This window comes from Notothenia rossii (genome assembly GCF_949606895.1).
Source record: "Notothenia rossii genome assembly, chromosome: 3".
NCBI lineage: Eukaryota > Metazoa > Chordata > Actinopteri > Perciformes > Nototheniidae > Notothenia > Notothenia rossii.
The window spans coordinates 92,875,046-92,947,134 of record NC_136901.1 but is presented as its reverse complement, the minus strand read 5'-3'; the positions used below and the strand labels follow the sequence as shown (position 1 = coordinate 92,947,134).

The following is a 72,089-nucleotide window of genomic DNA, read 5'->3' as shown; positions in this document are numbered from 1 at the left end:
GCCGGGGCTAAATTATATTCAGACTAATTGGGTCTGGGCTTTGCTGTTCCCTCTCTTTTTTAGATTTGTTCACGTTGACCGCCTTCTGGATCGGTTCTTATTATCCTCCGGGCTGTTTTTTATTGGATCTGATTGTCCTTGGGTCCCCTTGGTTCTGGTCTCTTTTCTGAAAGTTTAATTTGTGGCTGTCGTGATCAGATTGTATCGGTGTTCTTTGATTTATATCCTAAGTTTTGTTCCTAAGTATACCTTCTTTATTTTGGGGGCTGGAAGTTTAATTCGTATTAAGCAATTAAAGGTCCCCAATTATACTGTTCTTCATCAATATATCACAGGTCTCAGATATACCCAGAGCCTGTCTCTGATTGTCTGAAACACCAAACAGATCATTGCAGCATTACCCATAATCCCCTCTGTTTCAGCCCTGTTTCCAAAGTGCTGATTCTCTGTCTGTTACTTTAGATGAAAATAAGGAGCCCCTCCCCACGCCCCTCTGAGAGAGATTTGGTTACAAAGAACTCAATGGTGCTCTAGGAGGAGATTCAGGTGATAAGGGGGGGGGGGGGGGGGGGTGGGTTCCCTAGGTTGCTGATTGGCTAATGGTTACACAAGACAAAACATCGTTATGACATCATAAAGTAGCCAAAATCTAATCAGCTCATTTTCAGACAGGTTTTTATAGAAATGGATCAAAAAGAGAGAGAATCTTTGTTCCTGAAACTTTCAGAGTCTCTTTCCACAGAGGGGACACATGTTGATGTAGAAGAGACATGAAGAAGAGGGGACACATGTTGATGTAGAAGAGACATGAAGAAGAGGGGACACATGTTGATGTAGAAGAGACATGAAGAAGAGGGGACACATGTTGATGTAGAAGAGACGTAGAGAAGAGGGGACACATGTTGATGTAGAAGAGACATGGAGAAGAGGGGACACATGTTGATGTAGAAGAGACATGGAGAAGAGGGGACACATGTTGATGTAGAAGAGACATGGAGAAGAGGGGACACATGTTGATGTAGAAGAGACATGAAGAAGAGGGGACACATGTTGATGTAGAAGAGACATGAAGAAGAGGGGACACATGTTGATGTAGAAGAGACATGGAGAAGAGGGGACAAATGTTGATGTAGAAGAGACATGAAGAAGAGGGGACACGTGTTGATGTAGAAGAGACATGAAGAAGAGGGGACACATGTTGATGTAGAGGAGACATGAAGAAGAGGGGACACATGTTGATGTAGAAGAGACATGAAGAAGAGGGGACACGTGTTGATGTAGAAGAGACATGAAGAAGAGGGGACACGTGTTGATGTAGAAGAGACATGAAGAAGAGGGGACACGTGTTGATGTAGAAGAGACATGAAGAAGAGGGGACACATGTTGATGTAGAAGAGACATGGAGAAGAGGGGACACATGTTGATGTAGAAGAGACATGAAGAAGAGGGGACACATGTTGATGTAGAAGAGACATGAAGAAGAGGGGACACATGTTGATGTAGAAGAGACATGAGGAAGAGGGGACACATGTTGATGTAGAAGAGACATGAAGAAGAGGGGACACATATTGATGTAAAAGAGACATGGAGAAGAGGGGACACATGTTGATGTAGGAGAGACATGAAGAAGAGGGGACACATGTTGATGTAGGAGAGACATGAAGAAGAGGGGACACATGTTGATGTCGAGGAGACATGAAGAAGAGGGGACACATGTTGATGTAGGAGAGACATGAAGAAGAGGGGACACATGTTGATGTAGAAGAGACATGAAGAAGAGGGGACACATGTTGATGTCGAGGAGACATGAAGAAGAGGGGACACATGTTGATGTAGGAGAGACATGAAGAAGAGGGGACACATGTTGATGTAGAAGAGACATGAAGAAGAGGGGACACATATTGATGTAAAAGAGACATGGAGAAGAGGGGACACATGTTGATGTCGAGGAGACATGAAGAAGAGGGGACACATGTTGATGTAGGAGAGACATGAAGAAGAGGGGACACATGTTGATGTAGGAGAGACATGAAGAAGAGGGGACACATGTTGATGTCGAGGAGACATGAAGAAGAGGGGACACATGTTGATGTAGGAGAGACATGAAGAAGAGGGGACACATGTTGATGTAGAAGAGACATGAAGAAGAGGGGACACATGTTGATGTAGAAGAGACATGGAGAAGACCTTTAAAATGTCTCATTTCTGGAGACAGTGCTTGTGGTTGTAACTTACACTACGCATATTTAACATCCTACATCTCATGCTTTATCTCAAGTAGTACGGAAGGGTTTCATACGGACTAAATCAATGTTCTCAGGAAACTCCCTTGACATTCTTTGCTAATTTAAATTAACCTTGATCTTTACTCATGTACACGAGAGAGAGAGAGAGAGAGAGAGAGAGAGAGAGAGAGAGAGAGAGAGAGAGAGAGAGAGAGAGAGAGTATGCTCAGGTGTATTACACATGTGACAGAGTCTCTACTGTCTTGGGACTGTGGGAAGACGATAGGGAGTTGTAGTGCCAGGTATTGCATGCAGTAGAAATGTATCCAACTATGCACTTCCAAATCCAAATCATGAGAACATTTGAGGGCCTTTTATGCATGTATTAGGAAATTAAGATGGTCTGAAGCATTGACGCTAAATACTCGGTTATATCAGTTCTAGATTTATCCTTACCTGAAATGGTAGAGACCATTTTGAACCTGTTGCTTGAGCAAGATGAAAAGTCAGAGGCATCTCCAAAGTCATTAACACTCGCTAATGTTAAAAGTAAGTTTCTAATTAAACAAAGTGAAGTTTTGATGTCTTTAAATTAACTTAAAGTTCCCACCATGTCCCATAGATCTGTCTCCATGTCCTAGTCTAACACAACGTGGAAACTCTCATGAATCCAATTTCTAATTAAACCCCCAGTAAATACAATCTGTTGCCCACGGCTGAAATCTATACCTCAGTCTGAACCAATGAAATGCTCTGGAGCTGTCCAACAACTAATGACATTAGTGTGTGTGTGTGTGTGTGTGTGTGTGTGTGTGTGTGTGTGTGTATGTGTGTGTGTGTGTGTGTGTGTGTCTGTGTGTGTTAAATACAAAACAATGAGTTTAGTTTTTAATAGTTTTGCTTGTACTCAATCATTTGTTGGGTCATTTCAATGCATGATAAAACTCAGTAGAGGTTGTTGATTGATTGAGGTCCAGACACGCCCACCTAAACACCGTCTTCCCATTGGCTAGAGGACATTTCATCTGAAAATGCACTTGTTCCCTCTGGAGCAAAAAACCTGACTGAAACCTCATCTGTGTGTGTGTGTGTGTGTGTGTGTGTGTGTGTGTGTGTGTGTGTGTGTGTGTGTGTGTGTGTGTGTGTGTGTGTGTGTGTGTGAGTGTGAGAGTGTGTGTGTGTGTGTATTCATGGCCAGCTGGGTCCCAATGAAACAAATGCCAGTCTGTTCCAGGGGAAAAGGTCACGGCACCTCGACAGAATTAAATTAAATTACAGCGTTGCATTCTGGGACGGACGGACTGGTTAAACTGGTATACTATAACGTGTAAAAGAATGAAAGAGAAAGATAGATAACAGAGGATGAGTTGATCCTTGAAGTGTAATTAAAGCCTTGGATGCTAAGATTAGAGGGATACTTCAAATTAAAAATGCCCAATTTGCACATTTCAAAGCAGGAAGAAAAAAGGGTTGGATGGGAGGATTGCAGTCTGAGTGGAGAAAGATGGAGGAGAGTAAATTGCTAAAAAGCCCATGGGAGAAAAGAGAGATCAAGCAATGTGGAGCAGGGAGATTAACCCGATGCCAACAGAAAGCTCAGAGGAAGACGATGGATGGATGAAGATTAAACAATGGAGGAAGCCCAGCCGGATGGTGTTTGGACTAAACTTGAAAAAAATGTTGTCTTTTTATCCGTGAAAATTGAGGGTGACAATATGACACCAAACCAAAATCAGACAAATTATCACTATCACGTTCGGGACACATTTATACTTCAGGGACACACATCCTTTACTCAAGGGGATTTGTTAACAAAAGGTGTCTCTCTTGCTGACTGTGACTGTGCAAGAATAAGTCTTAACATGAACATTGGAGAGAATTTAGCACTTCCGGGTTTGCTCGTCCCGAAGTCTATTTTTTTTTGTCTGTTTTTGGTTAAAAAGCCAGTTTTAAGGTCTGTGGTTAACACAAGCTTAAGAGATATTAACTTTTTTTTTATACGACATAAAAAAAACGTGTTGGTATCATAAATGTGTGTTTGCCACTGAGCTTATTTTCTGCAAAATCTTCTACATCAACATGTGTCCCCTCTTCTCCGCGTCTCTTCTACATCAACATGTGTCCCCTCTTCTTCATGTCTCTTCTACATCAGCATGTGTCCCCTCTTCTTCATGTCTCTTCTACATCAACATGTGTCCCCTCTTCTTCATGTCTCCTCTACATCAACATGTGTCCCCTCTTCCTCACGTCTCTTCTACATCAACATGTGTCCCCTCTTCTTCATGTCTCTTCTACATCACCATGTGTCCCATCTTCTTCATGTCTCTTCTACATCAACATGTGTCCCCTCTTCTTCATGTCTCTCCTACATCAACATGTGTCCCCTCTTCTTCATGTCTCTCCTACATCAACATGTGTCCCCTCTTCTTCATGTCTCTCCTACATCAACATGTGTCCCCTCTTCTTCATGTCTCTTCTACATCAACATGTGTCCCCTCTTCTTCATGTCTCTCCTACATCAACATGTGTCCCCTCTTCTTCATGTCTCTTCTACATCAACATGTGTCCCCTCTTCTTCATGTCTCTTCTACATCAACATGTGTCCCCTCTTCTTCTTGTCTCTTCTACATCAACATGTGTCCCCTCTTCTTCATGTCTCTTCTACATCAACATGTGTCCCCTCTTCTTTATGTCTCTTCTACATCAACATGTGTCCCCTCTTCTTCATGTCTCTTCTACATCAACATGTGTCCCCTCTTCTCCGCGTCTCTTCTACATCAACATGTGTCCCCTCTTCTTCTTGTCTCTTCTACATCAACATGTGTCCCCTCTTCTTCATGTCTCTTCTACATCAACATGTGTCCCCTCTTCTTCATGTCTCTTCTACATCAACATGTGTCCCCTCTTCTTCATGTCTCTCCTACATCAACATGTGTCCCCTCTTCTTCATGTCTCTCCTACATCAACATGTGTCCCCTCTTCTTCATGTCTCTTCTACATCAACATGTGTCCCCCTCTTCTTCATGTCTCTCCTACATCAACATGTGTCCCCTCTTCTTCATGTCTCTCCTACATCAACATGTGTCCCCTCTTCTTCATGTCTCTTCTACATCAACATGTGTCCCCTCTTCTCCGCGTCTCTTCTACATCAACATGTGTCCCCTCTTCTTCTTGTCTCTTCTACATCAACATGTGTCCCCTCTTCTTCATGTCTCTTCTACATCAACATGTGTCCCCTCTTCTTCTTGTCTCTTCTACATCAACATGTGTCCCCTCTTCTCCATGTCTCTTCTACATCAACATGTGTCCCCTCTTCTTCATGTCTCTTCTACATCAACATGTGTCCCCTCTTCTCCATGTCTCTTCTACATCAACATGTGTCCCCTCTTCTTCATGTCTCTTCTACATCAACATGTGTCCCCTCTTCTTCATGTCTCTTCTACATCAACATGTGTCCCCTCTTCTTCACGTCTCTTCTACATCAACATGTGTCCCCTCTTCTTCATGTCTCTTCTACATCAACATGGGTCCCCTCTTCTTCATGTCTCTTCGACATCAACATGTGTCCCCTCTTCTTCATGTCTCTTCTACATCAACATGTGTCCCCCTCTTCTTCATGTCTCTTCTACATCAACATGTGTCCCCTCTTCTCCATGTCTCTTCTACATCAACATGTGTCCCCTCTTCTCCATGTCTCTTCTACATCAACATGTGTCCCCTCTTCTTCATGTCTCTTCTGCATCAACATGTGTCCCCTCTTCTTCATGTCTCTTCTACATCAACATGTGTCCCCTCTTCTTCATGTCTCTTCTACATCACCATGTGTCCCCTCTTCTTCATGTCTCTTCTACATCAACATGTGTCTCCTCTTCTTCATGTCTCTTCTACATTACCATGTGTCTCCTCTTCTCCATGTCTCTTCTACATTAACATGTGTCCCCTCTTCTTCATGTCTCTTCTACATCAACATGTGTCCCCTCTTCTTCATGTCTCTTCTACATCACCATGTGTCCCCTCTTCTTCATGTCTCTTCTACATCAACATGTGTCTCCTCTTCTTCATGTCTCTTCTACATCAACATGTGTCCCCTCTTCTCCATGTCTCTTCTACATCAACATGTGTCCCTTCTTCTTCATGTCTCTTCTACATCAACATGTGTCCCTTCTTCTTCATGTCTCTTCTACATCAACATGTGTCTCCTCTTCTTCATGTCTCTTCTACATCAACATGTGTCCCCTCTTCTTCATGTCTCTTCTACATCAGCATGTGTCCCCTCTTCTTCACGTCTCCTCTACATCAACATGTGTCCCCTCTTCTCCGCGTCTCTTCTACATCAACATGTGTCCCCTCTTCTTCATGTCTCTTCTACATCAACATGTGTCCCCTCTTCTCCGCGTCTCTTCTACATCAACATGTGTCCCCTCTTCTTCATGTCTCTTCTACATCAACACGTGTCCCCTCTTCTTCATGTCTCTTCTACATCAACATGTGTCCCCTCTTCTTCATGTCTCTTCTACATCAACATGTGTCCCCTCTTCCTCATGTCTCTTCTACATCAACATGTGTCCCCTCTTCTTCATGTCTCTTCTACATCAACATGTGTCCCCTCTTCTACATGTCTCTTCTACATCAACATGTGTCCCCTCTTCTCCATGTCTCCTCTACATCAACATGTGTCCCCTCTTCTCCACGTCTCCTCTACATCAACATGTGTCCCCTCTTCTCCGCGTCTCTTCTACATCAACATGTGTCCCCTCTTCTTCATGTCTCTTCTACATCAACATGTGTCCCCTCTTCTCCGCGTCTCTTCTACATCAACATGTGTCCCCTCTTCTTCATGTCTCTTCTACATCAACATGTGTCCCCTCTTCTTCATGTCTCTTCTACATCAACATGTGTCCCCTCTTCTTCATGTCTCTTCTACATCAACATGTGTCCCCTCTTCTTCATGTCTCTTCTACATCAACATGTGTCCCCTCTTCTCCGTGTCTCTTCTACATCAACATGTGTCCCCTCTTCTTCATGTCTCTTCTACATCAACATGTGTCCCCTCTTCTTCATGTCTCTTCTACATCAACATGTGTCCCCTCTTCTACATGTCTCTTCTACATCAACATGTGTCCCCTCCTCTTCATGTCTCTTCTACATCAACATGTGTCCCCTCTTCTACATGTCTCTTCTACATCAACATGTGTCCCCTCTTCTTCATGTCTCTTCTACATCAACATGTGTCCCCTCTTCTTCATGTCTCTTCTACATCAACATGTGTCCCCTCTTCTCCATGTCTCTTCTACATCAACATGTGTCCCCTCTTCTTCATGTCTCTTCTACATCAACATGTGTCCCCTCTTCTCCATGTCTCTTCTACATCAACATGTGTCCCCTCTTCTTCATGTCCCTTCTACATCAACATGTGTCCACTCTTCTTCATGTCTCTTCTACATCATCATGTGTCCCCTCTTCTCCATGTCTCTTCTACATCAACACGTGTCCCCTCTTCTTCATGTCTCTTCTACATCAACATGTGTCCCCTCTTCTTCATGTCAGCACTTTGGAAACAGGGCTGAAACAGAGGGGATTATGGGTAATGCTGCAATGATCTCTTTGGTGTTTCAGCCAATCAGAGACAGGCTATGTATATATCTGAGACCTGTGATATATTGATGAGAGACAGTATCATAGGGGACCTTTAAAAAATGTATTTTGTCCCCAGTATTTACTGTTTGCCTTTGGCAGGATATCAAACAGAACAACTCGCCTTTTCTCATAAAGAATAAAAGATAATGTTGAGATCATCTGAGCGATCAGCGGATCAGCTCACCGTTTCATTTCCTGTTCAGGCGAGATGATGACGAGGAAGGAACGATAACAGGAAGCCACGGCACTGCAGGTACATTAGATATCCACAGACTCAGAAACACACTATGTTGGTTTGCGATTTAAAGGTCCTCTATTGTGCAAAGTTCACTTTTTGATGTCTTTTATACATAAAGATGTGTCCCCGGTGTGTCCCCAATGTGTCCCGGTGTCCCTCCGGTGTGTCTCCGATGTGTCCCCGGTGTGTCTCCGATGTGTCCCCGGTGTGTCTCCAGTGTGTCTCCGATGTGTCTCCGGTGTCCCCCGGTGTGTCCCCGATGTGTCTCCGGTGTCCCCCGGTGTGTCTCCGATGTGTCCCCAGTGTGTCTCCAGTGTGTCTCCGGTGTGTCCCCAGTGTGTCTCCGATGTGTCCCCGGTGTGTCTTCGGTGTGTCTTCGGTGTGTCCCCGGTGTGTCTTCGGTGTCCCCCCGGTGTGTCCCCAGTGTGTTTCCAGTGTCCCCCCGGTGTGTCCCCAGTGTGTCTTCAGTGTGTCCCCGGTGTGTCCCCAGTGTGTTTCCAGTGTCCCCCCGGTGTGTCCCCAGTGTGTCTCCAGTGTGTCTCCAGTGTGTCCCCGGTGTGTCCCCAGTGTGTCTCCGATGTGTCCCCGGAGTGTCTCCGATGTGTCCCCGGTGTTTCTCCGGTGTGTCCCCGATGTGTCCCCGGTGTGTCTTCGGTGTGTCCCCGGTGTGTCTTCGGTGTGTCCCCGGTGTGTCCCCGGTGTGTCTCCGATGTGTCTCCGATGTGTCCCCGGTGTGTCCCACGGCCCTATCAGAAACGTTGCTATCAGAAACAATGTGTGACGTGTTCGGGACGTAATATGGTCTTTGTTTACATTAGCAAGCATCGCTAACACTCAGAGCTAACCTGTACTGGAGAGAGGACATGTGTAAACAAGCAGGAAATAAAAAAAGGAACTCGCCTTGTGGTAAATCTGAAACCTATATGTCCGAAAATAGTATAATAGGAGATCTTTAATGTTTAGTAGCCTTCCTGCCAAACTTCTGATCGATGCTGCAGCTCTTTCCAGTCCAAGCACTCGTGTGACTTATGAGGGCGTGATCTAGGGACGGAGGTCATATATTATTTAAATGAGCTCCATTTTTCAAAGTCAATGGTCCGTGCTTCGTCTCTGACTTCCTGTCTTGTGTTCTCCGAACCATCCTGACTTCCTTCGTCATTCATCAGCACAAGTTTCCTCCCTTAAGTTAAACTTTCCTTTACAAGAACACCTTTTTTTGTGGAATTATAGATTATAAATATTCCTATAAACATCTACAAAGAAGAGCAGACACATTGAACAACTATTCCCAATAGCTATTTGGTAACTTGAGTGTAAAGCAAGCTGATTTGTTGACTCATACCAGGATAAATCAGCAGGGTTTTTTAAATGTAACTTATGGAAAGTTCTCGTTAGTCTGGGAAAAGAAGGTCAAAACAGTTCGGATGTCATTCATAACAAGAAAACTAAATTAATGTGACCTTTTATGATCCACCTGCTAATGTTGACACTACCATCTTAACATGGAGACTGTTCTGGAAGTCTTTCTGGCTGCAAATGTCACTGCGGCATAATTTAATGAATTTGATGAATCCTTTTCTGTCACATTAGCTCTCGAGATTCCCTCCGCCCAAAAATGACATCAAGCAAAACAAAGAAAGTTGCAAATTCCATTTAGTTTCTTAATTACAATTTAGAGGTTCACATAACTTTATTTATTTCTATTTTATGCTATTTAATGCTTGTCATCTTGTCCTTACTCAGGGTTCACTAACAATCGTTTTCTCTGGAGCTTTTATTTATAACACAAAGCCTTTCCGAGCAAATAGAAAATGAAAGGAAGAACTTTGAATCCTTGATTTTTGCTTATTAGTTTTTTTTTTACACTTTCTATTTTTAACTAAAGAGGACCTATCCTGCTCATGTTCATATCAGTAAATGAGAAACTCGCTCTAGTGCAAACACAGATTTTAGCCTTTGCACACCATTTACATACATGCACTAAAACCTATATATAAACTACAGGAAAGGGAAAACCTTTACAAATAATAATAGGGCCTCTTTAAAGCCTCTGAACCATGGGTGTAGAATAAGAACTGGATACAGCGTGGGAGGCGGGGCTCGTTCATTCCTATGAGAGCTGCTCATTGGCGCATGAAGACAAAATGGCCCAACTTTTGAGAGAGCGAAACGTCACGAAAGTATTCATATAATCCGTTCTTATTGTGCATCCATGGGTAAAGGTAAAACTCATGTAGTACTGAACACGTAACATGAACGTGCCGGGCGGCGCGGTCCCGTGGGTTAGATGCACGTTCATAATGCCGAGGGAAATAACTCTCAGAATAACGTTATTAGCACATTTTACAACTTGAGGACTGAATGTTTTTAATAAGGGCTACACAAACGTTCATACTGGGTAGTTTCAAAAAATTATCCAACGATTTACAGACGTCCCTTTCCCCATGTTAGTAAATGGGAAAAGTCTGTCCGGGCCCAGCGACTGACACGGAAGTGTAGTACCGCCGTTTGGCCACAACGAATATTTTCCTCAGAGTCCGGCGCACTTCCTGGGGCCTTGCTCTGAACACACCTTCCATCCATTTTCAAATCTATCTATTTCGTTGTGCTTACTTTACAGAATAGTTTATATTTGCCAATGGAAGAAAGTAAGACAATATTTTGAATAAACCAACCTCTAATAGATGAATGTTATTAAATAATCACTTTAAGAGTCTTTGAGCATTAGGAAAGCACTATAAACATCACATGTATTATTATTATTAATATAGATTAGGTACATTTTATTTATTTTTTTGAAAGTTCAACACAGTTTCTGTTTTTGCTTCTAAATCTAGTTTGAGTCAGATTTCTCCATTGGGCGCTAACCATCATGCCACTGATGGATCTCTAAATGTGGATCCTTTGTGTGTGAATCCCCCTGTGGCATAAAGACATGACCCATGGAGAGAGTGAGTGAAGTAATGAGCGTCTGAATGCACAATAAGAGGATCGGGCCGTTGGAGCACTTGCCCTGAATTGCCCACTTTTGTCCGCGGTGTAAATCTGTGAGCTGGCCTCTAATGGACTGAGGGGGAGGAGGAGGAGGTGATGAAGGGTGAGGAATAGGAAGCAAAGGAGAGAAAAGAGGAAGGATACACAAGTCTTAACTGCAGGGATGTTAACGTGATGGCTGTGTGGTGACAGAGGTTGTTAGAAAACTCTCCCTGGTCTCCGGCTTGAGCTTGAATCTCAGGATCCATGTATCTGTGATCCTCTCCAGAATGGAAGTAGTCATCACATACAGAGCTTCAACTAGTTCCTGAACAGTGTCCTTCACATGCTGATATCCAAGAGAGGGAGTTCCACAGTCCCAAGATGGAGGAATAGAAAGCAGTATTCAATGTTTACTTCAGATTAGCTCCACGTCAGAAATGATCATGCTTGTCATATGTCTCTCTCCATAGAGGCTGAATCATCATGTTAATCACATAGCTATCATATGCCTCAAACAGTCCTGATGCTCTTCTAGGTAATCACACATCCTGTCATGTTCACAGCTACAGTTGATACCTTTGTTAGCATGTTACTCTCATGTTGGAAGAGGACATTCAGGATTTTCCTAACAGAGTCCAACACTAGAAAGGATTTAAATTTGAAAGGAACACAAATATAGATATAAACCAGTATATCATTGTTTAATTAATCGCTTAATCTATCGGAAAATTGCATTGTTGATTTTATTTTACACCCAGATCAAAATGACCTTCCCTAAAGCCACTTAATAAGTCAAATAGTTACAGTACATCTGAATAAAACCTCATCATCGGTAAAGCAAAAGCAAAGTAAACCAGATGCAACAGATTCAATATCCTTCCTTCAGGGACCCACTGAAGAACCAAGGACATTTTAGAAGCTGAACTTTGATTATATCAAGAAACTATACAACCAACCCAAATACAAATATAAAGCAAGTGTCTGAGTCTAGAGGAGTCTTGAAATATCATTTTAACATTGAAAAGGAATACAGAAGGTTAGAGGAAAGGAGTGTTAAAGGACACAAGTGAAGGAAGGATGATTGGACATGTGAGGGGTGAAGACAAAACGCTCTCTAGAGAGAGGAGTGATAATTACTTTCCTTTTCATTTGCTATCTTCAGCTTTTTCTCCTCAGGTTGATGTTTTTCTCTTTCTGTGGTTCATTTGTTCTGGTTTTAATTCAGCAGAATCTTTATGTTCATCAAACAGTGTGTGTGAGCTTAACTGTGTGTTCAAACTAAAACGGAGCATTTTCTGTCAGCTCAGATTGTATTTCTGCCTTGTTAAACTCTAGTATGTGCTCATGTGCTTCAGTGTTGGTGTAGGCATGCTTATCTTGACCAAGGCCTTGTCACACCGAGAGGTCCATACCATTGTTTCCATTTTGATTTCATCTTGTAAAGTAGCTCTGCATTGACGACTTAAGTTTTCTCCAACTGACTCTTTATTAAGTGTATAGTCAGTGTACTCTCCTTTGAATCCAGACAAGAGACGACCTTTTTTCATCAGACCAAGCTTGTTTAGTGTAGACGTCCGTCCATTGTCCAACCTATTCGTTTGGTTCAAACTAAAACTGAACATGTGGATCAAACGGTGGATCTACTGTATTTTTTCCATTTTTAGTATAAAAGGGTCCTTAAGATCTGAACTGGCAGACCACACATCGATCTTTCTTTTGCTGACAGTGCACCTCTAGAATAGTCCTAAAATTCTGTACCAATATTCCTGGTGCCCTGGGCCCAGGAGCTCAAAACTTTTAATCCCTATCTGATCAAATCAGATTTGGATTTTGGGGAGTTCAAAACCAAAAAACAGGATTAGGATCACTTTGATATCCGATCAGATCAGGAAATCCAATCCAAGCTTTAATCTGGATCAAATCTTTAAAATGGGTAGTTCAAACCGACAACACAGGATTGGGATCAGTTTGATCCCAAAAAACTGGATTATCCTGATCCCACCAGAGGGGTGGATTTCCAGTGGATTACCAGAGCAAAATGAACTGTACAATTTATTTTAAAATAGGTTTCAATTTAAATAAGATGGCAAAATGTGTTAACTGAAATAATACACAATTTTTAGCCTTCATGGGAAATACATTTTATTTTTCATTTTTTGGTCACGTTTGTGGTGGCCTATTTTGTTTTTAACCAAATGTTGATGACATAAATGTTTATGCTCATAAAAGTATCACAGCAAAGATTGTCAATCACAAATGTAATTTAGATTAAAGTAAAAATATCTTCAACAAAAAAAAAGTCCATCATCTGTCATCACCTTTCAAATACAAATATATAATTAGACATTATAGATGTCTCTGCAATGTGGTCTCTTGTCTTGTATTATTTTTCACGTCCGCTAGATGGCGATCGGTAGGATTAAAGCACTGATATTCAGGATCTATTCATCTTGAAAAATCGTAATCTGGATCAGGCTGATCCTATCCTGCATTGTTTAAGTTTAGTTTGTAATTGAATTCTTGCAAGAGGAATGAAAGCTTCAACATATGACTAAATCCTAACATCTTATTAACCTTAACTACGATGATGAACACACACGATGGATTCCCCAACACAAAAAACTGACTGAATATATTGACAATCTAGGTACACGTGTCATTCACTTAAATTACCTTTGGGTCACGTTAGTAATTCTATTGTTTCTTCTCTATCTTGTGTTTGTACATCAATTGTGCATCCATAGGCGCTTTCACACCCCAGTACTTTTCCCAGAAAGGTTCATGAGAACTTAGTTCATGAGAACTCTTTAGTTCTGATGAACTAAGTACAGATCGCGTTCACACCGGAATAAGTCCCTGACTGTGGATTAGGCAAATGAAGCCGCTGACGTCACTTCTTCTTCTTCTGCTTTGGGTTTACTGGCAGGCCGCAAAAAACTTCACGGCGTATACTGCCACCCGGAGTCCCCGGCCGGAAGTCCCCGGAGTTGGGGACTGGCTTCAGTAGAAGCTGATGGGACTCCCAGCAGCTCCTACTGAAGCCTTCAGAGTAAATCGCCAGAACGCCGACACCTCCTCATCTCCACCGCTCCCATGTTTTATTTTGTGTTGCCATAAGTTAGTCTCTCTGCGTTTCTGCGCTGGGCTAATGCTAATGCTAATAATGCTAATGTGAGGATAATAAAATGGCGGCTTCACAAAACCTTTTGGGAGTTTTACGGAGCGTGGTTTGCAATCCGCCCAGCCAATCAGACACAGGAACCTTTTTCTCCCACGAAAGTACCTGCTCTCTGGCAGGGACGGAAAAGGGGTGAAAAGGTTCTCATGAACAAATTTTTTTCCTGGATATTTTTGGTGTGAACGCGACATTTCGGAACTATATCGGAACTAAAGTGGGAAAAGTACTGCGGTGTGAACGCACCTCATGAGATTCAAAGCTTTTCAAGACTGATTCAAGATTCTAGGCTTTTATTGTCATGTGTTCAGAGTGTAGATATATCAATGAAAATCTGAGGTCACAGGCTTCTCCAACAGAGCAACACAATAAAACAGTTAAAATAGTGCAAGGAGAGTCGAGATACAGGTAATTGGAATAGGATTTATCAGAGAGCATAACAGCTGTGTTAATCCGTTGTTTGCATGAGCAACAAAGCACCTTTAACAAACTAACTATGCTCATAAATATTGCTCTTCAGAAGTTTACACACACACACCCACCCCCCCCCACCCCCCCCCCCACACACACACACACACACACACACACACACACACACACACACACACACACACACACACACACACACACACACACACACACACACACACACACACACACACACACACACACACACACACACACACACACACACACACACACACACACACACACACACACACACACACACACACACACACACAAATATTCCCAGTACATATGTTGTGCGTTTGTAATGAATCGCACGCAGCTGACGGCCTGACCTTAACAGGGAGCGCTTCTTCCCCCCCGCTGAGTACTAATTTGTCATCTTCAGGTTTGCTGCCACCACACAGCGCTGTAGGGCAATTAGGAACTCAGTTTGAGTCTCTCACCCCCAACACCTCCACTGTCGCTTCACAAATCCGAGAGGGAGCAACGCAGTCCTTAAAAATACATTCCTTCTGAGTAAATTACTCCTTCAGAAATGTTCTTTTGGCTCCAATGGGCTTAAAGAGGCGGGACTTCAGTGTTTTATATTGCAAAATAACGTTAAATGACCAAAATATATGTGTGGGGGTTCATAGGGTTGATATTCAATGGCGATGACTGGACTATACATGTCTTTAAAAAGTACATTTGAGTCATGTTCTCAAACCAGAACTAACTGTAACCCTAGCCCTATAGCATACAATTGCAAATGAACAACTTTGATATTATAAGATCTTTACAATCGTTACAAGTCAGTAAATCAAACAATAGTAGGTTAAGTTTTCTTTTCAAAAATTCCATATAATATTTGGGATAAGACCATGATCTTGTTAAGGATTGCATCCTGATTGAAATATAGAAAATTACCTTTGGCACCTGAGAAAAAGCAATTTTGTAGTTTTTATTTTAAGATTTGATCCAGATAACAAGGCTTCAGTTATATGTTTTATTGCAAATTGACATTAAATGACCAAAACATATACAGGACTGTCTCAGAAAATTTGAATATTGTGATAAAGTTCTTTATTTTCTGTAATGCAATTAAAAAAACAAAAATGTCATACATTCTGGATTCATTACAAATCAACTGAAATATTGCAAGCCTTTTATTATTTTAATATTGCTGATTATGGCATACAGCTTAAGAAAACTCAAATATCCTATCTCTAAATATTAGAATATCATGAAAAAGTATACTAGTAGGGTGTTCAACGAATCACTTGAATCGTCTAATTAACTCGAAACACCTGCAAGGGTTTCCTGAGCCTTGAAAAACACTCAGCTTGGTTCAGTAAACTAAATCACAAGTATGGGGAAGACTGCTGATCTGACTGCTGTCCAGAGGACCGTCATTGACACCCTCCATCAGGAGGGTAAGACACAAAAAGAAATGTGTCAAAGAGCAAGCTGTTCACAGAGTGCAGTTTCAAAGCACATCCACAAAAAGTCTGTTGGAAGGGGGAAATGTGGCAGGAAACGCTGCACAACCAAGAGAGATGACCGCAGCCTTAACAGCATTGTGAAGAAGAGTCGCTTCCAGAATTTGGGGGAGCTTCAAAGACAGTGGACTGAAGCTGGAGTCCAGGTATCAAAAGTCACTGTTCACAGACGTGTCCGGGAAATGGGCTACAATAGCCGTATTCCCATGGTCAAGCCACTTCTGAACTCAAGACAACGGAAGAGGCGTCTGACTTGGGCTAAGGAAAAGAAGCACTGGACAGTTGCACAGTGGTCCAAAGTCCTCTTTTCAGACAAAAGCAAGTTTTGTATTTCATTTGGAAGTCAAGGCGCCAGAGTCTGGAGAAAGGCTGGAGAGGAGCAAAATCCAAGTTGCTTGAAATCCAGTGTGAAGTTCCCACAGTCAGCGATGGTTTGGGGAGCCATGTCAGCTGCTGGTGTTGGTCCACTGTGTTTCATCAAGCCCAGAGTAAATGCAGCTGTGTACCAAGAGATTTTAGAGCACTACATGCTTCCGTCTGCTGAAAAGCTCTATGGAGATGAGGAATTCATTTTCCAGCATGATCTGGCACCTGCCCACAGTGCCAAAACCACCAGTAACTGGTGTACTGACCATGGCATTACTGTCCTCGATTGGCCTGCAAATTCCCCTGACCTGAACCCCATAGAGAATATGTGGGGTATTGTGAAGAAGAAGCTGAAAGACACCAGACCCAACAATGCTAATGAGCTAAAGGCCGCTATTGAAGCATCCTGGGCATCCATAACACCTCAGCAATGCCACAGGCTGATTGCCTCCATGCCACGCCGCATTGATGCAGTAATCCGTGCAAAAGGATTCCCAACCAAGTACTGAGTGCATTAATGGACATTTTCAAATGTTTGATTGTGTTTTGCTGTTATAAATCTTTTTTTTTTACTTGGTCTGAGGAACTATTCTAATTTTTTGAGATAGGATTTTTGAGTTTTCTTAAGCTGTATGCCATAATCAGCAATATTAAAATAATAAAAGGCTTGCAATATTTCAGTTGATTTGTAATGAATCCAGAATGTATGACATTTTTGTTTTTTTAATTGCATTACAGAAAATAAAGAACTTTATCACAATATTCTAATTTTCTGAGACAGTCCTGTATGTGTGGGGGTTGAAAGGGTCGGTAATCAATAGCAATGACTTGACCATACATTTTTATTGGACTTTAAAAAGTACATTTTAGTCCCTAACCCTAACCCTGTGATTTCTAACCAGAACCACCAAACCGCAGTTAATGTAGATAATGGACTAAACCGATCTAAACCTAACCTAACCCTAAACCTAACCCTGAACCTAACCCTAAACCTAACCCTAAACCTAACCCTAAACCTAAGCCTAGTTTACAATTTTAAATGAACAACTTTGATATTATAAGATCTAGCATTAAATGATCAAAATATACAGTATGTGTGGGGGTTGATAGGGTCGGTAATCAATAGCGATGACTGGACCATAAATGTTTATTGGACTTTAAAAAGTATATTTGAGTCATCATTTATAACCAGAACATCCAAACTGCAGTCAGTGTTGATACTGATCTGTTTCAACAGTTACTTTATCACCTTCTTTTTTTATTATTATTTTGATTTGTATTGTATTTTATCTTATCTCTAGTGTCAATCCTGGTTTAATATCTTACCTTATATATATCCTTATCTTTAGGTTACACTGCAGAAAAGCACACAGCCCTCCATTGTTCTGGTTGTTCCACTCCCTAAATAATCTCCTCAGTGTGGACAGATATTTTAGTAAATAACCCAATTTGTGTTCTCTGAACCTGAAAAGGAGATGGCATTGTTTTTGTTACTTTCATTGCAATTGTATACATGTCTTAAGCGTAATTTAGCTTAAAGGTGGGGTAGGTAATTTTGGAGAAACCAACTTGAGTGCGCTAGAATAGAGTGGGGAAGTAACGCCCATCTACTTAAAATAATGTATTGAAGTCAAAGGAGAGAGAAGACTTATCTTTCGATTCCCATTTGAAAACGTTTCTTTCGATCCCGTTTGAAAAAATATCTTTCGATCCCGTTTGAATTGTGCCATGAATTACACATATGATGTTTGTCAATCTTAAAAAATAATTTCCATGTCAAAAAGTCACAGTTTGTCGTAAAACTGTTGAAATATAAGACTATGAAAAATACGCAACTAGAAAGACTACAAATCCCAGAGTCGCGCAAGTGATGTCATAACTGTTTTCCTCCACTAAGAGATAGCTAAGATCAGATAAGATAACTTTAACAAGATGCCTGTGTGCTTAGTACCAGGTTGCTATCATACCAGCAATGGGTCTTGCTCGTTATTTCGCTTCCCGTCTGATGAATGGACCAGGAGCGGCTGGATCAAGTTAGCTACCTAGATAGTAGCGAGCACGTTAGTTAGCATTACAGCCTTGTCATTTTTATTAGCCTTAACATGAAGTAACATTAAGTAACCCAAAATGTTAAACAGTAAGAGTAGTAGTCATATTTTGTGAACCCTTTGAAGAGTACTGTCACCGGTGTGATCATTCTATAATACACCATTTAAGAGGGAGACATGCTAACGCTAACGCTAGCTACATTAGCATCCGCAATCTTTTCTACTTCATGCTATCTGCACAAATGGTTGGCATTAAAAAGGCCAGGCAGTTCAGAGAGAATCGAAGGCAGGCAGGCAGGCAGCTTTGCATGACATTCTTCAGGACGTGTTTCAAGGTGGTGATAGTGAGGGTAGTCAATCCTTTTGTTGACAAGACAGTAGTGACGGCCATCTTGGTGATGCGTGTTGTTCTGCGAGACCGGAGATGTAGCTCATTCAGTGTTTCGCACAAAAAAATGTGTTACTTCACAGTTTTAAGACACTTTTTTTTTTTTGACTTGCAAAATTATCTTTTAAATTGAAAAACATCATATGTGTAATTCGTGGCACAATTCAAACGGGATTGAAAGATAATCTTTCTCTCTCCATTGACGTCAATACATAATTTTTTCGAAATAAGGTCCCATGGTGGTCCACCGGAAGGGGAGGGACTTTGCCTCTCTATATGAAAATACACAGCCGGAAGAAACCTGCCACTTCCTCACAGAGCCCCTCCTCCAACACACACGAACGCACACATGACCAATGAGGGCACGAGATCAGTTTGTGCACAGATGGAAGGCTGACAGGCAGGTAGGCCATCAAGTTATTTTAGCCGGGCCGGCTCAGATGATTGGTCGTGCTTTTTACAGTACCACGGCTTCCACAGATTATATTCTTTTATGGATTTGTTGTCAAAGCACTTCAGATATTCATTGCTATCGGGATGTTAAGAGCATTCCATGGAATATAACAGAAAGTGTATCTCGAGCCGGTTTCTCAAACTTACCTACCCCACCTTTAACTTCCTGTTTTATTTAGACATGCTGGAGGCGACTTTGCGCTATTAACAGGAAGATACTGTTCCCAAAGAAAAAAAACTTGAGGAAAAAAAAAGAACGGAGATAAAGTAAAGATATTAACGGAGATATCAACATTTAAATACGGCGATATCAAAACATAAAGTTTACATTTAAGTATTAGCAAGAGGCACAAGGTTAGTGTTAACTAATATAAGCATGTGGGTTGTGTCATAATTAATTTATATACTGTTTTATAACTTTGCTAACTATTTGAACTTCACTTGTTTATTGGTTTGCTAAGGTGATGCTAATATGGACGTAGCTTAGATGTATTTGTAGTTTTGTGTCTTTGTGTAGCTCTTACGTTGCTTTTTGGAGTTTTCAATAAACTCAAAGTGTACGACCGTCTTTCGGAGGGATCTGCTACACATTTGGTCTTTATTCTGGCTAAAGAAAGACGCCAGATGGTTTCAGAAAGCAGTGTGACAGCCTTGCCTTCCCCATCAGCGCCTGAGAGCAGGATCAATATCCAGATGAAGCTTTCTCTCTGCTGGAGGATCCATAATTCATACTCGCTCAGGTGGTCCTGTATTTACTATCGATCAGACGGAGGTAACCGCAGAAATATCGATAAGCCTGAGGGAGTCGCTTTCACGTCTAAAAGCTGCTTCTGTCACTGATAGAGAGGTGAGGCGGGGAGAGTGCAGGTAACACTGAGGAGCCTTTGAGCAAGGCATTAAACCAAACATCTAGTCAAACATCTCTACGGATTGTTTCAGTTCTTTATCTGTGCACATGGTAATATGTTATATATTTTTAGACAAAGGTAACAACAGATAATTTTAACTGGTGTAAAAGAAAGAAAAGTCAAAGAAAAAAGTTATTGAAGTTTCTAAAGAAGCATTTTAACTTTTTCCAAATGTTCCTTTTTTTCAACACGGAAATGGACCGAGAGGTCAATGGCAACTTGATTTTTTTTTATCATCAATTCACCTTTCATTTTTTCTTTTGGGTTAGCCAACTTATAAAAAATATGCCAAAAAATAGTGTTTTTTTCCCCCAGACTCCAAGGCAACATTTTTTTATTTGACGTATCTGACTTTAATCGAATAAGTAAAAAGCAAAATCATTTTTGGTCAGATCTAAAAAGAAAACGTCATATGACAAAATGGTCCTTATCCTCTTCCATAGAGTTTCAATTTACAGTTTAGGAAAAGGTTTTTAAAAATAGCCTTCAGAAATTGTTTGGCTTTGGATCTTGGTCAATGAATTTACTTACTATTTCAACACTTGTCCAAGAAAACATCTCGTCTACGTGTAGAAAATAGCATTTCATCTAACAAGACTACTTCCTGTTAAATGACATACAACAATTCAGATTTATCTCCAAATCCAAATTGCCGTCACACGACACGATACCACGTATGTTAATCTTTGAATAATACTTCAGGTATCTGTGACAGATGGCCGACACCAGATGGAAGAACGTCTCTTCCTCTGTCTCAGTGGGTCTTTGAAGTTTTACCAGCTGGCTCTTCTTCTCTTTCCGTTTTGATTTCCAAGACGCCTCGAGAATCTTTAGAAAACCCGTCTCCACATAATCCTCAGAACTGCTTACACACACGCTTTTCATTGTTGACTGGGATAGACGTGGGTGTTTGTGTACATGTGGTGTATTGTTCAGTGTTTCTATACATAAAACCATATGAAGTAGGTTTCTTATGTCTTTCTTAATCCAAAGTAAGAAAAGAATCAATGCACTTTGTCAAAACATCTTTTCTTTTGTGCCTGTAGCCATCATTCTACATAAAATATACACCGTTTTCACAATAACTTTTAACCGGCACACATACATGTAAACATATTTATTACATGGCTTAGTTGAATACTCAATTCTGATTGGTCAATTCAGAACACGTGACACGTTGTTAATACCGAACAGACAGACCGCTGTCAAGGACTTATTGACCGTTGTTAAGGACGCTCACATCTGCAGAAAGAAGTTCGTTCGATTTAACTTAATACAGTTTGGCCGAAAAGCAAAGTGCATACAGTTTGCTTTTCTAACTGACAAGACAAGAGCGACAAGAAAACAGCGGAGAAGTAACGGGCAGAAATCCTCCTTTTTACCCAGCGGTCCAGACATAGACATCAAACGGCGACACATATTCAGTTGCCGGTTACTTTGGCATTAGGGCAGGGATATCTAGATACTCTCCAAGGTTTGACATAATGAATTGTGCTACTTTTAAAGCAAGCAGTTTTTAAATCTGTAATCAAAATGCTCCTCAAAAACGCTATCGAAGCAGTTCCTGCCGTTGCTACGTTAGTTCAAACAGTAACAACGGACTATTTTTCCTAGCGGATGCATGAAAATTTAAATCATACAACTATTTTTTAAATCAATAAAATCATTTTCTAAATCCATAAAAGCATTTCCATTCATATTGGGAGTCATATCGTTACTTTGTTGAGAATGTGGCCATGTAATAAGCTGGATAATGTGCAGCGCGTCTGCTCCTGATCGGCCTGTCGGTGTTCTTTTCCCCATAATGACCGCGTCGCAGCACATTATCCCTTACTTAATAAGTATATATGACTTAAATATATAAAAGTAACTTAACTGATATCATTTTAATTGTATCTTCAATTATATTAATCTTGTGTGAATCTGTGCTTTCCTGTTTTTCATTCTTACCCTGTTGCTGTTTAAGCTACGAACTAAAAGTTATTTCTTTTTGGTTGTTTTGTACAAAAAATAATTATTTGTTTACAACATGACGCTGATGACGATGACCTAATCTTTTATTTTCAAGAAGAATGTACGCTAGAGGACCAGAAAAGTTTTTTAAGCTTCTTCTTGCCCCTTTTGAACATGACAGAGACGATTTGAGAATTTATTTTCTGTACCTTGAACGTTTCTTTTGTTTTTTTGCATCTCTTTGTTATAATTATTATTATGAATTTTTTATTATAATTATTGTTGTATGTTTTGTTTCTGACATGTTCAATAAATTGAAAACATGTTACCAATAAACGACCCACGGGATTAATAAAGGTCTATCTAATCTTATCTTTTCCTTCGGGGGTCAGAATCTGGTCGGCAGGTGTTCCTCGTCTAAGAGCAGCATCAAAAGTTTGAAAACTCAGTAATGAAACACGTGTTTACCTCCAACATCTGCATCTGTTTTGTGTTCAGGGGCCACCAAAGATATGGGTAAGATGCTGGGCGGGGAGGAGGAGAAAGATCCGGATGCATCGAAGAAGGAGGAGGAGCGCCAGGAGGCTCTGAGGCAGCAGGAGGACGAGAGGAAGGCCAAGCACAGCCGCATGGAGGCGGAGAGGGAGAAAGTACGGCAGACCATCAGGGACAAGGTAAGACACACTCCTCTGGTCCAGCTAATGCTTCACCTTTATGGGACTGGGACCTATGATGCAGAGGGAATGGGAAGTCTTTTTAATAGTCCTTGAAATGACTTATTAGACCCTCCAGAAAAACGCGGGCTAAAATCCTTGATTATGCGATTAAACATGCGGGGATTTTATGTGATTTTATGCGGTGAAATGTCGAAATATGCGGAAAAGTTGCGAAATATGCGGGGAAAAAGAATAACAATTTTTCTAAATATTGAGCTGTCTTATTTATTCTCTCTCACAACCTGCCACTAACGTTAAACCCCTTTACTATTCAATTACACACATTCAATGTTTATTTACTGTAAAAGCAATTGGGCTATTTTAATCACACACACACACACACACACACACACACACACACACACACACACACACACACACACACACACACACACACACACACACACACACACACACACACACACACACACACACACACACACACACACACACACACACACACACACACACACACACACACACACACACACACACACACACACACACACTTCTCCGCCTCATTCTGTTTTCATTTGCTCGTTCGTTATCTGACCAGCTTCAATCTTGTAGGCTACTCACTTCGTTTCTTGTAGCCCTCGAAAGGGTTTTGGAGGTTGGTGCCTCGTGAACGTGAGTTGTTTGGCTTTCTTGTCCGCAGCAGCAGAAAGCATTTTCGGATGTTTGAATGAATCAAAGTGGGTCGTCACCGTCGATGTTCTCTTATGCTCCAACACACAGTTGCACGGGGTGCAGAATAGTTTCCCCCCACTTTTTGCCCGGTCTTTAGTAGAAATGTTCGTCGGTAAATGAGATGGATTAGATATTTTCATCTTGGTGTTTTCTCTATCGTGTGAGCTCCACACGTTCACTCTATACAGTGTTGTTTACATTCTGTGATGCGCGAGCTGATGAAGTCACGTCAAGACGAGTTCACTTTTTTTTCCCTCAACTTTGTGGAAAAATGCGGGGATTATGCGGCCTTTTGATAAATATGCGGCCTTTTAAAAATCTGCGTCATTTTGCTGATTATGCGGTAAATTCTGCGATCGCAGAATCGCGTTTTTCTGGAGGGTCTATACAGTACAGTCTAACTTATGCCAAAATATGCTTCAAGCCTTTAGTGTACACCGAGTACCGACAAAGTGTCTTCGAGCACCTGAAAAAGTGCTTAGAAATCAAAAATGATATTATTATTAAAGTCCGGGACCTTTTTCCTTTTTCCTTCTTAATTGTGTCCTTGTTATACATCATATAACAATCTTTGGAAGTAAAATGAGTTCCTGAACAACAGTTTTTACATAACTTTGCACAAGCTGTATGTTCTCTGAGCACAACTACTTTTTATTGCAACAACATTCAGTTATGAAACAGTATTCAGGTTGTTTATGGCACTGCAACTTGAAAGAACTCTTGATAGCAAATTCATTAGAACGGCGGCTAAGCTAACTGCTATGCTATCTCTTTACACATGTCTTCCTCTCATTCACCTTGCTATTCTTTCCCTGCGTGTCACCCTCTCTCTTCAGTACGGGCTGAAGAAGAAGGAGGAGAAGGAGGCAGAGGAGAAGGCGGCCATGGAGCAGGCCTGCGAGGGATCGCTCACTCGCCCCAAAAAGGCGATCCCTCGAGGCTGCGGAGACGACGACGAAGAGGACGAGGAGAGCATCCTCGACACCGTCCTCAAGTTTCTGCCCGGACCTCTCCAGGACATGTTCAAGAAGTAAAAAACATCAACAACAACAAATGAAACGAACCCTACATTCAGGGTGCGGTCTGGCCTGGGGAGGTGGGGATCTTTCTGTGGCTGAACTGAAGTGTTTCGGGTGTTCAGGCAGGGTTTCAGGGTAGATGTGGGGACATGTAGAAAGTTGAAAGTGGATTATGGGGTGGGTGTTTCTTGCCAAACTGTTAGAGGCTACACACTGCCTTTCTAGAAATCGTTTATTCTTTTCTACTCCTCGACGATTGCGTTATTCTTCCCTCTTTTATTTGCCAAATTGCCGTACAAACTTTCAACTTAGCACATTTCTTACGACTTAGTACGTCTTTTGTCCTTTTCTTGTCGCTATTTTTACACCTGTTGAGATCAGACATTTTTGATTGGTTGGCCGTGATCTGTTGACAGGCGATGGGGACCCATGGAGAACAGTATTCCCTTTTAAAGAAGGAACGGCGGACACTTCTGTCCTCATGCTTCTGTGCTCTTTCACACGGCACTGCCACCATGTTTTCCAGTAGATGGAGCATGTTGTGTTTATTTCAGTGAGTGTTTTCTACTTTTATGAACCTTGTGATGGTCTTTATATTGAAAAAGAAATCAGCATTTGAGTTTTTAGGACATGTGCCTTCATACCATCTCCTCTAGCAGAGGAATTGTAAATGAGGGTTTCATTTTGCGTCAAACAGGTTGTTGGTAGCATCTAGGCATCGGATTCTTTTTTGGAAAATGAAATTAATTGAAGTTGGCTGGTTGGTGTGTTTTGGTGTTTCCAGAAGATATTGTTCAAACTACTTCTGGAAACCCCAGACCAGGTTATTAATGCCTTACAACCCACAAAGAGATTTAAAAACATCATTCACTGTTACCAATGGCTTTCCGAAGAACTGTTTGCTGAAGAATAGTCCTTCTTAACCACTAGATTTACAAAAGTCAGCTATTAGACTGCCAACATGCTAGAAAAGCAACATTTAAGATCTCCAACGTGTCACAAACTCATGTCAATATGTGGATTTTCAATCACAAGTATTTTGAAATACATTTCGTTAGCTCGAGGTATCGTCCATTCACACAAACAAGAGTCTTTGTACCTTGTTTGAATCCCATATTTTTAAGTCAATGCTGTTTTTTTTCAACAATGACATACAGTCATGATCATTTTAGGTGGAGCGTTCCCATAGACAATCAAAGCATTGACCACTGCAGTCACTTCCTGTCATCCCATCTATGATTGGTTACAAGTGGGTTCTTCATTAAGCACTGGAGTGTCTCTTCATGTAAACTATTTTATTTATTGTTTTTCTTCTTCACACATGAATGCAAATGCCAGGGAATGTTTGTTTTTATTTACTTTACTTTGAATGTGCTGCCAATGTATTTCAATGCAACCACGCTTATGATTTACTTCACTTTCTTGATGAGCTCACCTTTCCCCACATCCTTCCTTTGATTGAAGTTCATCAACATCGAGACCAAAGACATTTTGGTGAGATCATACTATTTATTTTTGCCAAATAAAAAGACCTGCATGCCGATTGGTTTTTATTGTTCGTGCAAAACCTGCAGGAGCATCCCAAAGACCAACATTAAACTAAAAAGGGTTTCATGGCTAAAAAAAAGAAGATCATTTCACTGAAGCGTGGAAAAACTGGTAGAGTTTGAAGTAGACGTGCTGTAAATGAAATCAATCTCTATTTAGTGAAACCACCTAAATATGTATTGATAAGCATGTGGGTTATTCCTAATTGGCCAGGTGGTTTTCCAGTGGGTAGTTATGCGACAATTTACAATTAAATGCACCTTTCCATGAGTTTAAATAACTAATGAAGTTGTCATAAACTCTATAAAAACAATTTCCTTTTATTTTTCATTTTCTAGCTCAGATAGGACTTTTCACTAGACAAAGCCATATTATTTAGATCGCAATAATGACTTAAAATGCTTAGAAAAAGAGAATATTTCCACAGTCTCGTTTGTTTTCTGTCAAAAGATTGAAAAAAAACCTCATTGCATATCTGTTTGTAAAATCCTCACCATTCTTGTACCTTTAAATATGTATACTAATGTGTACGCAAAGAAAGTGTATGTAAAAAAAGAAGCCTTTGTTATAACTGTCTCAGTGTAGGACTACTACATGTGTACGGTAAGTGTGTGCGTGTGCGTGTGTGTGTGTGTGTGTGTGTGTGTGTGTGTGTGTGTGTGTGTGTGTGTGTGTGTGTGTGTGTGTGTGTGTGTGTGTGTGTGTGTGTGTGTGTGTGTTTATATCTGTGTGTCTTTCTACGTGTCTGTGATGTGCGACCATGTTGTTAATTCATATAGTCCTGGTTTACGTAAATGTGTCTTTGAACTATTTTGTGCACAGGCAGAAGCTATGGGTGCCTCCCTGATCGTGCCACGTCTTAAAAGAGTTATACTTAACACATTCCTTTCAAATGTTGAGCATGCAAAATGTTAGTAGAGAAGAGAATAAACCAAAAATCTAAAGGTTAGAAAAAAAACAACACAATTTCCTGTTTCTGTTCGAGTCTCCAGGCAACAGAATCCGTGCATTGGATCCAGAACGATTGGCGGTCGATGGGGTTGTTTAGTGTTCGATGTTCTTTGTTGTCTGAGGTTAGCTTAACGCCGTTATCGCACAGGAGCTTTGTGAATCAGCTAAAATACAAAAAGAAACATCTGGAGAGTCGCCTGCAAAAGCTCTAGATCTATTCTATACATCTAGCTTATTGTAGCTAGCATTGGGACGAGGTAATCAAAGATGTCAGTTTGCAGACTTAAACTGTATTCACGTGATATAAGGTTTGCTCTAATCGCGAAATTGGGCGCAGAGCTTTGCAGTAAAAACGGCCAGTTAGTTTCGTTTTATGGTTATGTTCAACATGCTAACTTACGTTGCTATACATACAGCTGTCATGTGATCGGTTTTCACGTCAAAAGGTCAGCGGTAAACAAGGTCAGAGTCTAAATTATTTGTACTTTGAGTGCAGCGCTTCACGACAATTTTGAGCGGTGAATGACATCAAGAGTTTCACCTTCGCTTTCATCAGGCGTGTTTTTATCCATAGAACGCCAACGTTAGCTTCGAGCCATGTTACTGAATATCAAGTGAATGCAGCTTAAGCTCTTTGTGAAATCTTTGCAAAAAGCTTGTTGTTAGGGTCTCAAATTTAAACTGACATTGACGTATAAAAGTCTTATGCCAACTACTACTTGGTCATTTTATAAATTACGGATTTGCACCATTGTTCTATGGTGGATACCTTAAGGTGGGGTTTTGTAAACAAGACGATTCACTGAGGAAATTGGATTTGATTTGTTGGGTGCAAAACATTAAGGAGATTTCCTGCCAAATGAGTTTGGTTTGCTGATATCCTGTGTGATTACGGCATTAAGACATCAGTGCTGGAGGCTTTTAAAAACAAGATGGGGGAAGTGCAATTTAAATAAAAATATATAGATACTGTAACTAAAACAACCTAGGTCTAAAGAAAATAGATTTCTATGTAAAATACATCATTCTTATTTGAATGCTTTGCTCATTCTCATAAACCAACCGGAGTAATGCATGAGGTATGAGTTGATTGAGGAGAATCATCTAGATTAATTTCATTTAGTATAACATGAAGACAGGGATATTCCCTCCAACAGCTCGTGAATTAAGTTTATCCGAGCCTTGTATCTCCCGGGTGGAAAGAGGAGACATAGATCCTGGACTAGTCTTAATTCATGGCCACTTCATGGAAAGTCCAGCCATACATCCTGTGTTTGTTCAGTAGTCTCTCCGCGGGACTCGTCTCGAGGCGTCACAGCTTGTGAACTGCCTTTGAAAAGGGCTATTATCATGTTACCTGTTTGTTAGTTTAACTCATCTGTCACTCGTCCTGGTGTGAAGTGTCAACGTTTAAATCCATCCTAGTTGCATGAGATACTCCCATATTTAAAAGTGTTTGTTGAGCGACATAAAGATCGATCCTTGGATTAATACAGTGGTGCAATAATGATGAATTATAGGCCAAACTAGAGTTAGCATCACAAAGCTTCCTTCCATTGGTTTTTGGAATATTGCAGAAAATAAGATCTGTGGCGAAGACATGTTTATGATACTAACACGTTTTGTTCAGCAGGATAATCTCCACTTATTAGCAACACTTTATAATAATTGAAGAGTAAATGCCATTGCTAAAAGTAAAAAGCTCAAATTAGGCTATAAAAGAACTACAACACGGTCACATGACTTCACGTCTCCACTGCTAAGCTAAAGGTGGCTAATGTTGGGCTATAAAGGAACTACAGCACGGTCACATGACTTCACGTCACCACCGCTAAGCTAAAGGTGGCTAATGTTGGGCTATAAAGGAACTACAGCACGGTCACATGACTTCACGTCTCCACCGCTAAGCTAAAGGTGGCCAATGTTGGGCTATAAAGGAACTACAGCACGGTCACATGACTTTACGTCACCACCGCTAAGCTAAAGGTGGCTAATGTTGGGCTATAAAGGAACTACAGCACGGTCACATGACTTCACGTCTCCACCGCTAAGCTAAAGGTGGCCAATGTTGGGCTATAAAGGAACTACAGCACGGTCACATGACTTCACGTCACCACCGCTAAGCTAATTGCGGCTAATGTTGGACTATAAAGGAACTACAGCACGGTCACATGACTTCACGTCACCACCGCTAAGCTAAAGGAGGCTAATGTTGGGCTATAAAGGAACTACAGCACGGTCACATGACTTCACGTCACCACCGCTAAGCTAAAGGTGGCCAATGTTGGGCTATAAAGGAACTACAGCACGGTCACATGACTTCGCGTCACCACCGCTAAGCTAATTGCGGCTAATGTTGGACTATAAAGGAACTGCAGCACGGTCACATGACTTCACGTCACCACCGCTAAGCTAAAGGCGGCTAACGTTGGTCGTGATGACGTTTAGTCGTCTCATTTAGACACTTGTTAGCAACCACCGTTTTTAAATCCACCACTGGGGTACTTACTGACGTATTTAATGTCGTAGAACAATACGTTAAAATCTCTAAAACTTGTGTTAACCACAGACCTTATTTTGGGAGGCTAACCAAAAACAAATTTAGAAAAACTGACTACGAGGAGAATGCTAATGCTAACTCATTCCCAGGTTTAAGGACTCAATACGGCACCACTCTATATAGGAAAGGGAGAGAAAGGAGTAGTTAGCGGTTGTAAACTATATGGATGATTTTACATGGATGATATTTACTGTATATTTTCTTAACTAAAGTAGATGTGGGTGAATGAGTGTGTATATTTAGGCACGAAAGGTCTCAGAAACATTAAACTACATCAAATCCTGGCCGGTGTTTCTCTAAAACGACTCCAATCAAAAGCTACTATTGATGGGGTTTTTGGGGAGACTCAAACAAAAGAGAGACTGGATTATCAAAGCATCTTCTGTTGTCAGGAGCCCAGAAACACTGAGAGAAGTGAGAAACTGCCATTCAAAACCACAGTTCATCGCTAAAAAAGCAAAGATTCTCCATTCGTTTTGGTGATATTTCTCATATAAACACAAAATCATTAACTCTGGCATTGTGCAAAAGACACGCCACATGTTTACTTCTTAAATATATAACTATGAAATGCACAGAGCGGTCGAGAGGAGAAGTAACATTTTGAATAAAAACCTTTAAACTTTATCGTTCCTCCAAAACAAGGCTGGACTGTTTAACACTGAACACTGTAATGATGTCATAACATTTGTCTTTTCTGTAACATTTGTCACGTACATCATTGTGACTGCCATGCTGAATCCTGCCTTTTCAATCCAGTTTAACGCGTGTTGCTCGGCGAAGCTCGTCTTTTCACCACGTTTACGTTTCCCTCCAGTGAAAGACGAGACTTTGGGCGAGCACAACTGTTAGCTCGAAAGAAAAAAATCTCTTTAAATACATTCCAGTGTTTGTGGCATTTGCACTTGAATTAATGTTACACTTACGATGGTTATGGCATCTGAGAGTCACCACTTTCAACTACCTGTAATTATTTTGTACTAACCGCCAGCCCTCTAAAAACGGTAAAGTTAAAAGGTATGTGGGGTGAAAAGCGTAACGCAGTGAGCAGGGTTGAATACCTGGCCGTAATCCCTTTAGTTCGCCCATTTGTGCCAATCAGCGTAAAGGGCGTTGTTCACAGTTTGCAGATGATGCTAACGTTTCTGTTCCTAAACTAAATCTATACTGTCCGGAGATGCAGCTTCAATCTGCGATTGACATGTGCTGTGTCTCAATTTGCATACTTTTGTACTTATTAAAGTGTATACCACTGCAAAGTATGGCAAAATACACTATAAGTACGTGGACGAGGCACTAATACTGTCCCAAATGTCAAGTGTGCAACGCTTCTAACCCTTAGCGTTGTAGCATTTTCGCTATTTAGCGTTTGCTGTGGTTAAGGTTGTTCCAATAAACACGTCATTATCCAATGAAATGTATTCGTGTGGATTTTTCCTGCTATTTATTAAAAATACTATACTATACTATACTAGTGTCAGAAAGCAGCCACTGTTAATTATATTGGGTTAATCAAGTGAACTGTAATGATTTGCTTCCAAGACCGTTACCGTAGCTAGCTAGCTAGCTAGGTAGCTAACAGTACTCTCCTGGTCAAAGTACACTTACTTTACAAAGTGTTCACAGTGTAAGACTGTCAGTGCATCAAGCAAAGTGTAAGAGTAGAGACACAGCAATGGACTGCAGTAAATATTTGAAAGCATTAAAAAAAGGTTTTCAACAACTGGTAAAGGGAGTGGATTGATGCTAATGTCACTAGCTCTCTTTACTGTCCGGAGATGACGCTTCAATTTGCAATTGACATGTGCTGTGTCTCAATTTGCATAATTTTGTTTACTTGTGCTATTGAAATGTATACCACTGCAAAGTATTGCAAAATACACCATAAGTACGAAGATGACGCACTAATACCGTCGCAAAAGTCAAGTGTGCAGAGCTACCAACACTTAGCGTCGTAGCATCTTCGCTATTGTAAGCTGCGGTTAAAGTTGCTCCAATAAACACAGCGCTTTCCAAATAAAATGTATTCTTGTGGCTTATTCCCGCTATTTATTAAACATACTATACTATACAAGAAGCCACTGTTAATTGTATTGTGTTAATCAAGCGAACTGTAATGATTTGCTTTGAAGACCGTTAGCGTAGATAGCTTGCTAGCTAGGTGCTAACAACAGTGACAGTAACAATCCCCGGTCAAAATACACTTATTTTACTAAATGTTCACAGTGCATGACTTTCAGTGCATCAAGTGTAGTTGAGACACAGCAATGGACTACAGTAAATATTGGAAAGCATTACAAAGGGTTTTCAAGAACGAATTCTTCTTAAGGTTCCTACATTTGAATCAAAAGGGTCTTTCTTTTTTAATTCAGGGTGAAATACTTTCAGGGTGCAGAGGTTAAGAATGTAAAATATGAGTTATTATGCTATGTGTTCCTTAATTGCATGTCATATACTACGTGTGGAGCCCAATCACTGTAAAACTGTCTCATCAATGGAATTGAATCATTCTTTTTGGAAATTAAATGCATAACACTAATTAAAAAAAGGTTTATAAAAAGCTTCTTGTGTTTTTATTTAGAATTTACTATGCATTTTTCATTAAAAAAAAGTGTTATGATGTTTAGGGGGGTTTCCCTTCCCTATAGTGTGTCATATGGGGTTTAAGTGCATGTAAATGGTCTCCAAGGATACAATACCAAAGTTACAGTACAAAATGAAACATGAATTAAAAAAATTTTTGTATAATAGGGCCACTTTTAAAAAGGACAGTTTTAATGATTGATTATATAGTAGCCAATTAGTTTTAATCCATTAATCCATTAACTATTGCAGATCTAAAGTCACTACTACTTGTCGTTAACTACAGATATCTTTATAAAAAACATTTTACAGCGCAAATTCAACTTTGAATGAAGTACTTGTGACCTCAAGTTGGCCTATCTGGTAGATGTATATATTATAAGGGACTAGACATATTTAAATCATTGATAATCAGTGTTGTGCTAGTTACTGAAAACTTTAGGCCTACTAGTTACTTCATTTCAAAAGTAACTCAGTCACTTTACTGATTACTTACGCGTTACTGTGAACAGTAACGCATTAGTTAGTTAAGCAAAGGGCTCCCATTATTGCCCTTATAGCCTTCATTTCAGTAGCTACTGTTATTGCATTGGAGAATAATACAATCTGTTGATCAAGACATAGCAATAGAAATAGTAGAAATAGCCTGCATGTGTTCTACAACATACCGTGCAATGGCTTCATCAACTTTTCCCTGGCTAGCAGTCCCTCGTTAAAATCCAGCCGCTGTTGCTGAGGTGGAGGTGGAGTGGCGTCGGATGAGTCTGGGTCTGTGGTCTTAGCTACTACCTTCTTCCCAGCATGTTGTTTCTGCAGATGTTTCAACAGATTTGAATTGCTGTTTTGGGCAGTAGATAGGATCTTTGACCCGCCAAGACACAACTTACATTTAACTAAAACGTTCTTTTCTTTGTGCTCGACAAAAGTGAAATAGTGAGAATATCTCCAGGCAGAGAAACTCGACATGAGCTCCGCTGCCGCCATGATAGTCTTGTTAGTAAACACAAACACGCCCACAGCGCGTCTCCGCATGTGACATAGAAAGTATCTAACACATTTACTCAAGTATTGTACTTAATTACAGTTCTCATCTCTGTTCGCCTTGCTGTTGGCGCCGCTCACCAACGTCTGGGAGCCGAGACTATATAAAAAAAAATAACGGAGTAACGCACCATGTAGTAACGGTGAGTTACTGAATTTAAAAGATAATGCGTTAACGGTTAGAGTACTAGTTAGAGTACAGTAACGTGTTACTTTGTAACGCGTTACTCTGTAACGCGTTAGTCCCAACACTGTTGATAATAAACATCAAAGATATCATATTTATTTGTAATGATAGATTGCAGCCCCTCTATTGTAGAATGAAATTGCAAACCTTCATTATATTGTTTTTGTAACGATATTAAATACAGTGTTCTCAATGTAAAAGGTAAAGCTATATGTAGTCATTCATTACTATTCATTATTATATTTGATAAACGGGATCAAAACGAAGACGTGTGTGTGTGTGTGTGTGTGTGTGTGTGTGTGTGTGTGTGTGTGTGTGTGTGTCCGTCACACACAGTCTGAATGTGTGAATGTATGTTAATGTAGTGAGTGTGCACCAGGGTCTCACTGCAAAAGAATCAAATGAATAAACACCCTCTAAAACACACACTTTTATACATTTCAGACACATACACCCACCCCCCCCCCCCCCCCCCCACACACACACACACACACACACACACACACACACACACACACACACACACACACACACACACACACACACACACACACACACACACACACACACACACACACACACACACACACACACACACACACACACGCCTGTTTCCCTCCTCCACTGCTGCTCTTTTACAGCCTTGTTAATCCTGAATGAAAGACTCGGTGACAGATTAGTGTGTGTGGGGTGTTTGTAATTTCCAAAAGACATTTACACTTCCCTCGTTCAGGGGCTTTTGAATGACTGAAGGCAGAGAGGGGGTTTGGTGTGTTTGAAAAAAACCTCAACACAAGACATTTACATATATAGAGAGAGAGAATTGCTTTTTATTTCAGGTTTATGCTCACATTTAACGGGGACAATGAAAATGCCATCAACAAAGGATGTATGATAGTGTGTGTCGTTATTGTGTTATTTTAATCTATTTTCATGACATACACTGTGTATCTTGGAATAGCTATGAGTTGTTCTCCGAGCAAAATGACAAACAGTCCTGAGGAAATATGAAATTGTTCTGTGTAAAATGTGCAATAGAAGCTAAGCTGACACAAGGCTTAGCGTCAAATTAAATTGTTAAAAAAGGTGGAATATTTCTTACCACATTTGCTTTTTTTGTAAACCTAAGACAGAGGATATTAGCTGACTGCAGATGTATTTATATTATCACACATGTTGGCCAATCCGTAACAAGTCAATCCCAGTACTGAATATACAAAGAAAGTCTTGCGTTCATTGAGAAACAGTGTCTCTAATTTATAGTTTTTCACCAGAGGAAGGATGAGTTTATTATTAGAACATTATCCTCTGACGTATCGAAAGTAAGGCATTGCTTTCAAGTCAAAAACATAAAACAGTGAGTTGAAGAAAAATAAATATGTATTCTCACCTGGTTAAAATAACAGCCACGCAATTGTCAGGGCTTTAGGGTTAGGGTTAGGAAGGGATTCATTTCTGTACTTAACTCCCCTATTTCACACTTAGAAACACTTCTGTAGTAATAACAACCTAACCCTAACCCTAATAAATCTAAATGTACTGTAACTGGAGTAAAAAATCCAGAAGATGACACGTGTTTGATTGTATCACGTATTAAAAGCAGTAATAATGTCATTAAAATCAGTGTATTTTATATTGCTCTGTACATGACTGCCACCTACTGTACGTAAGGAGCTGGTGCAGATTTATGCAAACCAATTATCAATGACAAAATCAGCTGGACAAAATCTAAACAATGTAAAAAGAACTTGACTTTTAAGAAATATATAAGAAAGTTTCCAATACCATTAAATTCAACTTGCAATATTTTAAACAAATTAGACCTTTCTTAACTGTCAATGCTGCAAAGTCCTACCTCCACTGTATGATTCTATCCCACATTGAATACTGGTTTACAAACTGGCCGTTTGCTCGTGCCACAAACCTGAAACCCATAGAACAGCTGTTCAAGAGAGCTATCAAGGTGTTTGACAGAAAGCCACATCCATACCACCACTGTACCAACCAAGAGAAACACAATTTCTTGAGTTTTGACCATTTGAAGTCTTCTAAAAAGATGTGCTTATTTTATAAATGTTTACATGGACTGGCACTTTATGTAGCTCTTGTATCTTATCTTGCACTTTATATGTCGTTGCTGCTATATTGTACTGCCTTGTGGTTAATGCTTGTATGCTGCTCTTGATCTTTCTGCATGTCATGTATTTATTTTTGCTCTGTATATAAATGTCATGTTCTCATATGTTGAATGTGAGGAAATGAGCTCAAAGCTAAAATCCGGCTCATTTACGCTTGTAAGCATTGTTTTGTTTGAAAGTGTTCATCGATGTCCCGGTTCAAATAAACGATTAAATGAAAGAAAATGAAGGCATTACTTTCATCGGGACGAAACCAAAGCATGCGGCCGATTAATGGATTCTGGATAACAGAACTGTCTGGTAACACGTGAACTCTCCAATTCGTTTTTTTCAACATGCTATACTTTTTTTTTTTACAGACATAAAATACTATAACTGTAATACTACTACTATGCCTTTTTGTATAATTGTTTCAACACACTATATAATGAATTCTCTTTATTATATTACGACGTCCTAAACTGTCATTTCTTATATTAAACTTACATTACTTTATTTTGCCATACAACGCTTTGACTTTTCTATAAACTTTTGAGGACATTTTGATATACTATGACTCATATATTAGTACATACTATATTTTATTCTAGACTAACTATAATATGAACCTCTATAGACATATTATACTCTATAACATATATAGATAGTACACATTTGTTTTATGTACAACTCTATCACTGTACATACACATATGTATATACAGTTTTTAGTGGATATAAACACCAGATTGAATGCAGAGACACAGACAGAGCAGGTAATAAACTCCTGTGTGACTTTGTGTTGTGAGGCGCTGACCTCTAGTGGACACTGTGTGACACTAGAGGCAGTTTCAGCTCAATTTACACAACCGACAGACAGTGCTTCTGACAGTGACCTGTTATCAGCTGTCTGCGGGCAGAGGGCCAACCCAGGCTGAGATCAAACATGAAAACCAACAACATGTAAACACTACAGATAACAGATAAGCTCATTGTCACCACGCTGTCACTGACATCGTTCTGAGAAGGGAAGGTTCAGAGAAACACTCTCGTTTAAAATCTTTATATATTTACAATATGACAATTTAGTCTCTCCATCAACTTGAATGGCAGTATACATATTTACAAGTATGTACATGACATGAATACAAATTATATTTCTTTAAATATTTATTATTAATTTATATATAAAGAGACTTTTGGTCTATTATGATTGTCTGACAAAGGCATAACTTCTCAACAACTACTATGTGTTTTTTAATCTACAAACGTAAAGATTTTCAGTCTAAGGTGAAACGTTGTGCTGTAGATTATGTTGATATTAATAAGTAAACATTTATGCTGCCTTATAAAGCAATAACATGTAACAGAATGGTTTATATGTATCTGGATCAATGCACCTGTATTATTGGTATTGTGATAACTAACTTTTCTTAATATAAGAAACACAACAATTATATTTACAAGTGGCAGCAACATGGGATGCACATTCAGTCCATGTGCATTTAAAGGCAACAATTCACGTTGTGAAACCACACAAAGAGCATTAGTTCATTGCAAACTCACCTAGTTAAGGTACGAATTGAAATGGGTTAACACACTGATTAAGAGTGAATAATTAACATATATTTTCTCATTAATGTGCAAAAAAGTAAACAAAATACAACTGAAATTAAAGTGGACCTATCATGCTATATGTTAATAATATAGTGTAGGACCATACCTATATAAGGCATATTTATACTTTTTATTTTTCAAAATACAGATCATGCATTTTAGCCATTCCTCATTTCGCTCAATGTAACACTGTCTTTGTATCATGGGCTGATTCTGTGAGAACAGCACCATCTACAGGCCTGACATATGTACTACAGCGTCTCCAGCGCTTTCCAACGGCAATGTCCGTGGCTGTCTCCTCCTGATTGGTGGAGTTGGCCTAATAGCCGTAGCGCCACTTCTGTGACGTCATAAAAGTGTTCAAATCTGGATCAGTCTGTATCAGATCCGTTGCAGCCCCTTTTTAAGAGATTTGGGTATGGAGGAAAATAGAGAGGGTTGTGTTTTCTGACACTTGGTGAGTTCCCTGGAACACCGGGGACACACGTTCATGTATACAAGACGTACAAAAGTGCATTTTGCTTGATAGGTCACCTTTAAGTGAAAGCTTAATTGAAACAAACAAATCAACACTGAAAGCTAAAACAAATGTTACATTTAGATTCAGGTGTGTTGAAAATGTCACATCCTTTTATAAAATCATTAATTAAAATGTTAATCCTGCACAGATCTTACTTTTAAATGATTTTATAAAGACCACATTGTGACTAAAAGTTTAATTTGGTGTTTGCAGGTCACAGGACGTCCTGTTTTAAACTTAGCTAAGTTCTAGTCACGCAATTAAATTAATATTTAAAGAAGTCAATGTAGATACAGATGTGACGTTAACAAAGAGGTATAAAGAGCCTTAATTAAACAGAAAATGATTATTTTCTTCTTCTGTCTCAGCGCAGACTGATCCCAAACATATAATCTGACCTTCTTGCCTACAAGCCACCAAAAAGGGAACACAAAGCATTTTTTTTCCTTAGCAATACTCAACTTTTCCAATAAATAATTACATCAAAATCCTCCATGTGCCCCGTTAGCTATGTTACGCTTATAGCATTAGCTTATATTGGCATTAGTATTATAGCATTTATTTGGCAACTACTGTTATGTGGCAGCTATCAGGACGAGTGATTGTTGATTTTACACCTGACTTATCACCATAACGTAATAAAGCTATTTAGCTATAAAGCTAGCCATTGTTGTTCATGAAACCAGTGTCAAGCTATCAATAAAGATTACAAGCTGAATTTGTACAATCCAAAAATCAGTAGCTACTAATCGCAAAGCTACCAGAAATAGCAGAGGCATTTTAAGGTATTAGCATTACATATGCTAGCTTTACACACAATACATGTATTTAATAAGTAGCCTACTGCAACCGGTGCTAGCCAGGAACTCACAGATTATTTCTGTGTCCTTATTCTAATATAAAACATATTTTAAAACTTCACAGTCTTTGTGTTACAGACGGGAAATTAGCTTCACAGTGCAGTGTTCAACAGCTGAGGTGAGTTCAGCTAAAGTTAGCATTAACTTTAAATCTGCTAACTCACAGCTACAGAATACTGATGCCTGCTAGCTCATTTAGCCTCACTGAGTTTTGATTCCTTTTCGCACCAAAGTGTTTCCTCTGTCCTAGAAGCTTCTGAAGAACTGCAGGGAGAGTTCGTAGGTCAGGAACATGGTGGAGCTCATCGGGAATCCTCGGATAGCATTTACTGACGCGCCGCGGAAGAAAACCTGCGAACAAGAAGGTGCAGTGTTAGCAACTGTTGTTTTCCAGAATAATCACATAGTTAGCAACAGCCCTGATTTAAAAGAGGAAATATTGTGCCCTTTGTTCAAGTTCAACCCTTGTATCATGTTTACATGCTTTAATGTTCGTAAAACATAAATGCTGTGATGTGTGTCCATACTTTAACAGTATTCAAATGGCACCATGACCACCTTCTACAATATGGAACCTTTAAAGTATGTATCTAAACCGGTGTTTCTCAATCTTTTTCATACCAAGGACACTTAACCAATAAAAAAACACTCGCGGACCACCTAACTCCACAAATATAAAAAAACACGTCGTTTTTCTAGAACAGATTACAAATCGCCTGAAAATGGTACAAGCAAGTGGCAACATGTGTGATGAAGGTGTTGCGCTGGGCTATATCATGCAATCGACAGTGAAACTTAACCTCGCTCCATTGCGGAGATATTACCGCGAGAGTGCGGAAAACTGAAATGTATTTATTTATTTCAAATGTGAAATGTTACCAATATACTCACAGACCACTAGGGGGCGCTCACGGACCATCAGTGGTCCGCGGACCACACTTTGAGAAGAAGCACTGAACAACCAATATGAGTCCAAACAGTTACTTAGAATTAAAGATAAGGATATTTAAAAAGATTAAAAAAAAATATTAATTAAATTAAATCTAGTATAACATGTATTTGTATCTGTGGTATTTGGAGAGGGTAGCTCATTACAAAATAATGTGTAAAAGTAATTTAGGTAATGAATATAATCACATTTTCAAGTTTTATCTTTGAAAATGTGTCAGGTTCCCAAATAAATCCAAGATATTTAATTATGTATTTTATTTTATCCATATTGTTTTATGCTCTGTAACTTTCAACAGTGGTTTGTTGTTTACCTACAACATACATTTGAGTCATTATTAGACCCTTTTCATAATCTTTGTTTGTTTAGTTTCCTTATTTTTATTAGGGTTTCATTACAGTTTCACCCATGTTCATTTTAATATTGAGACTCCTGCACATCCCTGTGTATATTAATATATAAGAGTTCTTCTTTAAAATCAGCACAGCTCTCCACAACTTTATATTCTAGTATCTTGTCAGTTTGTACTGCACTTAGTTTTGTGTGAATTTAGATTTTGTAAATATTTATCTTGTTTTTTTTTAAATGGTTCGTATAATAGTCCTTTGTTTGCTCCTTTTCTACAAGATGTTTCCTCCTATACTGTGTTTATGTATGCACCATTAAACACCAAAGCAAATTCCCTTATATAAGTGTAAACCTACTTATCAATAAATAGATTAATATTCTGAGAAATGACACACACTCATTGATCCGCTCTGACCTTCTGTTATTGATCACAGATCTGCTGTTTGCTGAATCACAGTTAAAAAGTCTCGACAGTTCTTCTACATTTTGTAACCTGATAAACATTGTTCCCTGGACGCCACATGCTTTTGATTTTAGTCCAAAAACGTGATATTCACCTGATGCAACCTCCATGGCATCTTCTCTAAGCAATGAACTTTCTATTTGGATAAAATCCATCAAAACTTTGTATTTTTATAATAAAGTAATCTATATTTTTCTGTTTTTTGACGACTGACTGCCTCCAAGTTGTCACCAGTTTGTTTTTCATATATCATGCAGATAGTGATCTTTCTGGATCAATATCTGTATGCCGTCTGGATGCTTGGCTGGATGCCAAGAGTTCATTCACTCGCAGAATCACGTGGTCCAGATAAACCTTCAGGGAATTGAGTTCAGAGGAAACAGCTCGAGGATTTTTTTTTAGAATTCACCTCCAAACGTTTAACCGTGTGTTTGACGTGCAGCGGATAGTACAGAAAGCTGGACCAGTAAAAGTTATCTGCTGATTTTGAGAGGAAAATTATATATTTCATAGAATCTTTAACAGCAATCTAGGATGGGATGTGAGGCCAATTCAACAATCACAATAAATAATGTAGAAATAAGAAACTTTCCGAAGCTAGTTATTGAGTATGTCACTATCACCAAGCAGTGTAGAAAACAAACATGAGGGTGCGATTGAAAGCTTGTCATGTCACTAGCATAACAACACAATTGTATTTACTGCAACCATAGGACAATAAAGATTTATTTATTCTTCGGCTGCGAAGGTTGAAAATTGTTATCTGAGGCGATGACGAACCACTTTATCAGTTTTTATTAACAGTCACACTCATATGGCATCTACTGCCTCTGCTCGTTCCCTTGAAGATTGTTTGATTACCCATCACTTCCAGTATAACACACTGCCTCTCTCTTGAGAATAACCAGTGCATTACGACATTACAGTCTCTAACAACGTTTGATTCTGGAATCCTGACTTTATATACTGTAGGGTGTTTGAAGGCGGAGCATAAGGATGAATGAATGCTGACAGTGGTCAAATGTATTCAGGGGGTTATTCAGAATTCAGATTTGTAATTCATATATCAAAAATGCGGCAGAAAGTTTAATATATATGACTTTTAAATATTACATTTCAAAAATGTAATAGTATTGTTACAAGAGATGTCCCGATCCGATCACGTGATCGGGGATCGGAGCCGATCCCGTGATTTTCAAAAGATCGGAATCGGGAGGAAAAAAATCGGGGATCGGGATTATTTATTTTTTTTATAAATACTTTTTTAAAATGTTGTATTCAATGTTACAAAACAAAAATGACCATGTTCAAGTCTTAAAGTCATCCTGAGGCCTTAGTTTTGGTTTCAAATTACAGAACATCTTGTATGTGTTGCTTCTTTGGGGCTTGTTTTCAGAGACCTGCTTATTTCTCTCAAATCTGGCAACAGAGTGGGCGCAGTGTCTAATTGTAGCAGTAAGCTAACGAGCACTGATAAGCTTTATTTTGTTTTGATCCAATGCTGCACAACTGAACTGATCCAATGCTGCTGTGAAAGAAAGAAGCTATATCCATGTTGGATAGAATATCCAATTTAAATAAAAAAATAACCTTAAGGGACAACTTGAATGCTTTTTTTCTCTTAATGCATTGCATAAAGATCGGATCGGGAAAAATCGGTATCGGCAAATTGTCAAAATCAAATGTTCGGAATCGGATCGGGAGCAAAAAAAGGTGATCGGGATATCCCTAATTGTTACTGGCTGCTATTTATTTCAATTAAATTAAATTAAAGGCTTTATTGTCATTTGCAAATTAGCTACAGTTTAGATATGGCAATGAAACACTTCACTCCTCCAACAGAGCACCATGAATATATATAGGACATAGAACAAATAAAACAGATCAAGTGGTGCAAGAGAATGTTTTGAGATATGCAAGTAAATCGAATAAAATAGAAATAGTGCAAGAAGAGTCTTTAACAACCTAAGTCTGCAACGACAATGAAATAACGCGTTCAGCATCGCCGTCTGTCTCACAGACTTGTTAGGTTTGTGTTCCTGAGGTAAGTCCTCTTTAGGACAGGTGTATCTCACCTGAGCGCCCTCCGTCCGGTAGCTGTGGACGATGCAGTGCACGATGCCTTTGTACTTCCTCTGCAGCGCAGCGTCCGCCTGCAAACGGCTCTTCACCACGTCAGCGGGGGTGGCCGTCACCCAGGAGATAGACCCTAGAGAAGAGAGGAGGAAAAGCTTTAGCTGCTGCTGTCAACGTGAGGAAGCAGAAACACTGCCGGGGTTACGGTCAAACTGTCAATTTTAAGGAAGGTGTCTAACGGAGTGGAATGACCCAGGAGTCTCAGCCATGATCTGGCATAATTAATCTCTTTTCTGAGATGAATGTATTTGTATGCATGGCCCTTGTTGAAATAAATAGATAATAAAAAAAGAAAAATAGCTGTTCAGATTCTGTAGATCAGCGGTTCCCAACCTTTTTTAACTCAGGGCCCATTTACGAATCACATTTTTTTTCGCGGCCCACATTCAACCATAAACAATACGAAGGCTAAATAAAGTTCTGATTGGTCGATTCAGAACATGTGACACGTTGTTAATCCAGTAGAACAGACCGTTGTCAAGGACTGTATTGACCGTTGCTAAGGAGGATCGAGAAAGAGAAAAGAATGGAGGTTAAAATAAAAAAATCTATGTTTCCACACACATCATAATATTTTGCAAATTATTTGGCGGTAAATATTGAATTTACATTTACACCCTTTAATATTTTATTTGGGCTTTTAGATGAAGACCGCACACAGTTAATAAATACAATTATTCTTCTGGCTAAAATACATACATATTTTTAAAAGTCAATCAAGGAGTAATCTTAATTTAAGGTGTTTGAAGAGTAGATTAAAAATACAATTTATTTTGAAAAAAAGTATTATATATTATATATTATGATTATATTATTAACATGCCATGAAATGTGAAATAATGAGCTCTAACGAAGAGTGGGATTAAAGGAACAATAACTAGGCCATGTTGTGTTTTTAGTGGTTTTAAACACGACCGAACAGACCGTTGTCAAGGACTGTATTGACCGTTGCTAAGGAGGATCAAGAAAGAGAAAGGAAAGAAGTTTCGAAACAAAAATAATTCTTAATCATGAAATGTTTCCACACAAATCAATGTTTTGCTAATTATTTGGCGGCCCACTTGCAATGCGTTCGGCCCACAGGTTGGGAACCGCTGCTATGGATGATAGGAAAGAGGCTTCAATGCTTCCTTTATTATCTCCTTTAGGAAACACTAGGGCACTCTTTAATAAAGGAAAGGAGATAATGCTGTCCCACAAAACCTTGCGGCAAAAACACTCACTGTGACACAACATTTTGCCCATAACGGAAACGACAGATCCTGTTATGGTGCTTATCCTTCATTTTAGATATTATAACTGATATGTCATATATTGATTGCATGGTAAATTATAGCACACCTGTTTTACCACAGAACAAGGAGTATATCGATTAATCAAGAAATGTGCAGCCTTACAGGATGATCTATCCAGGATTAATTCATTAGATTTATTGATAATGAAAATACTTGTTGGATGCAGCCTTACTTTAAAGCTTTCCTACAGTATGACAACTAATTGCTTTATATACAAAATTACTTATATAACAATAAGTATTCCTGCTACAACATATCTATAGATTTCAAATTGCTCTGCAGAGCGGGCAATTCTTAGTTTCTGAAATAAAGAGTTAACTTAAAAAATGTAAAAAAAAAATCTTTACATGCAGGCCTGATGGTGGGCTTAACACCAACACATCTGTGATTTCTGCTCTGCTGAACCTCTGAGTCTAAAACACCACCTGCCTGCACTGTTTACACATACACACGCTGAGCACCCCCATCTGCGAGGCTCCACTAGCACCCACCCCCCCAAACGCGGCACAGTTTCGCCGTTGAGAGAGTGTGTGTGTGTGAGGAGCTCCACAAATTGTTCCATTGGGCTGTCGTTACGTCACTTGGTTCCCGGAAGAAAAAAATGGAAAAAGAGAAATGTCCAACGAGGCGTTCTGGGGCAGCATAGACAGGTCTTCTCCACGCCCTTTGTGAATCGGAGTGGACTGAATGCTACTTCAAACCCCATGATCTCTGATTCCAAATAAATAGATTTGAGTTGTACAAGTGTTTATCTTGTTTTCTCTTTATGTATTTGACTCCCCAGTCTTTGGACTACAGCCAAACTAATTTCCATCAACCTCTTCAGGCAAACTGCACCACACTAAATACAGAACATATATCCTAATGTATTGATTTGGAAAAGCTGGAAGATAGACAAAGGGTCTTCAGCAGGATAATCTCCGTATAACACCACTTTATGATTTTTGAAGTAAAAAGCTAATGTTGGGCTATAAAGGAACTACAGCACGGTCACATGACCTCACGTCACCACCGCTAAGCTAAAGGAGGCTAATGTTGGGCTGTAAAGGAACTACAGCACGGTCACATGACTTCACGTCACCACCGCTAAGCTAAAGGTGGCTAATGTTGGGCTATAAAGGAACTAAAGCACGGTCACATGACTTCACCACCGCTAAGCTAAAGGAGGCTAATGTTGGGCTATAAAGGAACTACAGCACGGTCACATGACTTCACCACCGCTAAGCTAAAGGAGGCTAATGTTGGGCTATAAAGGAACTACAGCACGGTCACATGACTTCACGTCACCACCGCTAAGCTAAAGGAGGCTAATGTTGAGCTATAAAGGAACTACAGCACGGTCACATGACTTCACGTCACCACCGCTAAGCTAAAGGTGGCTAATGTTGGGCTATAAAGGAACTACAGCACGGTCACATGACTTCACGTCACCACCGCTAAGCTAAAGGAGGCTAATGTTGAGCTATAAAGGAACTACAGCACGGTCACATGACTTCACGTCACCACCGCTAAGCTAAAGGTGGCTAATGTTGGGCTATAAAGGAACTACAGCACGGTCACATGACTTCACGTCACCACCGCTAAGCTAAAGGTGGCTAATGTTGGGCTATAAAGGAACTACAGCACGGTCACATGACTTCACGTCACCACCGCTAAGCTAAAGGAGGCTAATGTTGAGCTATAAAGGAACTACAGCACGGTCACATGACTTCACATCACCACCGCTAAGCTAAAGGCGGCTAATGTTGGGCGTGATGGTGCTTAGTCGTCTCATTTAGACATTAAATGGGGAATTTACTGACTTATTTTATGTCGTAGAACAAAACATTAAAATCTCTTCAGCTCGTGTTAACCACAGACCTTATTTCAGACCACAACAACCAAAAACACATTCATAAAAAAAACATTCACTTCCAGGGGACACATTTATGAGATGACCTGCCAGTCCTCCAGCCAGCCAGATGGCCACCTGAAAGTTAGCATCTCAAATTCATTTAAAACAAATTTCACTGTTTTGTGACTGGCATGTGTCCCTATTTCTTTGACAGTTTGAAGACATTTCTCACTAATTGTTGACAGTTCAAAGAACCAAAAACACAAAGAACCAAAAACACATTCATAAAAAACCGTTTTCTGAATGTGTTTTTGGTTCTTTGTGTTTTTGGTTCTTTGTCTAAAAACTGACCATAAATAGTGACATATTTCTTAAAACTGTCAATGAATAGAGAAATATGTCTAAAAACTGCTTCATGTTTTATTGTTTTTAAACATTTTAATTATGTTCATTTATTATTGTGATTTTTTGTCATACTCAGTAAAGCACTTTGAGCTGCGTCAAGCATGAAAGGCGCTATATAAATAAAGTGTATTATTATTATTGACTTCCAGGGGACTCATTTCAAGGTTTTACAACACATCGACTCTCTGTGAGATTTACCTGCCAGTCCTCCAGCCAGCCAGATGGCTCCTGGATGGAGGGTGGAGGAGGCGTCGGGCTTCATCAGGTTGCAGAAGAGGGTGTAAGGGATGAAGTAGAGTGTGTACCCGGGGACGTCCCTCAGGATCATGGCCCCGGCGCCCCGGTAGAGGCCCTGGAGACCCTCCGTCTGTAAGGTGCTGCTGATGCAGTGGATCGGGCCTCGATACAGACTCTGGCTGGGCATGGCGATGGAGCGCAGAGGCATGTTGGAGCCGCTGGACAAACTGCCCGCCAGGTTCAAGTTCTCTGTGGGGAGTAACAAGTAGACCCGTTAGCAGTATACTTCATTTTCTGCACCTGTTTTCCTCTGATTTCAGCCTGATAGCTGCTCATTATTTTATACCTAGGATGTGTACTTATTACATTTGTATTTTATTAACGTGTGGTTGTATACTGTATTTAATATGTGAGTCTACTCATTGTATTTGACTTTTATTTGCACCGTCCCATTTGCTGTAATGATGTTCATTCTGTTCTGATTTTGTGATTTCTTTGTTTTTTCCCCGATATATTTCAATTGAAGTTTCTGCTTCAAAGCATTTGACAAAAAAAAGGAACCCATGAAGGAAAAAATATAAACAAGAAAGGTGTCAAGAGAAAAAATACAAGTATACAATGACAAACATATATAATAATGCATTTCAAATTTAAATAAAAAAATATATGCATAAAAAATAAATTACACATTAATAATTATAACAATAATAAATACATCGAAAAGTTATAATACATTTTTAACACTCAAAAACAAATTGAAACTGGAAAATCTTGAAAGAACTGCTTTGGTTTGTATTCAATGGTCCTCTCCCACATCAACTACTGTCTGATACGCTGCTCCAATGCACTCTGCAGCTCTAAGGCCACTGGACTCCCTGTATAATCAAGCACTCAAAACACTAGACCAAAGCCATTCCGGTATCATCATTGTTAAAAAGTATAATCTGTTCTGCTGGGAAAATCTCATAGTTTACAAACATGCCTGCTTAGTTTATAAAATCACTCGTGGGTTGGCTCCTCCTCCTCTGGCTGCCTTCATCCGCCTAAAGCCCACCTCAACCAAGGCTACCAGTGCACTTGTACTAGTACTCTACTGCACCATCCCGTTTAGGAAAAGTGTATTCAGCCAGGCTGTCTTTTCATTCCACGTATCATCAATGGAATTCAATACCACAATCAATAAGAGAGTCCTCATCCTACTACTCATTCAAGCACAGTGTTATAAAGTGGCTCATTGATAACCAACGGTGTCAGCACTGATGTGTTTGTGTGTGAGTGAGTATTGTGAATGTTTTCTTTATTATTATGACTTGCTCCTTACAGTACCTGTATTCAGTGATGTTGTCTATTGTGGCAAAGGGGCTATCGGTGAAAACCAGCCTTTTGGCTCATTTGAGTACATGTACATGTTTTTAATATGTTGATTCATGTACACTGTCCCTTGTTTTAAATAAATCAATTCAATTCATATTTTCAGAAGTTTCCACATTTCCTGTCCTCAAACTCTTGAAAAACATGCATTTAGGAAGCGAATATTATAATATGCGACGAGGATTGGGAAGAATCATTCAAGTGGGACATACAATAACAAACAGTCCAACATGGAGGGAATTTGATTGGAAGGTGAAATGAGATATTTGAACACCCCATCTATCACTTCAAAATATAGCAATCCCTCTAATTTGTGCTGGAGGGGCCGTGGACGGGTGGGAGACTTCACACATATATTTTGGGACTGTCCAACCATGCAGGGCTTCTGGAAGGATGTTCAAAAGGAGATTAAATGGGTGCTGGGCATTACCTTTACTTTGGACCCAGCACTTATACTGGGTATACTGCCCAGTGATATGGACAGAAATGTAGCTTTCTTACTAAGAATTCTTCTTCTAATTGCGAAAAAAGTTATAACGGTCTCGTGGCTAAACCCGCAGCCCCCCAATATAGTCCACTGGAGAAACAGGGTAAAAAAAAATTATTTAATGGAGAAAATCACAGCAAGACTACAGCTGAAAACGGACAAATTCGAAGAAAAATGGTCTATGTTCTCTAGCAGCACCTCTTTACTTATTTATTTTTATTTATTTTATTCACTGCACTTGTACTTGTTTCATCTGGATGGTAAAGCACTGGCTCTTACTATCATAATGGGTCAGGTATTGTGCGATCATGTTTCCGATGAGGGGGAGTGATAATATCTGTAATATGTTGATAATGCTTGCACAATATAGAAATTGAGAACACTAAGAAACTGTATGTCCTTTTGGTGCCCAAGGAGGGTATGTATGATTAATCCTGGTTTACAACAGCTGCAGTTATATAAGCATCTCCATGTATGTTCTATTGATGTTATGTATGAAAAAAAAATAAAAAGTAAAAAAGAAACATGCATTTAATAAACACTTGATCAAATCTAATGATGTATGTCTTAAAGGTGGGGTATGTAATTTATTTCAGAAACACTTTTTGTTATATTCCATGGAATGCTCTTAACATCCCGATAGCAATGAATACATTAAATGCTTTGACAATAAATCCATAAAAATCATCATCTGTGGAAGCCATTCTGTAAAAGGCACGACCAATCATCTGAGCCGGCCCGGCTAAAGTAACTGGATGGCCTACCTGCCTACCTGCCTTCCATCTGTGCACAAACTTATCTCGTGCCCTCATTCACTTTAAAAACATGCATTTAATAAACACTTGATCAAATCTAATGATGTATGTGTTAAGTTCAGCAGATATTAGTGAACTTGGGTATTTCCATTTTTCAACACTGCCATTGAAAAACAAAACGAAACCAATCGGTGACTTTGCAAAGATATTTTCTAAAGAACTCTTACATGTAAATACTTCCTGCTGTAAAATGGGAATGGAGCCACCAATCTAGGAAAGGCTTTATCCAAAGTTTAAATTTAGATTATTATTACATTTCTTGGCACCGTCAGGACACATTCCCTGTGGTTGGTGGTTGAATGACTAACTTGTTATCATAGAGATTAGAATAAAAAAAACTATTTCTCTCCGAACAAACATTTATCAGGACTATCAAATCCAAACAATTAAGACCACAACGAAACTCAGGTTTTTATCTGATGCTTTCCGTCACTTTGCACTATCAGATACCAGATGTATTAAAAGTCGAGGCCAAAGCGTGTTTGAAGAAGTCAATAAAACGTAATCTCGTGAGGAGAGGTGTGAAGGGTGTGTTGCCGGACATAGCAAACAAATGAAAGGCTATATCAGTGTTTCACGTGCCAAGTTACCTTGTAACTAACCTGCTCTGAACTCGGTTTATTGGTTTACTGCCAACCATAACCCTGAGGAAAAGATATCTGTAAAGCTTATCGAATCCTTTGTGTCATCTTCAATAAACTGAAATAGGTTGGAGAGAAGTATTTACCTGTGTTCAAATGTAAAGTGAAAGTAAGAGACACATCAATCAAAGCGCATTTCACTTTAATCACAACGTTGGTTCTCAGCTCCATTCAGCAATTTAACTTTGACATATGACTGACTTTGGCTGGGCGAAATGTCGATAATATATCAATGAATTTGGAAATTTAGTGTTTTTCTCAGTAGTCACCAGACGTGTAGCTTCACTATTACCGTAATTTTCGGACTATAAGCCGCGCCTTTTTTCCCATTTTTCGACGCTGCGGTTTATATAACGGTGCGGCTAATCTATGGATTTTTACAGCTAACGGCCACTAGGGGACCTCCTAAATCTATGGGTTTTACAGATTACAGTCCACCACCTTTAACTCTATGGGCTCTATGGCCGGTCCGCGCCTCCCACCTTTAAGCGGCGGGCTCCAGCAGGAAAAGCTGGAGGCCGGAAAAGAGTGAGACAGGTAGCGCGCAAAAGTAAAAGTGGAACCGAGAATGGTACGAGAGACAGAACGAGAGCAAGACAGACAGACATTACGAGAGCGAGACAGTTTGTCCCCGTACCACTGGTTGAAAACCACTGCTGTAGATCACTGCCGGTACGTGCGCTGGGAGCGCACCGTTTAAGTTTGAAAGTTGAAAAGTGTGTGTGTCTGAAACGCTATGTGATACAGTACAGTTTACACAGCACATGTTCTGTAGCTACTATTGCACTAAATGGTAACACTTGAATACGTTATGCAAATATGCAACTTGTTTGTTGAAATGTTAATAAATGGGAGCTTCCTCAAACAGCCATCTCTTTCCCGACAATCCCCTCTGTGCACGAACCCTTACATATGGTAATGAAACATTAAAACACCTGCGGCTTATAGTCCAGTGCGGCTTATATATGTACACATCATTCAATTTAGCTGCTGCGGCTTATATTCAGGTGCGCCTTATAGTCCGAAAATTACGGTAATCGCCTTTATACATTTTGTCCAATAAGTAAACAACCCTCGGCACTTCTAAGTTGAACATTTCTCAAAGGAACAATGGGATATTAAAAAGGGTGATGATGCCTGGTGTAGGTTAGGCTGTAATTAGGGTCAAAAAGCGAGGTTTGCTGCTTGGATTTAAATGTCTCAACTTCTTTTACAAGTCATGGCGGTTATTCCAGAGATAAGGAGCACGGTAGGCAAATACTAGGATGGTGTTTCCTTTACGATGCTATTAGCTCAGATAGGTAACCTGGTGCAAGACCTTATGAGTTAAAATAACTTTAAGCTGGCTTAAGATTGTACTGGTACTCAGGATTATAGTCGAAGCATTCTGACCAAGCTGAAGAATGAACAAGAAGAACTGGCATTACAATAATCTAATCTACAGGATTTACAGTATATGTAAAACAAGGTTAACATTTCAATTGCCACTTTATTACTCCCGATTTAACTGCCAGTAATGTTCAGGTTGTGCTGTTCAACATATATTTAAAGCATAAGTGGAATTATCCAATGAGCTTTAGAGTAGAGGGGTCTCAATTGAGTGGGATTGGGTTCACTTTTTTAGGGAATAGGGTTTTTTAAGTACCATAAACACCTGATTGATATTTATGTATGAAGTGTATACCAACTTTTTATACTGACAAAACACTGATCTAGTCTCATATATCGCAATATCGATATAAAATCCAAATATTTCCCTGCTCTATGTAAATGATGTTCCAGATATAAAATGGTATAACTAGTATTTAATTCAAAAAGTATTGAACCAATCATGTTTGAAGTGCTGTTTTGATTTGAAATTGTCATTTTTCCTTCCTCCAAGTTGAACAAAAACAGTCAGAGATCCCCTTGTGTTTCACATTGTATTATTTGCTTTTGAGAAAGGAATAATTTATTCCTTTTGCTTCTCAAAATGGGGGAAAACGAGATCCCAGCCAAACAACCAAACCCTGATTTACCTGCCAGAACCATCTGTGTTTGCATCTGCAGGCGGATCTTCACCAGGTCCACTGGAGCTCCTAGCCCCACGGACACCAGCCCGGTCAGCATGCTGGCCAGCGTCAGGTCCATCATGCCGCAGGGTTGCCGTCCGTCTCCATAGCGATACTTGCTAATAAGTCTCTGTATGTTACTGAAGAAGCCAAACACAGCCGAGTTGTAAACGGTGATGCTGGCCAGAGGGAACGACATGCCCTTAAAGAAGCCCATCACCTGAGAGACAGACAAAGAGAGGGGGGGAGTTACTGGAAGAGCTTCATCAATCAATCTGTGCTATATAAAGGGGACAATAGAGGTATAGCATGAACCCAAAACACTTTAGTTAAAAAGGGAACACACAAGAACCAAGAATACGGAAAGCGCATACAACATAAGCAACCAAAAAGAAGAGGGGGAAGAAGTACACGTGTGTGTTGAAGTGTAATTGTATGGCTGTATATGTATCATTAATATGTGAACATTTGAAATATGTGTTAATGTTGTTTTTATATCATATTATTGTGTAATTATTTTTGTATTTTGATGCTTTGGCAACATTGTTTATTTTAACTTTCATGCCAATAAAGCCCCTTTGAATTGAAAGGACTATGTTTCTTAAAGAGGCCCTATTCTGCTTATTGGGGTTTTCCCTCTCCTGTTGTGTGTTCTATATGTTTTAGTGCATGTAAATGGTCTGCAAAGGCTAAAAGCTCTGTGTTCCCTCCACCCCCCTGCCTGAAACGCCTCCATTGGACTCCTTTGTTTACTTCCTGAACATAAAGACATCACTATGTAACACTCACACTCCTATTGGCAAGTGCTCCAACACATTGTACGTGATAAACTAAGGGGGCGGGACATCTCTAAGCGGTTGACCAATCACAACAGAGCCGGCCAGCTAACCAATCAGAGCAGGCTGGGCTCTGGTTTCAGACAGAGGGTGAAAAGAGGTGCTGCAGCAAAGGCAGTATGAGAAAGATACAGAGCTTTTTGAACATTAAAGCCCGGAGACAGCACGTAAACAAAATACAACTGTGAAGCTGAAAGTTAGCATAATAGGGCCGTTTAGCAAAAGTACTAATATCGAATTGTTAAAATATACTTTTACAACTAAGTTCTGCATTTAAAATCTTACTTGGGTAAAGTACAAAAATATCAGCATGAACATTTAAAATTAAAAGTAGTCATTGTTCATAATGACACATTTTGGAATCATATATATTCAATTATAAAGTTTGAAATGTGTGTTTTAAAGATTTTCTACCGGAGCTTTATGAAACTGAGGCCGGAAGATGCAACAAATACTGAGGTGGAAATGTCTGTCTTGAAAATAGCCTTGATATGAAACTGGAATGTAACAAAATAAAAATATGTCCCAAAGTGATCCAAAAAACCCAAAGTAGGAATTTTTGTAAACTCTCAGGTATACTTAGGTTGTTTCGGGCAAGCTGTGAGCAGAAAGAGAAACTGGAGAAGTTTGGGCCAAATACTTTCTCTTTGTGGAAAGTGTTCCCTCTCAGCAGGAGAGAGGCTTCAGTACAAAACAGCTGTCTGGATACATCATGTGACCTGAGGTTCATGCAGCGCTGTCAAACTTTAAATTAATCACGACAAGTCTGTGGAAAACACAACAACCTGCTAAGCTTACTGTACATCAAACAGATGTAGTGGAAACTTTTATTGAATTCTCACAAAGCCCTGTTACTAATTTAACATGACTAACTCCTTCTGTTTCACAAATGATAAGGTTTGTTGATCTACTGTCCTTATTTATCGTTTCAAAATCCAATATCCTTTACTACAATGTTCAAAAATATTCAATAACAAGTAAAAGTTAAAAAGTTTGGCCCAAGTTGTGTGTGTACAAATCTGAATCTATAAAGTACAAACTTGTAGAGAAGTAAAAGGTACAATATTTCCCTTTGAATTATGAGTAGAAGTATAATGTGGCGCAGAAACAAAATACTCAAAGAAAGACAGTACCTTTAATTTGTAGTTAAGGACAGTCCTTAAATACATGCACCTTCCACTCTGGTTAATGCCACAATGAAATTAACCTTACAAAGTCCTGCTGAGAAACTGGGTCATTGAGGCGTCAAAACAAAAACAACAAATTGATTTGAGCCAACAATAGAGAGAGATCATTAGCCAGGCCCAGTTCCCAAAGAGGATCAATGTGTTGTTTTTACTGCAGAAAGTAGAACAACCGATGTAACTGTGGAAAACAAAATGCATTTTCTGTGCAGTGTTGCTTTTCAAATAAAAGTAGCTCTTGCTCTAATATGTCAGCAAATGTCCCAACATTAGCCGCCTTTAGCTTAGCGGTGGTGACATGAAGTCATGTGACCGTGTTGTAGTTCTTTTATAGCCCAACATTAGCCACCTTTAGCTTAGCGGTGGTGACATGAAGTCATGTGACCGTGTTGTAGTTCTTTTATAGCCCAACATTAGCCACCTTTAGCTTAGCGGTGGTGACGTGAAGTCATGTGACCTTGCTGTAGTTCCTTTATAGCCCAACATTAGCCGCCTTTAGCTTAGCGGTGGTGACGTGAAGTCATGTGACCGTGTTGTAGTTCCTCTATAGCCCAACATTAGCCGCCTTTAGCTTAGCGGTGGTGACATGAAGTCATGTGACCGTGTTGTAGTTCCTCTATAGCCCAACATTAGCCTCCTTTAGCTTAGCGGTGGTGACATGAAGTCATGTGACCGTGTTGTAGTTCCTCTATAGCCCAACATTAGCCTCCTTTAGCTTAGCGGTGGTGACTTGAAGTCATGTGACCGTGCTGTAGTTCCTTTATAGCCCAACATTAGCCTCCTTTAGCTTAGCGGTGGTGACAGGAAGTCATGTGACCGTGCTGTAGTTCCTTTAGAGCCCAACATTAGCCTCCTCTAGCTTAGCGGTGGTGACGTGAAGTCATGTGACCGTGCTGTAGTTCCTTTATAGCCCAACATTAGCCTCCTTTAGCTTAGCGGTGGTGACAGGAAGTCATGTGACCGTGCTGTAGTTCCTTTATAGCCCAACATTAGCCGCCTTTAGCTTAGCGGTGGTGACGTGAAGTCATGTGATCGTGCTGTAGTTCCTTTATAGCCCAACATTAGCCACCTTTAGCTTAGCGGTGGTGACTTGAAGTCATGTGACCGTGCTGTAGTTCCTTTATAGCCCAACATTAGACACCTTTAGCTTAGCGGTGGTGACAGGAAGTCATGTGACCGTGCTGTAGTTCCTTTGTAGCCCAACATTAGCCACCTTTAGCTTAGCGGTGGTGACGTGAAGTCATGTGACCGTGCTGTAGTTCCTTTATAGCCCAACATTAGCCACCTTTAGCTTAGCGGTGGTGACGTGAAGTCATGTGACAGTGCTGTAGTTCTTTCATAGCACAATATTAGCCACCTTTAGCTTAGCGATGGTGACGTGAAGTCATGTGACCGTGCTGTAGTTCCTTTGTAGCCCAACATTAGCCACCTTTAGCTTAGCGGTGGTGACGTGAAGTCATGTGACCGTGCTGTAGTTCCTTTATAGCCCAACATTAGCCACCTTTAGCTTAGCGGTGGTGACGTGAAGTCATGTGACAGTGCTGTAGTTCTTTCATAGCACAACATTAGCCACCTTTAGCTTAGCGGTGGTGACGTGAAATTGTAGTTCCTCTATAACGTTAGCTTTTTACTTCAGAAATGATACAGTGTGTTAATATGTGGAAGATTATACTGCTTAGCAAAACTTTTAAGTATCATAAATGTGTGTTTGCCACAATTCTTATTTTAGGCAACTTTCAAAAATCCCATTGCTTTTCTGGAGGGAACCAGGAAGATGCTACATTCAAAGTCAGCCTACAAAAATCCGTCTTCCCTACACCGACTGCTTTTATGGATTTTGATGCTTACCGTCTCCTTCCTGTAGATGGTGAGGATGCAGTGCATCATGTTCTTGTATCCTTTCCCCGCCTGGAGCCTCGTCTGCAGGAGGAAGAATAAACAGTTTCATAACAAAATACATACAAAATGTACAGATCAAAAACAAAAAACGCCTCACTTAAAGTTCACTACTTCAGGATGGCGATTTTGCCTGAGTTACCACACATTAGGGCTGCACGATATTGGAAAAAACTGACATTGCAATATTTTCTTCCCCAGCGATATATATTGCCATGTGAAAAAATACGGGAATTGAAGAAAAGACCGTTTTTTTTGTCCGCAAACCATCCTTTCTTGAACTTTAATGCTATACAATTGGTATTTTTTTTACGATATTTAACCGGATGAAGGATTTTATTCACGGACTTCTGGATCTTAAGTTATCAGAGCAACAAGCTGAGCTAGCTCGGTTATCCTGCTGTGATCTGATCAACAATGATTATGATTGGTGGTTTGCTGTGCGTGCAGATGTCACTCACTCAAGTGCCCCTGACAAGTTTTCCTTTTGTAGCAAGCAGCAAAATAATTGTAACATGACGTGTTTGAGGGTTCATTTGCCTACTTAATCTCGCACGTCCTAAAAAAAATATATATATTTACTTTACTTTTTTTTTTTTAATCGCACGTTCTGCGATGTCAATGCATGCTCATAACGCGATTATCGACACGACACGATATATCGTGCAGCCCTACCAAACATCCTCTCATCATGAATTACTCTTAGTGGTAAAATAATGTGTTCTCATGGCAACGCAACAATAAAACAGTGTGCGAGACAAACAAACATCTTCTTTAGGTTTCTGTTTTTACATGACACATGTTAGACGCTTGTATGCAAAGCGACTTACATACTCAATACTGTGGATAATCCCCACAGGAGCAATTTGAGGTGAAGTGTCTCAGGGACACAACGACATGCTGACTGCAGTGGGGTTTGAACCTGTGACCCCCTGATCCCAACACTAACACACAACCCACTGCGCCACACGCCTCCTCCTGTAGTCTTTTATAAACATCTGTAACCCAGGAGCAGACCGTTTGGTAAAGATGTGTTTATATTATTCTCAGATACCTTCACTGTGTCCAGAGGATGACCCACAACCACACTGCAAGCTCCTGCAGACAAATAAACAAACAAACAAACAAACAAACGACAATAATTAGTGCTTTAAAAATCTGAAGAGTGTTTGTGATAAGGACAAGCAGGGGTATTCTACAAAGATATGGCGCTGATCTTGTTTATGAGATATCAATTCTGATAAGAACATGACACCCGTATACAAGATGGCACCACGGACGTAAACAACAACAACAACGTGACGTCGGAGCTCTGTAAAAACAAAGCTGCCTCTGCCGTCTGACGCTCTATTTGGCAAGATATTTTTGAAGTAATTATACAGTTTTTGACGAACAGAAATATTGTTTTCTGGCATAACTTTAACATTCTTCGGGGAAAATCTGCATTTTGGTTTGAGGGCTTAGACTAAACACTGGGGAAAGGTTGTTTTTCCTTTTTTAGGATATAAAATACTGAAACCTAAATATATTTTTCAATGTCAAATTTCCTTATTATATTTTAAAATATTTACTGTCTTAGAATCTCATTTTGCTTCCACCTGCGTGATTTTCCCAGATTCATTTTCACTTATAAATATGTAATTTGCGTTGTTTGAGGGAGTCTGAAATCATGGGACTGCTTCTATGTAATTGTGCATATTATAATAAAATAGTCTGTTTGTTTGTGTTGCACGTGTTGCCATTCAAATGTATCGGTGTGCTTCCTGTTGTGTGGGATGTAGAGTCTGGTTGTTTGCAGGGTACAGAAACACACTGTGCTGCCATCATGGGGCCTCCGGGGCGAAAACAAGCCTTTGTGTCCTGATTAACCCTGTGTGTGTGTTTGTGTGTGTGTGTGTGTGTGTGTGTGTGTGTGTGTGTGTGTGTGTGTGTGTGTGTGTGTGTGTGTGTGTGTGTGTGTGTGTGTGTGTGTGTGTGTGTGTGTGTGTGTGTGTGTGTGTGTGTGTGTGTGTGTGTGTGTGTGTGTGTGTGTGTGTGTGTGTGTGTGTGTGTGTGTGCGCCTCAAAACTAACTATACAGCCAGTCTAGCCAGTAATAGACATGTTCTTGTTTCAAAGTGTCCAAATGTGTGATTAAGCAAAAGTTGACTTGTAGAAAATTCAACATTTTAAAGTTTTTATAAACGAGGTTGCTTTTTTAAGTCTTTTCTAATATATTTAAATGTCAAAAGAAATCCGTAAATCTTCCCTAATAATGGGAAAATACTGTGGTCATTCATCATATCGTGATATCTACAGATGTAACGCAATGATATATTCTGAAATTCCTATCGTGTTATATGTTGTGATTAAAATAAGAACACTTTATTAGTATGTTTAACAGCAGCTTTAACTGGACCAGAACGACTGTTTAGAGGAAATACCTGCCTCTAAACGGCCTGTTTGTCATCCTTTGTTTCTGCCTAGCAACAAACAAAAGAGCAGATTTATTTTCCTTTTTATGAATGAAGCCCCAAACACTGACACCAGATCAGTTTACAGACAAGAGGTGCTGCAGCAAACCATTTAAGACAAGATGAGATGAAGATAAGATAACATTGAAACTGGGATTAAGACTTTATTTAATCTGAGGGAACTTGTTGTGGAAAATATGGTCAACACAACTTTGTCTGTTTCTTGAATTTTGCATTTTGTGTTTATGTTTTTGCTCACTGCAATTGTTTCAATCAATTGAAAGCCATCATGTTACTTGAACTTCTGCACCATTCACAACAGATCATCATCAGTTTATTTCATTCCACAACTTTATTTCTTTGTGATCATTTTAACAACATGTCCTCAGAGTCAGAGGCCTACTTTTCGTTTTTTTCACTAAAATCCAAGCAGCACCAAGCAGCGCCCCTAGCGGCAGGACCTGTCCCTGCACCCACTCTCTTTAAACACGCTTTTTAAGTCAAATAGAAGTGTCTCCAATCCGCTGAGCAGTCACATGTAACACACCAACCATGGCTTTATCTCACTTCTGGGGTAAAACACTGGAGGTGTGTGTGTTTATCTATCTGTGTGAGGGGGGGTCTGCAAGCCCTCCTTTGTCAACACAGCATGTTCTTCTGCAAAAGCACGAACATAGCAGCTTGTGGGTGTTTTTAAACCTGTGTTCCTCCATGCACCGTAGCTATAATACTGCACCTTCTTTAATTTTACATTCTGCTTCGTGTTATTTCGTTTTAAATGAACATACTGTGCAACTTGTTTCAGGTATTGTAATTGTATGTTATCGTATGTTGCATTGTTGGAGGATGATTAACATGTTCCTTGCAAATACTACACTGCAGCAGTTGTGCAAATGGCAAATACAACCTTCATATTGTAATTAATTGTAATGTTTATGCAGCTTTAAAAACCCATTGAGTGCAGGAACTCTCTGAGACACTGGGAAACAGTCTTTCATTAATAGAAAGCTGGAAATAACTTGATGTCACTCACCGCCTATCAATCCTGCGATAAAGTCATCCATCCGAAAGCTCTTGGAGGTCTGCATCTTCTCTCCGAGACCTTTCACTTCTCGCCTCTCATCAACTCTCTTCCTCTCTCTTCCTCTCACACACTCAACAGTTTGGTGTTTTATTCACAAAGTATCCGACAGATCTGTTTCTGAGAGCACATAAATAGATACTTCAGAGTGACTGCTTTCATACGAGAACTACTTTAGCAGGTTGGCAGCAGCAGCCAATCAGAGCAGAGTTCCATTCTGAAGGACAGCTGTGTTAGCCAATCAGGGGAGAGCTTTCCACAGCCACACAGCCTATGGATGAGAGGGATGGAAATGAGCCATGAGACTGAGACTGTGATACGCTGTACATATTTTAAAGGAGCCTAAACTCTGTGTTTTAAAGTCAGTACTTTGCTGGTTTAAATACACAGTATATATCCTATTAGAAATACATGTCATTTGTATCATTGGGCTACATAAATAACACGTGATGATGACTATTTATCCCACATTTTCAATTCACATGAGGTAATATATATGAACATATGAACAGCAGAAATATAAGTACAGAGGATACAGTATAGACACAATGTATAATATAGAGTATAAGTGAGACTATACTGCGATAGAGACACCAATCAAACATATGTACCCTAAAATAACATATATTTTATACCAGTAGCATTATTTATACACACACACACGCACACACACACGCAAACACACACACACACACGCACACACACACACGCACGCACAGACACACACACACACACACACACACACACACACACACGCACACACGCACACAAGCACGCACGCACGTATGCACGCACGCGCACACACACACACACACACACACACACACACACACACACACACACACACACACACACACACACACACACACACACACACACACACACACACACACACACAGGGGGCCCCATGATGGCAGCCAAGTTTAACCGGTGTGTTTCTGCACCCTGCAAATAACTGGGTTAACAACAACAAGAAAAAATACAATAAATATAATAAAAAATACATATTTAAATACTCAAAGACATCGGCTGACATTGAAAAACTTAAATCGAAAATATATACAGGTCATACAAATACATACATATAATGTTAATAACAACAAATACATAAGGTAAAATGTTTTGTTTGTTTTCCGTTTTGGTCCCTTATTTATTTCATGTCATTTATTATTTATTCATTTGTAAAAGTATAAACATTAGCAACAGTCTCTCTAGTATTTTTCCAAAATGTTAATACATTCCACTTTGAAAGACACACAAGAAACAACAACAACAACAAAACGTATGATGACAAGAATGCAAAAATACATATTTAAAGACTTAAAGACATCGGCTGATATGAAATCACTTCAATTGAAGTATATAGAGTTATTGCAAATAATTGTTCATATTATTTAATCAATAATACATAAATAGCATTAAATATTCATTTTTTTTTATTTGTGTTTTGTCCCCTTATTTGTTTTATCTAATGTATTAGTATAAGACTCCAAAACGTTGTTACACTCTTGTTCATGCTGTCGGGTTATTCTTTACTTGTAACAGAGTATTCCTACATGACGGCCACAGTAGGCCTATATTCCTTTAGTCTCTATGGTATATTCTCATCGCTCCAACCGCTGGAGTTTCACCGCGGCTGTCAGCTGTGTTTACTCCTGTCATTCAAACAGGACGCGCTGGAGAGGGGGCGGGGCTTATTTCCATGTAAATACTGTGGTGGAAACCAACTACGACAAAATGAACCGATTTGACTGTGATTTAATTGTAATACACGTTTCAAAAATGATGCCGAAGTAACTACATACTGATACCGGTTAGTAACAAACATGAATTAATGCTTTGACAAGTCTGCAGACAAGACAGCAGGCGAAAAACCTTTTAAAATACGTGTTTTCTGAATGGATCAGTCAGGCTAAACTAACCTGTAGCTGCTCCGTCCACACTCACAACAACGTCCTAAGGACAGAATTAAAGCAGCGACTGTATTCGCCATGACACAGACAGTCTGTGGTTTGTAAATGTTTAACTTTTGTCCAGTTTCTGACCAGAGCTGTGAGGAGTTGATTAAAGAGAGTCTCGTACACACACACACACACACACACACACACACACACACACACACACACACACACACACACACACACACACACACACACACACACACACACACACACACACACACACACACACACACACTTCACTGTGCACGGCTGAACGATGTATGTGCCGTTTGACCCTTGAAGGGTGTTTCTTCTGCTCTGAAATTGAATATATTTGTTACATATTAATAGAATTTTAGATTTTTTGATTTGATTTTGGATTTGTGAATGGGAGAAGTAGTAGATAGAAAACATACTAAACACTAATTATTCAAAGTAGAGTATTTTATTTTAAATACGTTAATACTAAGGAGGCATAGGCCTATATGATGATATCATGTTTGACATTATTGATATTAAAAAAGTGATTTGTTTTCCATGTCATTCGTGTGTTTTTCTTATCAAAAAGTGAAGTTATTTATTTCAAGCTCCAAAACCAAATGTTTCCCTCAATGGCCTTTGTGCCCTGAAAAAATGTGTAACACCAAAGGCCAAATGGCCTTGCCCCTAAAATGACGAAATTCCAAGCCTGACTCTGGTACTTCTACTTTTACTCAAGTACAAGATCGGAGTACTTCTACTTTTACTCAAGTACAAGATCTGAGTACTTCTACTGTTACTCAAGTACAAGATCTGAGTACTTCTACTTTTACTCAAGTACAAGATCTGAGTACTTCTACTTTTACTCAAGTACAAGATCTGAATACTTCTACTTTTACTCAAGTACAAGATCGGAGTACTTCTACTTTTACTCAAGGACAAGATCGGAGTACTTCTACTTTTACTCAAGTAAAGGATCTGAGTACTTCTACTTTTACTCAAGTACAAGATCTGAGTACTTCTACTTTTACTCAAGTACAAGATCTGAATACTTCTACTTTTACTCAAGTACAAGATCGGAGTACTTCTACTTTTACTCAAGTACAAGATCTGAGTACTTCTACTGTTACTCAAGTACAAGATCTGAGTACTTCTACTTTTACTCAAGTACAAGATCTGAGTACTTCTACTTTTACTCAAGTACAAGATCTGAATACTTCTACTTTTACTCAAGTACAAGATCTGAGTACTTCTACTGTTACTCAAGTACAAGATCTGAGTACTTCTACTTTTACTCAAGTACAAGATCTGAGTACTTCTACTTTTACTCAAGTACAAGATCTGAATACTTCTACTTTTACTCAAGTACAAGATCTGAGTACTTCTACTTTTACTCAAGTACAAGATCGGAGTACTTCTACTTTTACTCAAGTACAAGATCTGAGTACTTATTAACGCTAATGCAGAAAAAGGACTGTCTCCTCAGAGCAAGTTAACGGGAAATGAAAGAGATGACATTCTTTCCCATTAAATCACCACAGTTAATGTTTCACTGCATTTTTGGAGAAGTCCTCCTCCTCCTCCTCCTCCTCCTCCTCCTCCTCCTCCTCCTCCTCCCTCTGATAAGACACTGATAACAGCCGACACATTTTCCCACTTAATGGAAAATTACACGAGACACGCACGTCTGAGCTGCAGCTGGAGACAGGAAGTAAATAAACAACAACATGCATTCACTTCTACTTTCATCCCCAACACATCTGCTCAAATGCTGAATAAATAAACACCTTCTTGATTTAAAGATTCAAAGGCAACACATTTTAAGAATAAAAAAGTAGCAGACTGTTATCACATAATTCCCACAGACTCAATGTCTCTGTTTGACTCAGTTTTTATTGTTTCATTTGACTTTGTGTCTCAATTCCTGTTGCAAATAATGAAGATATCCTCCGACAGTGACCTGATCTCCAAAGGACACAAACAGTACCAGGAAATAAGTGTTTAATTTCTGTCCGACATCTTTCCTCTCCTCCACGTTCCCTCATTACAGAAAGTACAAAAGAGACAAATAACTTGTGTCATTGTACAACAAAATGCAGGTACTTCTACTTTTACTCAAGTACACGATCTGAATACTTCTACTTTAACTCAAGTACAAGATCTGAGTACTTCTACTTTAACTCAAGTACAATATCTGAGTACTTCTACTTTTACTCAAGTACAAAACCTGAGTATTTCTACTTTAACTCAAGTACAATATCTGAGTACTTCTACTTTAACTCAAGTACAAGATCTGAGTACTTCTACTTTAACTCAAGTACAAGATCTGAGTACTTCTACTTTTAGTCAAGTACAAGACCTGAGTACTTCTACTTTCACTCTAGTACAAGATCTGAGTACTTCTACTTTAACTCAAGTACAAGATCTGAGTACTTCTACTTTAACTCAAGTACAAGATCTGAGTACTTCTACCTTTAACTCAAGTACAAGGTCTGAGTACTTCTACTTTTAGTCAAGTACAAGGTCTGAGTACTTCTACTTTCACTCTAGTACAAGATCTGAGTACTTCTACTTTCACTCTAGTACAAGATCTGAGTACTTCTACTTTAACTCAAGTACAAGATCTGAGTACTTCTACCTTTAACTCAAGTACAAGATCTGAGTACTTCTACCTTTAACTCAAGTACAAGATCTGAGTACTTCTACTTTTACTCAAGTACAAGATCTGAGTACTTCTACTTTTACTCAAGTACCAGATCTGAGTACTTCTACTTTTACTACAAGATCTGAGTACTTCTACTTTTACTCAAGTACAAGATCTGAGTACTTCTACCTTTAACTCAAGTACCAGATCTGAGTACTTCTACTTTTACTCAAGTACAAGATCTGAGTACTTCTACTTTTACTCAAGTACAAGATCTGAGTACTTCTACTTTTACTCAAGTACAAGATCTGAGTACTTCTCCACCTCTGATATAAAGTAGATACATAGATATGAACAGTGGAAAAAATATATACATATTGACAAAGTTGTAAAGTGAAAGTTGTATATCTTGAGTCTCTCTTGCAAATATCAATACAGAATCGACGTCCATACAACATTTAATTCATTTCCTCTTGTCTGCATCCCCGTAAACCTTTAAAAGCTCTTTGTTATTTCATGAAACTCAGGTTTAAGCTCCGCAGTAGGAAGTCAGTATGTCAGGTTGTCCTTGCTGAGCTCTGTAACAGGATCTGAGTGTAAATCCTGTTAAGGTGTACCGACTGAAATACTAAACTGTAGGGTTTCCCCATCGTGGAGAGGAAACCCACACCACCTATCTTTAGACTAGTTCAGCTCCTGGGATCCTCTCAAGGTACTGAGGAAACGGGGTCTATAGAAAATACATGAAACATCCCCCAGAAATAACAAAACTGAAATAAATGCTCTCATCTTTTTAAGAGGTTATTAAAACCTTAGGAAGGTTATCTGTTTCTGTCTGACTGTATTGAGAGCATGTTTACGTGGGAGTTTCTGGATGCCTTCAGCTCAGGTCAAAGGTCATGTTTTGGGGTCTTGTTTTGGTTCTTCAGCGGGGTCACCGGAGGATGGAGATCAGTTTCCTCCGAGGTATTTACAGTCTGAGCGGGACTCATTTACAGCTTCAGCTTTAGTCACAACTTATTACACTATATCTTTTAAATACTGGTCACTACGTTTCCTTTTCATTAATTTATTATTTCATTGTATTTTATTTTTACAATTAATCTTAGTTTTTGTATTGTTTTATTTATTTTTAATGTTTTGCTTTTCTATTTTTGTTTGCTTTCTATATCTTATCATATTTATATATTTTTTAATATTGGTCCTAATTTTTTAATTTGTATTTTTGTTGTTTATTTAATATTATTTATTGCATTAACATTGCACATACTTATTTTAATGTATTAATTAATTGCGTCTTATAACTTTCTTATGGGTTGAATGATTTAATTGCATTTAATTATTATCAATATGTCTCTTTGGATATTTATATCAATGTCCAAGTCCGTTTTCGTTAGTGTTTTCCACTTTTGAAGGCTAGCTCTGTCCGATCGGTTTTCCTAAAGAACTTCCTTTACATTTTTCCTGAATGAGATCGAACTCCAAACCGATGAGTGATTTGTAAACACTCTACACATCGAGACACTGGAGCTGCTGATGAAGCGAAACTGAAGCTCTGCAATAACCGGGCGGAGGACGTAAACAATTTCAAACACTACGAAGGTTTCTTATTTCTCTATTTCCCCTCCTCGACCCCCCATCTCGACTCCTATCCTCGACTCCTATCCTCGTGTCTTAGTCCCGCCCACAGGAGATGCGAGTGGAGGAGTCGAGGAGGGGAACCGAGGAGAGAGGAGGGGAAGCAGCAGGCGGTTAGAGAAACGAGATGTCCGGGTCACTACCGGAGGCCCGAGGAGAGAGGAGTCAAGGAGGGGAACCGAGGAGAGAGGAGGGGAAGCAGCAGGCGGTTAGAGAAATGAGATGTCCGGGTCACTACCGGAGGCCCGAGGAGAGAGGAGTCGAGGAGGGGAACCGAGGAGAGAGGAGGGGAAGCAGCAGGCGGTTAGAGAAATGAGATGTCCGGGTCACTACCGGAGGCCCGAGGAGAGAGGAGTCAAGGAGGGGAACCGAGGAGAGAGGAGGGGAAGCAGCAGGCGGTTAGAGAAATGAGATGTCCGGGTCACTACCGGAGGCCCGAGGAGAGAGGAGTCAAGGAGGGGAACCGAGGAGAGAGGAGGGGAAGCAGCAGGCGGTTAGAGAAATGAGATGTCCGGGTCACTACCGGAGGCCCGAGGAGAGAGGAGTCAAGGAGGGGAACCGAGGAGAGAGGAGGGGAAGCAGCAGGCGGTTAGAGAAATGAGATGTCCGGGTCACTACCGGAGGCCCGAGGAGAGAGGAGTCAAGGAGGGGAACCGAGGAGAGAGGAGGGGAAGCAGCAGGCGGTTAGAGAAATGAGATGTCCGGGTCACTAGGCCCGAGGAGAGAGGAGTCAAGGAGGGGAACCGAGGAGACAGGAGGGGAAGCAGCAGGCGGTTAGAGAAATGAGATGTCCGGGTCACTACCGGAGGCCAGAGGAGAGAGGAGTCGAGGAGTCGAGGAGTCGAGGAGTCGAGGAGTCGAGGAGGGGAAATTAGAGAAATGAGATGTCCGGGTCACTACCGGAGGCCCGAGGAGAGAGGAGTCAAGGAGGGGAACCGAGGAGAGAGGAGGGGAAGCAGCAGGCGGTTAGAGAAATGAGATGTCCGGGTCACTACCGGAGGCCCGAGGAGAGAGGAGTCGAGGAGTCGAGGAGTCGAGGAGTCGAGGAGGGGAAATTAGAGAAATGAGAAACCTTCTATGTCAACACATTCAATGCAGAATAGGCTCCATAAAAACATGTGCTTTTACCATTGTGGTGAAGTTAATGAATGAATTATTTAAAATAGAAAGTTGCTTTTGATTTTGCAGGTAGAAGTATTTTATAAAGTATAACATTGCGGTTTCATTCAGGGGAAAAGAGATGTATTTTTTTCAGATTTTGATTATCAATAACATATTGTTGTTTATTTTTTTTATTATTCATGAATTTGCTTATTTATTGTATAATCAAAATGTACATTTAATTTGTATTTATGTTTATTATTATATATTTTTTTCTCAATTTTAGAAAAAATTACATTAAAAGATGAAATAAAATACTGTGGAATAAAAAACACAAATAAAAAAAATAATAAAATAATAAATTAAAATAAAAAATTTGAAATTAAAACGAAAATAAAAAATGTGTCCAGTAGAGTTATACGTATTATTATTATAAACATGTACAGAGCATTTAACCCTTGTGTTGTGTTCGAAAGCTGTTATCGTTAATGGTGTTCGCGGGTCAATTTTGAATCTCAGTCCAAAACACAAAACGAAAATGACTATCATCCAATATTTGTTTTATATATTTAACTACATCATAACTAACTTATTATGCATTCATAACCGTACAATCCTGTTGTAATTGCATTGTATGTCCCAAAAACACATCATACCACATATGGCACACGTGCATGTGTGAGTTCAGGTTCAAGTGTTAGTGTACATATTCTTTGAGAAAGGTGGAGTTCCCGTGGGGGGAGGGGGGCAGAGGGAGGGGAGACCAGGTGCATGTTGCAAACAATTATTGTTACAGTAGATGAAGGGGGTGGGGGAGGGGTGTCTAAAGTCAAAGATGAATCTTGATTGGGGCAAATTTGACCTTGAGTGACCCACAACATGCTGCTCGGTCTCCCCAGACCCCAACACCAAATTATACATTTTTTTTTTAGAAACCTTCAGACTTGGCTACAATTATCAAAATCAGTTTTGTAGTGTTCATATAGCTGTTGTTGAGCATATCATGAAGCCTTGTTCCGATAAAAAGAACTAGAGCGTAGTTATTATATAATTTTAACTTGAAACGCGTCACGGGAGACCCCAACACAACATAAGGGTTAAAAGTGGAAATCTAAAAATGTAAACCATTTACATGCAGCTTATAAATCTTTATGCCTTGTATTAAAGTGAAATACTTGAATAATAATTCATGGTTTATGAAGCCTTGATTTTGCCAGACAAAGTCCATACGTTCATATTAGCACTTATCTACACACAAGGTCACGGCTGGCATCTGTGCAAAACAACATGTGTGTCTCCTTGAACTGTGTGTGAATCTGACATGTGTGTGCGTGGTGTATCCTCACTCTGGCTCCCGATTGGTCGGCAGGTACAGGTGGGGTTGACATCAATGGTGCAGCCTCTCATCGAGGACGCTTTAACTGTGACCCAACAAAGCCCCACTGTTTGCCAAGTAGCAATGAACTGCAGTAAACTCACAGTGAATTTCTGAACCTTTAATAACGTCTGTACAGAAACATTTGACATGTCTTACCTCTGAGTACACGTACAAGATAAACAGCAATAAAGTACACTTAGAAAAATGTGTTAAAAGAAAAAATATATAATACAAATAAAATGTTGTGGTGCAGGAATGAGTCCTAAAAACGGGAAATTAGTCAGAGGGTGTCGTGTTGTCATACTGATATTCTGTACAAACTGTGAAGTCCACTGAGACAAATGTAACATATGTGATATTGGGCTATATAAATAAACATTGATTGATTGATTGATATTTTACCACATCCTGTCCCCAGGAAGTCAATGGTTTTCTGAATGTGTTTGGTTACAAGCTAAGGACAGGTCAAAGCTTCAATGCTTCACAGTGGAATATATACTGATGCAGGGCCGGCCCTAGACATGTTGGTGCCCTAGGCGAGATTATGATTTGGTGCCCCCCCCCCCCCGCCCCTCCAAGCAATACACAATAGAATATATAAAGAATAAATGAAGAATCTCTACAAAAGACCAATAAACTACAAAAACTGAAACGTATTGACATGTTGGTTATATACATAAAGAAGGTTTCAAATGTATTCATCATTGTATGAACATGTTTTAATTGGGGGTGGACGTCACATCGTCTAGGGGGGTCTGGGGTATGCCCCCCCGAAAAGATTTGTTTTAACATTTTAAAGTAAAATGCTTCAATCTGGTGCACTTTGAGCAGAATTAGAGACTAGATCTAGGGGTTACAACTATAAACACCCATATGAAAATGATCGGTTTACATTTTAATAACCAAATAAGTATGTGAACATAACCGATAACCTACAACAGCCAAGAACAAATAAATGTAACATATTTTATTTTTGTTGTTCATTCATATCTTATTTTACCTAGTTAACATTTATTTATTTATGCATATTTTTTAATATCTCCAGTTTTAAACGATATTTTTGGTTTACTGTCCTATAGTATACATTGAAAAGATTTCAAACCTTTTATTATTTATCCTAACAATTATAAAGGAGTGTCTTGGTAATATGTATTTGCATAAATTGTGACTAAACCGTTTGAGACCCACTGAGATAACTTAATGAACAATCTAAACACTCAGAGTCCGGCCCGGCCCGGGGTGCAAAGGGTGTTTACTTTATTCAATTATTAATGTAAATGTATTACATCAAGGGCAGACAATTAGGCAGAATACAAATTAAAATAATTATAATTTAAAACATGTTGTAATACTTTTTTTTTTTCTCCCAGCGCAGCACCCCTCCAGATCTGGAACCCTAGGCGACCGCCTAGTTTGCCAGTGCCAAGGGCCGGCCCTGTACTGATGATTTCAGTCAACAACAAAAAACATATCGTGTCGATGGAAACCTTGAGATGCTCACTTCTGGGTAGAAAAAGGGTGTACAAACTCCTGAGGTTAGTAAAGTTTTCTTCAAAGATGAATTATACAACGTATTATGTGACTTTTCAGATGTTTGACTTCTGAGAACGGTCTTAATTAAGTGCTGATCCTCTTCTAAGTTCATTTGATCCTCCCCAGGAATGTATTCAACATTTGTTTGCATAATGTGTTTCGAAATAAGGGCAATTCTTGATGGTAAGTTACTCTTACAGCAGTTAGACAATTTCACAAGAACTGTTCTCCTTCAAAAAATGCTATGTAGCAAAACATGTGACGATAAATACATTTTAGGGAGTTGACCACTGATAGTGTTGAAACAAAGTGGGTAAATAGCTTTTTGTACATCATTTGAACATTTGTAGCTTGAAATGTACTTGCATTTTCCTTGAACTTGTTTTTTGTAATCGTTTGTTATGTCCTTTTTTATTTGTTGCTTCAATCTTTCACTCAGCATATTCAGGCAGTAGCTTATACACCAACAATGAAACACATGAGCACATACTACAGTTTAAAGAAGCAGGAATTATGCATTTACTGTCCTTTTTAGATGTGATATTTTAAGTTTTATCCAGCAGTGCCCTATAACCTGGCTCCTAGATGGGAGAAGTACTCAGATCTCGTACTTAAATTAAAGTAGAAGTATTCAGATCTTGTACTTGAGTAAAAGTAGAAGTACTCAGATCTTGTACTTGAGTAAAAGTAGAAGTACCAGAGTGTAGGAATACTCTGTTACAGTAAAAGTCCTGCATTCAAAATGGTCCTCAAGTGAAAGTAGAAAAGTATTCTCATCAAAATATAGTGAAAGTAGAAACAGTAAAAGTAGTCATTGTGCAGATTGATCCATTTCAGAATAATAGATATGATATGTTTTATAATGATTGATCATGAAAGTGTTCTCAAAGCTGGTAAAGGTGCAGCTAGTTTGAATGACTTTGTATACTGCAGGGTAGCTGGTGGATTTACTCCAGGTGGAACTAAAGTCTGATTTAACACTTGATTAGATTTCACATCATTCATCCACATCTGTGAAGTAACTAAAGGTATTAAATACATGTAGTGGAGTAGAAGTACACCATGTACCTCTGAACTGTAGAGGAGTAGAAGTACACAGTAGCATACAATGTAAATACTCAAGTAAAGTAAGTACCTAACAATTGAAGCAGACTAAAAGACGTCACACATCTGTTCATGTACTTTCTCAGTAATCTGATTTGAAGTCACCTTGAACCACAAATCTGATCTACTGTTTATTGACGTCCTGTGTAAAGTGTACTGACCTGTTATGTATATGTTTGTGAAGGTTTCCCTACGTCTTGTTTGAGCCTCGGTCTGGAATATTGTTTGTCTTTAGACTCTGTATTTACATTGTCATTGGCATAATGCTTGACTTTGTGCCGTGTGAGAGTTCAGTGACACGATCCTGTGGGTGTTTTTGTTTGAGGGATGGGAAGCAATCATAGTCTGTATATATGGAAGCAATTCAAGGGGGCACTTAAAGTCAATTTATAGAAAAGAAAAATACATCGCAAAGGCCTTAAAAATGCAATAAACACAAAAACACATGCAGAGACACAAAGATGGGCAGCTTCATGTTGTTTTTTAAATTTGCATTTACATTTTTAATTTGTATTTTCCTCACAGTGAGTGATTAAAACAATAATGCATACTTTTCCAACTGTGGCCACTAGGGGGCAGATAACTTCATGTTTGAGCCTCACAACAGCCCATTAAATCCACCTCTGTCCTGCCTCTTCAATGTCACAGTTTCAATTATGGTCGACCTTTCTTTCTCGCGTGGCAGCATTCATGTCACGCAACATGTGATTCCGATTGAATTCCTAAAGCAGGCAGTAAATAAATGTGACCTCAGTCCAGATGCACGCGATGAAACAATACACAGCCGTGGAAAAACACCACAAAGCTCTTTAGTGCCTCAGTGTGTGGCTTCCGCCGGCTGTGTGCAGAAGGTGCAGATTGTTTAGAAAAAACTATATTGATAAAGATTGAGCATGTTTAAAATATGCTTTGCTATGCCTTTATCTAGAGCTGCAACCATTGGTCAATAGACAGACAAATGATCAGAAATCAATTATTTGTTCATCTTATTTATCCTGCAACAATGCGAAAAACTATGACGGACATGTTTCACTATTTTCTAACAATATTATAGATTGACTGACAGGATCTACATTAAAAGAACAACATATTGTAAAGATCGTTTTCTTTCATGAATTGAAACGAACCTGTTCTTTAGATTGTAGAAAAAATGGTGCTCTCATTGTGTGTCAGATTCTTAGGATAATATATTCTCTTTTGAATGTATTGTTTAGATTATATATCTTTAACTAGTCAGCCTTTTAGATAAAGACACAAATATACGGTGGCCGACAGGCGCTAACGCGTTGCGACTCCCCAAAACGCTTTCATAAGGAGAAAGGTGTTGCATAAACCAAACGCTTTAAAAACTGACTGTCTCAGAGTTAGTCTGTCTCCGGTAAGTGTCAGTATATCTGAAATTACTAGGTTAGCTACGTTAGCTAGCTAGCTTACAGCAAATCTGCAGTAACATCAGAAGGAGTCATGTGATCACATTGTTAAAATAAAAAAAACATTTTAGGTTAGTTTCCAAATATCATTACAAATAATATTGGTTTTCTGATGGGATTTTTTTTTGGACTATTAT

At 39.5% G+C, this 72,089-nt stretch overlaps 2 protein-coding genes and 1 long non-coding RNA gene across 3 annotated transcripts in view; 1 reads left to right on the top strand and 2 right to left on the bottom strand.

The window, feature by feature from the left end:
- cplx2b (complexin 2b) overlaps positions 1 to 27,274 on the top strand; it is a 69,710-nt gene extending 42,436 nt beyond the window's left edge. The window contains exons 3-4 of the mRNA XM_079671060.1: positions 22,815 to 22,990; positions 24,559 to 27,274. Coding sequence (XP_079527186.1) covers positions 22,815 to 22,990; positions 24,559 to 24,756 — 374 coding nt within the window. The 3' untranslated portion in view covers positions 24,757 to 27,274. The remainder of the gene's footprint in view (positions 1 to 22,814; positions 22,991 to 24,558) is intronic.
- Positions 27,275 to 30,146: 2,872 nt separating this feature from the next.
- Positions 30,147 to 32,497, bottom strand: LOC307030899. The gene is made up of 2 exons (XR_013805819.1): positions 31,863 to 32,497; positions 30,147 to 31,256 (listed from the first exon to the last, which is right to left on the bottom strand). It is a non-coding gene; the product is annotated as an uncharacterized lncRNA (long non-coding RNA).
- Positions 32,498 to 36,774: 4,277 nt separating this feature from the next.
- slc25a48 (solute carrier family 25 member 48) lies at positions 36,775 to 59,332 on the bottom strand. The gene is made up of 7 exons (XM_079669512.1): positions 59,158 to 59,332; positions 56,727 to 56,770; positions 55,625 to 55,696; positions 51,724 to 51,976; positions 46,353 to 46,640; positions 42,560 to 42,693; positions 36,775 to 39,075 (listed from the first exon to the last, which is right to left on the bottom strand). The coding sequence occupies exons 1-7, from the start codon at positions 59,210 to 59,212 to the stop codon at positions 38,971 to 38,973; spliced, it is 951 nt and encodes a 316-aa protein (XP_079525638.1). The 5' UTR covers positions 59,213 to 59,332; the 3' UTR covers positions 36,775 to 38,970.
- Between the last annotated feature and the right edge of the window lie 12,757 nt (positions 59,333 to 72,089).

Bases quoted from the DNA above. Each gene is read 5' to 3' on its own strand.
- slc25a48 (XM_079669512.1), bottom strand. From the start codon at position 59,212: ATGCAGACCTCCAAGAGCTTTCGGATGGATGACTTTATCGCAGGATTG. The intron at 51,977-55,624 runs GTAAGCATCAAA...TCTGTCTCTCAG, and splicing joins CCATCTACAGGAAGGAGACG to GTGATGGGCTTCTTTAAGGG. The intron at 39,076-42,559 runs GTGAGATACACC...TCTTGTTCGCAG, and splicing joins ACCGGACGGAGGGCGCTCAG to GTTTTCTTCCGCGGCGCGTC.